Raw genomic sequence first — 72,089 nt, 5'->3', positions numbered from 1 at the left:
AAAGGGATCTATCCCCGCACATAGAAAATCCCAAGCATTAGATCGATCAGGTATGCTACCTAATCGATTAAGTAAGTGTTTTCATGCATAAATATTGGCTTTTCTATCAGTGACCCGATCAAACCTCGTGAGGGGATTGATCCCTTGATGCCCAAAAAGCCACAATGGTTATTTTCTTGTCTGATATTTTACAGGTTTAAAGCATTAAATGTAAAGCAATGGCTATTTCGTCCTTTCTACATATAAATGAAGGCTTCCACTGCAAATCAAGAGTATGAAAAGCTAAAAAGAACTTATTGCCTCCATCAACAATCTTGTTCAAGCATTTAAGCCAGCTCAAAGAGAGAAAAGTGCAGAAAATCATTCTTGTATCAGTTTTTCTCTAAATCTTCTTATCAATATTGCTTTATACTTCAAGTTAGCAACACCCAATCTTAGAGAGGTTCTTCAAGTTTGCAAAACATTTCAGAAACTTTGTATTGTGACATTATGAGCTTAAGGGAGAGGATAACCCTTAAAAGTTTATGGTGTTGATAGTGTAAAGCTTTGAGAAGCTAGGTTATAACTTTCAACACATAGTGGATTGAACTCCTTGGCAAGTGAGGCTAAGAGAGAGGACGTAAGTGCCTAAAAGAAGGACTGGACCTCTATAAATCTTAATGTCTAATTCTCTATCTCTATCTCTATCTTTTATTTTTAAGATTGTTAGTTTACTTTCATTTATTGTGTTCATTTGCTTAGAAAAATTATTTTGCAGAATTTGTGCTTATTAAATATTGATTTTTAAAATTTTTATTATCAACCAATTCACCCCCCTCTTAGTTTATTTCAAGTCCTTGAGCTAACATCTTTCAATATATTGGTAGAATTAAAAATTTATTTGTTTTTGAAAATAATTTATTTTCAAAAATATCTTTCAATACGTTGGCAAGATTTTCTATTAAGCATTATCCTCAAATATGTTGGTAGGATTTTAAAAAATATTTTTTCAAGAAAATTCATTTAGTCCTCTAATAGTTTGGTACGATGTAATTTAAGATTTAAATCCTTCAATAATTTGGTAAGATTGAAAAAAATTTTAAATAAAATAAACAAAAATTATCATGCAAAGTAGTATCATGCAATAATATAATATATCATGTATAATAATATAACATAAGCTATCATGTAATAATATAATATATAAATTCTCATGCAATTAATATAAAATATCTTGCAATTAATTAATAAATTCATGAAAATATATTAAACTCATGCCAAAATAAGAACTAAAAATAAATTACTAAAAACATCATGCAAAAATAAACTTTTTTCATCACATTAACTCAATCAATAATTTAAAACAATAATTATAAAAATATAAATATAAAAATAATATATAAAAAACATAAAAAAAAATTAAACATAAAAATTAAAAAAATCAAAGCAAAAAATAAACAAAAAAGGGAAAACCTATGTTATGTGTCGCGTCTGAAACCGGGTTACGGGCATGTCTTGACGGGTTCATTTGGATCCTAGGCCTTCTCCAAAACAATGTCATTTTACTCACATATAAAAGCCAAATTTTGATTTTTTCTTTAAAATGCCTTGATTGTTTCTCTCTCTAACCCTAAAACACTCTGACTTCTCTCATCATCAAGAAATTCAATCAGCTACCAAAAAATTCAACCTTTTCCTGAAAATGCAATAAACCTAAAATTTGATTGCCACATTTTTCTTCAGTTGCTGTGAATTTCTACAAAAAATTCAAACTTCGCTAGAAAAATCATTCAAAACCCAATAAAAAAAAAAACAAAAATTCAAACCCAAACCCAAAATTTAAATAAGAACCAAGCCAAAAACCCAAATTTCAAATTCGAATCTAAAATCCTAGAATCAAATCTAAAAACTCAGAAGCTCCATAAATCAAATCACAAACCAAGTAATTTTCCAAAAACCAAAAACCAAAAATCTCATAATCAAAAACAATAACTTAGAAAACCAGATTTCATCACAAATTTCCTAAAAACCTTCCCTTATGATTTTTGTCTGGTTTCTCGTGTGTGTTTTATGTTTTGTTTATAGGGATTGAATCCCTTCAATTTGAAAAGTAAACCAATCTCAACTGAATCTGAGATTTAATTTGATTTTATGAATTAACTATACGATTTTATTTCTTCCCTTTTTCATTGATTTTAGGAATCAATAATTAAATTCAAATATTGAATCCAAGCTTTTCCTGCAAAATTCTCATTTCCTTTTCATTCAATTTTTATGACTTTTTTTTTTGTTTTTACTTTTCAATTTTTTAGAAAAAAATAAAATAAAATAAAACCAAAAATAGAATCAAATTAAATCAAGTAAAAACTAAAATTTTTCTTATTAGGCCTGAAACTTCCCAATCGAGCCCAATTAACGGTCAAAGGTCCTGTTTTAATTCTGGAGAAACTCTCAAATAAAATGGGGTGTATACATGTATCAATTTTTTAACTTGTTTATCGAGTTGAAAAATTTTACTACTAACATATCAAATAATTTCTCTTAATTTGGATCCATTTATTAATGATGTTATTCACTTAGGTTGGATTGTCTATATGTAATATTCAAATTAACGTTTCATTTATCATAAACTGATTTTTAGGTGAAATATCTATTTTAAATGAACGATCTAATTTATTTGGTTTAAATTTAGCATGTGATGATATTAAGTCAAGCATTCACTTTTATTACTTTTTCTTATAAAATCACTTCACTTATTACATAATTACACAATTTTAGTCATTTAAGAGTGTGCATCAAAGTATCAAAATATTTGGCTCAATAACAAAAGCTTGTATCTCTATCAAGGTTTTTATTATTTGGTTCAATAACAAAAGCTCACATCTTTATGAAGGTTTTTAGTATTGTATTGATTAGCATTTTGACTTTTTTTTAAGTTACGTAAGCACTTAATTTTGTTTGGGTCTCAATTTTCATTAAATTGATTTTAAATTTATTTGTGCTTTGTTGGGTTTGATTACATGGGTCAAAATCTAATTTAAAGTTGTTAGGGTTGACTTCTAATCTTTGTTAAAAATTTGTGTCTATAGGCCTAAATTTTATGTCAATTGGAATTGAAGGCCCAAATTCAATATCTTTGGTCCAAAGCCCAACGTTGTGACCTACAATCAATGTGAGGGCCCAATTATTTTTAAGATTTATTTATTTATTTTTATTAAATTAAAAAATAAAAAGATTAAAAAAAAAAAGGTTAGTGATAGTGGATGTCGTGCAAGGCACTGGTAACTTACAAGCCACTACCCCTACCTGCAGTCCCCTCTTCCCAAAACATCATGGGACCTACCCTTCCCCATTTAACCATGGTAAATAATCCCACCTCTTCAAGAAACTTGACTTAAGCTAAAATAGAAAAAACCAAAATCACGGCCTAAGACTCTGCACAACCACCATTACAGCAAGAAATCCAACCATTGGGAAGGTTGTTGATGACACCTTGGACACCCCACAGACCCAAAAAATGTGGGATTTGATCTCCCACTTTGGCTCTATTGATAACTTTATAAAATAGAGTTATTTAAACTGATTTTCAATGCCTAAACGAGTTGTTTTTGCCTTGTTTTTGGTAAAACAAGCTTTTCTTTACTCATAATGTGCTTGATTTGCTGTTTTGTAAGAAATCTTAAAGAAAATATGGAATCTTCATGAATCTTAAAGAATCTTAGGTTTTCTTATTCAATCTTGAATGATTCTTGATACATTTGAATGAATCTTAGAGGGTTTTTTTTATGTATTCTTGTTGATTCTTAGAGTTTTTATAAAATATTGGAGTAAAAATGTAAGAATTTATTCAAGATTTTAATGCCACACCTCAAGACTTAAGATTACTCAATTTTGATGAAAATTTAAAAAATTCTTACAAGAATTGTCTAAAGGAAGTTTGGCCATTATGTAGGCAAAAGAAAAAATTCAAGTTAAATGTAAGTCCATGGTATTTTTTTTAGGCACACATGTATGGGATTACTAATAGATAACATAGTGGCAAGTCTTTTCTCATTGGCCAAGAGCGATGATTTAGAAGTTTATGTGGCATGACAACTTTTAATTCTATCTATAATTGGAAAAATCCAAATAACCTTTAGTTTTTCTATTTCAAAAAGGTTTTCCTACATTGACTTGGAAATCCCACCTTGACTTGAAATTCCTACCTGACTATAAGAGCACTTGACTATCCTACTTAGAATTCCTACTTTGACTAGAAAATCCTTTTAAATGGGTACCAAGGGTAGGTTTGCATGAATATAGAAAAGAATTACAAAAAAAGAGGGGGGCAGCATATAAGAAGAACACAATTCAAAATTTTACTTTTCTCTTCTTCAAGAACTTTTCAATTAGAAGCATAAGTCTAAGATCTAAAAATCTTATCTAAGACCAATTAATTTCAAGAATTAAGTCCAATTCAAGAAATGCCTAAGAAGTGTTAAAGCTTAGTGCAAGTTGGAATTCTTATTCAATAAGGCTACCAAGGGATTAAAAATAATTACAAAACATTTTTTTCTCTTTGTCATAACATATAGATCCGAAAATCTATAGCTAAACTTAACAAATGAATGGAGTAGCCACCAATCTTTTTTACCAAGTGTGATTAGCCACTAAAGGAATCTATCATTTTAAGGAGCTCCTAAGCTTGACGAAGGGTCTTTAAAAGAATAGGTTCGGGTCTACTAACCAGAACAAGGTTCGAGAGTTTGATTACATGTAGGGAAGGTTATAGTAACCCTACATGCCCATTCGAAAGATGGTACCATATTATTTTAAATTTATCCTATGGTCTTGAGTCTAATAGTTTCAAATTTTTATGTTAAATATTGGAAATAATTTATAAGATTCTCTATCAATCTGGTGGAACTCTTAAAAATATTTTCTCACCTCAAGAGTATTCAAGAATCTCATTTGATATCTTGAAGAGGCTCCGTCGTCGAAAAAAAGTTTATTTGTTATTCTTTTTTTTTAAATATATCTAATTATTTCACTATTTGGGCCAAATTAGAAATATTTTTTTGTTTTGAATTTCTAAATTTTCATCATTTGGGCCTATTTAGAAATTCTTTTTATTTCTTTTTTCTTTGGAAAGAAAATAATATGACAATTATTTTTATTGAAATTTTATTTAAATTCTTCCAACACTTGGGACAAATTTAAATAAATTTCTCATCTAGAAATTTCTTAGGAATTTATCATTTGAAATTTTTAAGAATCTCATTCTTGGATAATTATCAAATATTTTTAACCCAAATTCTTTTTTGGAAAATAATACAATTACTTTTATTGAAATTTCATCTAAATTATTCCACTATTTGGGACAAATTTAAATAAAATTTCTCACCTAGATATTTCTTAAGAATTTACCATTTCAAATTTCTAGGAATCTCATCATTAGATAATTTTTATTTAATTTCAAAATTTTATTTTTATTTTTTATTTTTGGTTTAAGAATAGACATTTATTATTGTTATTGAAACTTTATATAAATTATTCCACCATTGGGGACTAATTTAGATCAAATTTCTCACAAAAAAATTTTATAAAAATTTTTCATTTGAAATTTTTATAAATTCCATTGGATAATTAATATTTATTCTCAAAATTTATTTTATTTTATCTTTTTTATTATATATATATATTGAATTTAATCACGAAAAAATAAACACACAAAAAAATAATAAAAAGTAATACCAGAAAAACAGCTCGGCTGGCGGCTGAAGCGACTCAACTTGAGGCACAAAGATCGGCTCGAAGGCGAGGCTTGGGGACGCAGCTCAGCTTGACTAGGCTAAGGGGTTGGCTGGAATATGGGTCGGTCAAACAGGTTGACACTCGGGTCAAGTTGAGCCAAGTAAAAATGCGCGAATCTTGGGGTTCTCCTAACACCAAAACGATGTTGTTTTACACAAGTATAAAAGGTAAAAATTCTCATCTTTTTTTAGATTTTTCCCTTCTTTCTCTCTTTTTTCTCCCTTTTTCTCTCTTTCTTTCTCTAAAAAAACCCAAAATCCAACTAAATTTTCACTAAAAACTGAAAAAACATCGAAATCTGAAAAAATCCTTCAAAAAATTCAAGTTTCGCTGGAAAAGTTCACCAAAATATGAAAATTCTAGAAATTTTCCAGAAAAATTTTGCCCAAAAATTTTATAAAAAAATCCTAAAATTTTTAAAATTTGCCTCTACTCTTCTAAACACCTTTTTTTTTTTGCTTTTGTTTTTTCTTGTATTTCATGTGTACTCCCAAGTTTAGCTAGGGTCTGTATTTATAGGACTTTAAGGCTACAAAATCCAAATCTAAATAGAAATCCCAATTCCTTTCGATCTTTAACCCTGTTCAACCTCTCCTAGGCCATTTCAAACTTTTCAATCCAATTTTTCACAAATTCAACCCCCTTTTTTTGTTGTTTTCCATTTTTATTATTTTTTAATTAATTAACAAAACCAAAAAGTAGACCTCGGACATATTGGGTGTCTACAGTTGCTCTTATTTGCACATTTCATGTGAAACAGGAATTGTGCAAAGACGTAGATGACCCAATCAATTTGACATCTTTTTTTTTTCTTTGAAAAAGTAAACAAAACTCTTCTAAACAGAGGCTCAATGACTTTTGAAAAATAAAATACTCCTCTAAATAAAGGCACCACAACTTTGGAAAAATAAATTGCTCCTCTAAACAGAGGCACCACAACTTTGGGAAACTCTAAATAAAGGCACCATAACTTTGAAAAAATAAATTGCTCCTCTAAACAGAGGCACCACCACTTTGAAAAAATAAATTGCTCCTCTAAAAAGAGGCACCACGACTTTGAAAAATAAATTGCTCCTCTAAACAGAGGCACCACAACTTTAGAAAAATAAAATACTCCTCGACAATCATGTCCAGAGGAGTCATAAATCATGTATGATGGAAACTCAAAGATTCACAATTTGAGTTTGAAATTCAAAGGTTCAGATTCGTAAGAACCTTTCAGCTTTGCCAAAATTTATTGAAATTTGATTCTCAAATTTTCAATTTTGCTAGAATTCACTGAAATTTGATTCTCAAAATTTTAGTTTTACCAGATCTCAAGATTCGCATTTACAAGACTATCATTCGAATTTTGGAGATTCACATCCAAAAATTTAAAACTTCTCATTCAAGTTTAAAAATTCACCATTGACAAATTTAGGGTTCATATCCAAATAGTTTAAGCTTTTTTTTGTTCAAATTTTAGAGATTCACATCCAAAAGTTTGATCTTCTCATTCAAATTCAAAGATTCACATCCAATAAATTTCACGATTGCTCATCTCAAAGATTCCCATTTGAAACTTGAAGATTTTCATCTGAAAACTCCAAGATTCTCATTTGAAGATTTCTAAAAGATTCTCATTCAAGAACTCAAAGATTCTTTTTTGACAATTCTCAATTTTACCTTTAAAGCCTCCATCCAAAGATTCAGAATTTCTTTCTCAAATTACTTTTAAACTTAAAATTTAGCATGTAATGAATGTCATGATCAATAATGCAAATGCTTTCTTAATTATGCAAATGCAATAACCTGGATCCTCACAATGCCATATTCTTAACAATGCAGATGTAATGCATGTAATGCAGATGTAATGCATGTAATGCAGATGTCCATGTCTAATATGCTAATTAATTGTGGTACTCAAATTTTTCAAGCTCTTTCTTGAGCCCCGTACCCTTCAATCTTCAGGTACTAAGACCAAATCAGTGTAACTCTCAATCATCTTTCCAATTAATTGTGGTACTCAAATTAATCTTTTTTTCTTTTTTTTAAAAAATTTTTTTTCCAAATCCAATGTCCTTATCATGACTGAACATTTCAAATTTGCCTTTATCACTCTCAACCTCTCTGAAGTAATGCAAAGTAATAAAAAGAAAAGAGTAAGAATGGCTGGAAAATAATTAATAAAAGAGACATACGAAGAATGAAATGGAATGTCTTTTATTAGCAAAAATGATAGCAAACTTGGCCAATTGGAAAAGAAAAAAATGATAAAAAAGGGTATGAAAAGACAATGCCCAAAAATAAACAATCCGACAATCATGGTAACATATCTTGAAGTCCTTTTCAAAAACTTCAACTACCCGATGCACTTAATAACTAAGAGCTCTTCAGAACATGCTAGCCTTCTTACCAATGAATTTTTAAATTTGATGTTGTATCGTCATTATCTAAGCTGTCTTTTTAGGTTTTTCACTTAGATAAACCCTCATTTTGACTCAAACTACCCTTTTGGGATTTCGCCTTGGTCCTCCTTTTTTTTTCTCTTTTTTTTTTCTTTTTTTTTTAATTTTTTTTCTTTTTTAATTTTTTTAATTTTTTCTCTTTTCAAATATAGTATTTTTTCACAACATAAGAATTTATAGGATGAGGCAAATCATCCCCATCCATCTTAGCTAATATCAATGCTCCACTTGAGAAAGCTCGTTTCACGACATATGGCCCTTCCTAATTTTGAGTCCATTTTTCTTTATTATCATGCTGGCTTGGAAAAACTTTTTTCAAGACTAACTTCTCTTCTCAGAAACAACAAGGTCAAACTTTTTTATTATGAGCCCTCATCATTTTTCTTTGATATAGCTGACTATGGCATAATACTATTAATCTCTTTTCTTTTATGAGATTTAACTATTCATAGTGCTCTCGAATACATTCAGCCTCTTTCAGTTTAACTTTCTTTAGAACCTTTAAGAATAGGATCTCCACTTTCACTAGCAGTACAACTTCCATCTCATAAACCAAAGAAAATGAGATTGTCCTACTAGAGGTACGCACCGATATTTGATATGCATGTAGCGTAAATAACAACTTTTAATGCCAATCTTTATAGGTCTCAGTCATCTTCTTAAGAATTCTTTTTATATTTTTGTTTGTTGCCTCAACTACACCATTCATTTTTGGATGGTATGGTGTTAAATTATGGTGCTTGATCTTATACTAAGCACATACTTCTTGTATCATCTTGTTATTCAAATTCTTGGCATTATCTAAAATTATTCTCTCTGAAAGTTTGTATCTGTAAATGATTTCTCTATTTATAAACTTGCAAACTATAGATCGTGTCACACTTCTAAATGATGTTGCTTTCACCCATTTCGTGAAATAATCTATCATCACGAAAATGACCTATGCCGATTAAAAGCCTTTGTGGCAATAGGACCAATGACATCCATGTCCCACATAAAAAATGGTTAGGGTGGTGCCAAAACATGTAAAGCAGATGGCAAAGCATGAATCTTATCAGCATAAATTTGACATTTATGAGATTTTTGAGCATAGTCAATGCAATCGCTCTCTATTGTTAACCAATAATACCCTGCTCTCATGATTTACCTTACCATCATATGTCCATTAGCATGTGTCCCACATATTTCATCATACACCTCTTCAATAATTTTTTTAGCTTTAGCCTTATCTACATATCTTAACAATACTTAATCATGGCTCTTTTTATAAAGAACATTTTCATTTAGGAAGAAACTCATAGCTAGTCTTTAGATAACCCTTTTATCATTCTCAGTTGCTTGGATAGGGTATTGTTGATTCTTAATATACTGTAAGATATCATACTATCAGGGCTTCCCATCCTTCTCTTTTTCTACATTAGAGCAGCGAGTCGGCATATCCTTGACATCTAACTTGATGGGCTGAATGTCAGTGCTATCATTAATTCGAACCATTGCTACTAAATAGCCAAGGCATCAGCAATCAAAATTTTTTCCCCAAGTAAATTATCAAATTGAATATTTTTAAACTATTTGATCAACTCTAGGATATACTTGAGATATAGAATGAGTTTTGAGTCTCTCGTCTTTCATTCTCTTTTCAATTGATATATAACTAGAGTTAAATTTCTAAACACTTTTAACGCTTTAACATTTCTATTCATAGCGGCTTGCGAACCCATGACACATGCCTCATATTCAGCGATGTTATTTGTGTAACTGAAATTCAACCTCGTTCTTATAGGGTAATATTATTCTTTTAGAAAAATCAATGTCCCAAGGCATTGGTATCTCTATCAAAATACATTTTCCAATGGTTCTCTTCATACCCTTCCTTTTTCAGCTGGGAAATAGTCATCAAATCTTCATCAAAAAATTCTAACCTCATCGACTCATAATCTTCAGTAACACAATCTGCGAGAAACTCAGTTATGGCACTCTTTTTTATTGCCTTCTGGCTTACATATACAATATCATACTCCGAGAGCATTACTTATCACCTAGCAATTCTTTCAAACAAAGAGGGCTTCTTGAAGATGTAATTAATTAGATCTAATTTTACTATAAGATAAGTGGTATGATAGAGCATATATTGTCTGAGTCTTTTAGTAGTCCAAGCTAATGCACAACACATTTTCTCCAAAAAGGAATACTTGGACTCATATTCTATGAATTTTTTACTCATATAGTAAATAGCTCTCTCCTTTTGGCTAGATTCATCTTACTATCCTAGCACAAATGTTATAGAATTTTCATAGACCGTCAGATATAAAATTAAAGGTCTCATTGGAATAGGTGGTACCAATACTAAAAGATTTGATAAGTATTGCTTAATTTTATCAAAAGCCATTTGACACTCTTCATTCCATTCTCTAAGATTATTCTTACGAAGAAGCTTAAATATGGGATCACACTTATAGGAAACTGAGAGATGAATCGAGAAATGTAATTCAATCTACCTAGAAAACCTCAAACTTCTTCTGGTGTATTTGGAGGTGATAAATTTTGAATGGCTTGTATTTTATCATGATCGACTTCAATCCCTCTTTCACTGAGTACAAAGCCTAGCAACTTCTCTGACTTTGCCTCAAAGGTGCACTTCACTGGGTTTAGCTTAAGTTGGAATTTCTTTAACCTCTCTAATAGCTTTTTGAGGTTAGTGACATGATCTTCACCTTCTCGAGATTTTGTAATCATATCATCTACATACACCTCAATCTCTTTGTGCATCATGTCATAAAAGAGCGTCACCATGGCTCTTTGATATGTTACCCTAGCATTCTTTAGACCAAAAGGCATTACTTTATGGCAAAACGTTCCCCACATGGTCACGAAAGTGGTTTTTTTCATGTCTTCTTCGGCCATCTTTATTTGGTTATACCTTAAGAACATATCCATAACGGAGAACATCGAATGCTTAGCCATATTGTCTACCAATGTGTTAATATGAGGCAAAGAAAAGTTATCATTTGGGCTAGCCTTATTCAAATCATGATAATCTACGAACATTCATACCTTTCCATCTTTCTTAGAAACTGATACAATGTTGGCTACCCACTTTGGATACCTGGCCACTTGTAAAAAACCTGTATCAAACTACTTTTTCACCTCCTCTTTGATCTTTAAAAACATTTTAGGTTTCATTCGCCTCAACTTTTATTAGACTGATTTACATTCTGGCTTTAAAGGTAATCTATGCTCTATTATTTTTGTACTAAACCCAGACATATCTTGATAAGACCAAGCAAACACATCTACAAATTTTTGAAGTAGATTTTTCAATCGTTGCCTGTCTATCGATAAGAGTAACGTTCCAATTTTAACATCTTTCTTATTCTCCTCATCTCTTAAATTCATCAATTCAATTGTCTCCTGATGAGACTCAATTGATTTACTTTCTTGCTCAATCAGTCTCATTAGGTCTGAAGGAATAACATATTCTTCATAATCATCTTCATTATCAAGTGCATCAGTGTTAATTGATTTTTCAAAATTAACCATTTGATCATTATCATGAATATTTTTCTGTTCATTTAAGGATCTGAAATTGAATGAAATGGGATATGTTGGTGAAATGTATAGGAAAAATGGAAAAAAAATACTAAAAGAAATGAATGAAAGTGCACCATTCCTAATTTTTATTAAAATAATAACAGATAAATGACCTAAACAAGAAAGACCATTCCAAGCCCTTAGGCATAAGCTATTGGGATGTTCAATTACATTGAATCAATATTAAAGATAGCAGGCAATTCGATAATGCTCCAATTGTTCAGCTCATAATCTAGTGGACAAAGATGAACCTATGTTTCTTTCTCATACCCACTTTCATCTTCAATCGCATGGATGGACAACTCAAAAATGTCTTCTCCAAACTTAATTCAAAATCTTCTTCTATATCTGAGTACATGAATCCTTTAGGCCTGAAGGTCTCATACAAGTATGGGATGATCATTGTTGTCTTGTTAGCTTGTCTTTCCCTAATTTCCCAGTCTTTTGTTTCATAACCAAGACCCAATCTCTCCCTGTTATCCATCATTGTCAAAGGTTACCTTATCCCCTGTAAATTTTTACCCAGTCCTACTCTAAGATACCAGCCTTTATTGATGACTTGACACATCACTACTTTTGAAAAGTGTTGGTTTTTAGGTCTTTTACCCACAGAATTGACAACTCAAAGGATCGATAAGAATATTCCATCGCTTATTCAGTAGCTTTCACATAAGGACCATTCAATGATTAGGTTACCAGCATGTCTTCTTCCCCAAACACTACCACCAACTGACCCTTTACATTAAACTTGATCTTTTGGTGCAGGGTAGAAGTGAGAACACCTACTATGTGAATCCATGGCCTTCCTAGCAGGCAACTATAAGATGAAAAAATGTCAATCATTTAAAATTTTACATTAAAAGTGCATGACCCAATTTACAAAGGCATCTTTATTTCTTCTAAGACTTCTCATCGGGTCTCATCAAATGCTTGGACAACCATTTGGTTATCCTTTATATGTGAGTAATCAATAGGTAGCCTTGCCAAAGTTGACATAGGTATGACGTTAATAGCAGAGCCATTATCAATGAAGACCTTGGCTATAATGTGGCTCTTACACTTGATAATGATATGCAAGGTCTTAGTGCTTCATCTTTCATCTAGAGGAATCTCATCATCACTAAATGAAATGTAGTTCGGCATGACCAAGTTTTCAGCTAAGTGGTTCACATATTCAATAAACATATTATATGCCATATATACCTGGTTCAGCATTTTTAGCAGAGCATTCTAGTGTGGTTTTGAATTTAATAGCAGTGATAATAATAAGATTCATGCTGACATCTTATTTAATTATTCTACCACTGAAAATTCACTGTGTTTTATCAGTTTTAAGATTTCACAAGCCTCTATTTCTAACATTGACTTTGGACAATCCTCTTCAGGTACCACTTTTAGGTTATTCTGTTCTTCACCTACCTTGACTTTTTTTTTTTTAACCTTTTTAAACATTTTTTGAATGCAGCATCTTTCACTTCGGGTGATGCCCTCCATACCAGTTATATTAGTGGCATCGAACTTAGAATCATTCTTCTCTTACCCTTGGATTATTATGTCACAGCCATATATCCATGGCATAGCTTTATTGCTCTTATAAGGGAATGGAGTAGGGACTTTAAAAGTTACTAGCTTGAGAGCAAACTTGTCTATGGTCGACTATGACTTATCACTATAGTAAATTGTTAACGGCCTTGAAAATAGTTTTAATGGGTGGTCAGTCATAGACACTTCAGCGTTCTTTAAACTTTCCCATTCTTCATAGAGTTCAATTAAAAAAAATCTATGAGCTTTTGTACCTTTTGGTAAAACTACTCACAAGTTTGGATAAAGTGGCTAGATGCCCTACCATGATACTTACATATTTCACCTACTATATATGCTCTATGATAAGTGTATAGACTCACTGGCTATATCATATCAGCTTTTCATAAAGCATCATATAGCTGACTGAAATGGGTCTCAATTTTTACCACCTTTTTTTTTCAGATGACGATCCCTTTCTTCACTCAAAGTATTAACATTATGGTTAGGCAAATGATTGCCATTAATGTTTGGCACAATTACCCCCATATCAAAATTGATCATTCCATCCTTAATCAATCATTACACTTTATGCTTCAGGACAGTGCAATTCTCGATGAAATGACTAGTAATCACATAGTGATAGTCACAATAGGCTATAGAATCATACCACTTGGGATAAGGTGGCTTAAGTGGCTCTACTCGACTAGGAGCAATTAGATGATTGTTGTAGAGCTTTAGATATAATTTCGTATATGTCATGAGAATTGGATCGAATATGAGTTTTTCACGAGTAGTTCATTGCTCTTACGAACCACCCATAAGGTTAGCCAGACGGGTTTGAGGTCTCAAGAAAGGTTGAGCATTAAGACCATATATGGTAGTCTAAGGTCTAAAAAGGGATTGATAGGTCTAGGGGTAGGATGGCTGCGGGTTTAGCTGGTACTGATAAAGAGAAACGTAATTCATAATGGAATAATTTAGAAAGTAACTATATCATGTGTAGGGTTGATAACCCCTAAACTATTATCTATCAAAGCTCATAGCTTGAGCTTTAGTCTTTTTCTTCTTTAGAGCTCTTTTAGTGGATTCTTCCCCTCCTTCTAACTTGCCATTCTTGATGGCACTCTCAATGATTTTGCCAAAGATCACCATATCGATGAAATTCTTGATTGCATTCCCTATCATCTTTTTATAATAGAGAGATTTCAGAGTGCTGACAAATAACACTGTAGTTTTCTTTTCAGTTAAAAGAGGTTGTACTTGAGAGGTTACATCTCTCCACCTCTTGACGTATTCTTTAAAGGACACATTTACCTTTTTCTCTATGTTTTGCAAAAACAAACGATCAAGAGCCAAATCCATGATATGTTGATATTGACTGATGAAGTCATGGGCTATATCACTCCAAGAACGGATGTAGGTCCTATCCAGCTGGACATAACACCTAGCAATAGAGCCTGTAAGGCTATCTTGAAAAACATGCATTAGTAGCTTTTCATTGTGAGCATAGGCTGTCATCTTCCGACAGTATTTGGTAATATGAGTTCTTGGGTACTTCATACCATCATATTTCTTAAATTTTGGTACTTTAAACTTTAGAGGAATAACCATATTTAGAAGTAAGCAAAGCACAATAGCATCGACAGAACCATAAAACCCAATTCCTTTCATAGCCTGTAACCTTTGTTCTAGCATACTAATCTTCGAGTCTTCCTGAGATTCAATCATTTTTGCCTTTTTTTTTCTCTTTTCTTTTCAATTCATCTAGATCAAGAACTTGAATCAATTTTATTACTTTTTCAGTAAAAACAGGATTCACATAGCTATGATAATATCCTGGGTTTAAAGCTAAAAGCATTCCAAGATATATAGGATATGTGAATTGTTATAGTGGAACCTCTTGTGTAGACTGGGCTTGAGGTAGATCAAAACCAAGTAGATATAGGGTATCAACCACTTCCTGTGATGGATGGTCCTATTAGTTGGTATTCTCCTCTATTGCCTTCCCCTTGTTTAACTTGTTCAAGGCCTCTAAAATTCTGTTTCATTCCCCTTTAAGCTTCTCTTGGGCTTTTTCTATCCTCTTAAGATGATTAAAATTTTCTTGTTCCATTTGTCTAGCTCTGGCATTTGTGTTGTATCGATGAGTAAGGTTTCTACTGGATGGAGCTATCCTTGAACCTTGAATACCATAATTATGTGATTATTAGAAATTATGTGTTTTATGTTTGATATGCAAATGTATGCACGAAATGTACTAATGTTTGCCATATCACCATTACTGATAAAAAAAATCTCCATCTGAAACTTTATTTAATAAAATTTCAAAATTACATCCTAATAAAGTCAAAGCAATATTCTACAATCCTAAACATCATCCTTTACTTCTAATGTTTCCTTATAAAGTTCTTAGCTTACTAGTAATGATTTTGTGCCTCATCTAGGAAATCAAGCAATCGTCACCCATGAGCTTCCCTTGGTTGCACCACAGCCTTCAAATTTTCCACTTTTTCTTTCATTTTTGATGCTTTATCTATAGAATGCATAGCTGATCGAACAAATGCCTTAGATGCATTTGTTTTTCTGTGCATATGTCTTTCCATAGCTCACCCTGTTTAACTTGTCTCCTGCATTCATCAAACAAGGTTTTTACTTATGTTGTGTGTCGATCCACTATTTTTTGTAGTATCTGACTATGCCTATGTGCCATAGCAATAGCCTTTTGTTCTTTCTCCACCCTTGCTTTTAGCAATTCATTTTTTTTAAGAATCAGGCAAGCTCAAACGTAATCGACGAATGTGTCATGTCTAGATCGTTGAATAAAGCTTTCCACTGATCTTTTTACTCTGTGAGGCTCTGGATTTTCAGCTCTTAAAATCATAAACTCTTTTTCATTTCTAACTTTAAACGTTTATTTTCTTATTCCAACTTGTTTTTCTCAATTTGGAGCTTTCTCTTAGCCATTTCCACTTTAAGCTAAAGATCTTGAAGAATGGGCTTTGAGGAATGGCCAACTAATTGTTCTTGAGGAAATACCATGTCTTTACCCTTCTTTGCATGCCATACACTATATTTTAGGGTGACATCATAAGTAAGCCTCTCTTGGTTAACCCTGATGGTTTGCTTTCATGTTTTCTTGATTTTTTTAATCATTCCATATGTTTTTTCATCAGTGAATGAAAACTCTCACTAGTTAAATCCATAGGTTTCTGGAATGAATTGCTCACATCTGGATTGTCTTTTCACCAAAGTTGAGGCATAAGTAACAGCACCTCATAGGCCTAATAAGAATACCCATAGTTGATCTCCATATCTATATAACACTATATCATAACGCATTTAAGGTGCTCTCTAGACTATCCCTCCCACTAGTTAAGTCCATAGGTTTCTGGAATGAATTGCTCACATCTGGATTGTCTTTTCACCAAAGTTGGGGCATAAGTAACAGCACCCCATAGGCCTAATAAAAATACCCATGGTTGATCTTCACATCTGTATAACATTATATCGTGACACATCCAGTGTTCTCTCCAGATTATCCTTTGACTATCAAGGGCTTGAAAGTAGGAAACCCATTCTTCTTTTGACTTTACTTGAGGCCATGTGCTGTAATAAAACTCTTTGATTAGGATACTCGAAAGCAAGTATGGTTTGTAAAATTGATTTTCTTCATATTCAATGTGACTCTTCATCATATGTAAAGTAGTTGTAGGCGCCCATTGAATCTACCTTTGCCATTTCGATGACAAAAATTCAGAGAACGAATGGTTTCTACCAAAATAGTTGGTACTGCATTGACTTGGTATGCTAACTGATCAACAAAGTCTATCACTATGACATCAACATACTCGATGACTGTTGGAAACATCACCAGTTTATATAAAGCTATAGCCATAACCACTAACCCTTGATCATCATCCATATGCCCTTGGATGAAATGTCACAAAAAACTCTATAGGATAACCTTACTTTCACCTTTTGTCTTAACATATGCATCAACTTGAGGCAAGCTAAGTTCAAGAATTTGCACTAGCTTTTTTACGATAGCCCGTCTTATTTAACCAGTAATTTTGTTTGGGTTTGGCAAATCAAAACGAAGTAGGATCATATATTCTTCAATTATGGGCACCATATCTACTTCATTGAAGATAAAACATCTATAAAAAGATCCCAAAACTGAATGATAGCTCTAATTAGATTATTGTCTATATCCACTTTGAGCAGTGAAGCTATGTTTCCAAATTTGTTCTTAAATGCCTCTTGCCTTGTTTTACTCATGCATCTTGAGACACTACTTAGGTCGACTAGATCATTTTGTTGAAGGTCGAGATGAACTCTCTTAGGCAATGAAGAGATAAAACCTTCAGGCAAGCAATTTCTTTATTTTCTTTGACTTTCCTCTAACTTGATTTTTAAATGATGAGCAGACTCATAATGGACTGATGTAGACTTTGGTTGCATTTGGCTTTCATGGATATGAGATCTGATTTATTAATAACTGATATGTGGTAAATATCTCCCATATGAGAATGATGCAAGTGATAATGTTAAAATATGATCATGAAAATGATGCATAAAATGAAATGATATGATAATGTTAAAACACGAGGATGAAAATGATGCATAAAGTGATATGATAATGTTGTGATGCAGATGCACAAAATCAAACAAACAAAATGATTAGATAATCAATATACAAGTTGTTCCTTCTTGTGTCCCTATTTTGGGTTATCTATTAATGGGTAGGAATGGCTATATCTTAAGGTTGGCCTCTTAGAGGTGAACTATATGCAGGGTTAAGTGATTTTGACCACTAAAGATTTTCAAATTGTTTCTAACATCATCATCTATCACAAACTAGTAAGGCATTCCAATCCTCACTCATCACAGGCTACCAACAAAAATGATTCAATTTGAGTTAGAGTATTTCGCTAGCCATTGCGGAGATTATCATCTCACAAGAAAGTAGATACTTTACTCTCTCCTAAGAGTGATGGAGCTCGGGTATAGGGCTTATGTAATGCAAATGCATGTGATAGTGTGTGAAGGAACATGTAGGTTTCATGCCCCAAAAATAAAAGACAAGATAAAACAATAAAATGTTAGTAAACAGATAACACAAATCATTACAATTTAAAAACATTAGATCAAATAATAGGATAAATTTAAAAGCTTATGGCTTGACTCTATATAGCGTCCTCAGTGGTGTTGCCAAACTATCATAACATATAGATCCAAAAATCTATAGCTAGACTTAGTAAATGAATGAGTCGTCACCAATCTTTTTTACTAGGTGTGATTGGTCACCTAAGGAATCTATCCTTTTAAGGAGCTCTTAAGCTTGACTAATGATCCCTAAAAGAATAGGTTCAGGTTTACTAACTAAAATAAGGTTCAGAAGTTTGGTTACACGTAGAGAAGATTATAGCACCTTCACATGCCCATCCGAAGGATGGTATCATATTATTTTAAATTTATCATAGGGCTTTGAGTCTAATGGTTTCAAATTTTTATGTTAAATATTGAAAATAATTTATAAGATTCTCCATCAATCTGTTAGAACTCTTAAAAATATTTTCTCACCTCAAGAGTATTCAAGAATCCCATTTGATATCTTGAAAAGGCTCAATCAACGGAAAAAGATTTATTTGTTATTCTTTTTTTTTGTCGAAAATGTATCTAATTATTCTACTATTTGAGCCAAATTAGAAATATTTTCTTGTTTTGAATTTCTAAATTTTTCACCATTTGGGCTTATTTTGAAATGCTTTTTATTTCTTTTTTTTTTTTTGGAAAGAAAATAAAATGACAATTATTTTTATTGAAATTTCATTTAAATTCTTCTACCATTTGGGATAAATTTAAAGAAATTTCTCACCTAGATATTTTTTAAGAATTTATCATTTAAAATTTTTAAAAATCTCATCCTTGGATAATTATCAAATATTTTCAACTTAAATTCTTATTTGGAAAATAATACAATTACTTTTATTGAAATTTCATCTAAATTATTCCACAATTTGAGACAAATTTAAATAAAATTTCTCACCTAGAAATTTCTTAGGAATTTACCATTTGAAATTTCTAAAAATCTTATCCTTGGATAATTTGTATTTAATTCCAAAATTTAATTTTTAATTTTTAATTTTAGTTTGAGAATAGACATTAATTATTGTTATTGAAACTTTATCTAAATTATTTCACTATTTGGGACAAATTTAGACAAAATTTCTCACCTAAAAATTTCATAAAAATTTACCAATTGAAATTTCTATAAATTCCATCATAGGATAATTAATATTTATTCCCAAAATTTATTTAATTTTATCCTTTTTATTATATATATTTTTTTAATTTAATCATGCAAAAATAAACACATAAATAAAAATAAAAATAATAAAAAGAAATACCAAAAAAGTGGCTCAGCTGGTGGCTGAAGTAGATCAACTTAAAGCATACAAATCGGCTCAAAGGAGGGGCTCAAGGACTCAACTCGGCTAAGGGGCTAGCTGGAACATATGTCGGTCAAACGGGTTGGCGCTCGGGTCAGGTTGACCTAAGTAAAAACGCGCGGATCTTGGGGTTCTCCTAACACCAAAAAGATGTCATTTTACGCAAGTATAAAAGGCAAAAATTCTCATTTTTTTTTTAGATTTCTCCCTTCATTCTCTTTTTTTTCTCCTATTTTCTCTCTTTCTCTCTCTAAAAAAACCCAGAATCTGATTGAATTTTCATTGAAAACTGGAAAAACAAGCCAAAATCTAGAAAACCCTGATGGAAAATTCAAGTTTTGCTGGAAAAGTTCACCGAAATTTGAAATTTCCAGAAATTTTCCAAAAACAATTTGCCCAAAAATTTTGAAAAAAATCCTAAATTTTCTAAAAGTTGCCTCTGCTCTTCTAAACACCCCTTTTTTTTCTTCTGTTTTTTCCTGTATTTCGTGTGCACTCCTAAGTTTAGCTAAGGTCTGTATTTATAGGACTTTAGGGCTACAGAATCCAAATCTAAATAGAAATCCCAATTCCTTTCGGTCTTTAAACCTGTTCAACCTCTCCCAGTCTATCTCAAACTCTTCAATCCAATTTTTCACAAATTCAACCCCCCATTTTTCATTGTTTTCCATTTTATTATTATTTTTTAATTAATTAACAAAACCAAAAAGTAAACCTTGAACAGATTGGGTGTTTACACTTTAAAGAAAGCCTTAGCCATCAATTACTTATCTTTCTAACTTTAGAATTTTATGTATTCTTATTCTATAAATAGTTAGCTTAGGTATTAAAAAAATCATGATTGAGGTGAGAGCCTATTTGTATCATAGATGCTAAAATCTTAAATTCATTTTCCTAAGGTAAATAGCACTTTTATATAGTGTAGTAAATAGCACTCTAATGTCTACCATTGTAAATAGCACAAAAATCTCAAACCCTTTTTCTATGACAAACATAATGTTCCATACACTTAATGCCATGCCTATTACAGACATAATGCCTTATATATTTACTGCCATATCTACGATGGACATTCTATCTTATACATTTATTGTCACTGCTGCTAATATTATTTACCTAAATAATGCATTTTGTGTTGTCTACAGATGGTGGGTCCATAAAAACAACTCTTCCTCGGCTAGCAACTATAGTAGCCCTTAGCTCTCCTTAGTCTCATGAGATGGCAATTTTAACTAGTGTGGGCTCTACCACTTCTTACGTTAGCTCATTCATCTTACATATTCTCAACGTCAATCATATTGGTTTAATCCTTGCCAAGTTGTTCTTTGTCCTTGGCGACCATAGCATCTTAATGGCAATAAAGTTATTCGACGAAAATATTTTTCATTCAAATTTATCAAGGCAATAAGCATCCACAAAGATCAAAACTGCTAATTAAGTCAACAATGCAATCAAATAACTAGTTCTAGTTAAAGTCAAGCATGCATTCAAATGAAGCCCACTAGAATATTAGTTCCTAATCCATATCTAAGTTCTATGGTAGAAAAGGTGAGACAATAGCCATCCAAATGCAAGTTACCCATAGAAACAAAAAAACACCTAATTACTACAACATTTTCACAAATTATGAATATCACATAAAAGTGATACTTAACGACTGATAATTATATCAAGTTTCATCACTGTGGGAAGTTATCTCAAGATATCACTGCGATGTGAAGATGTTTCAAAGCACTATCCCTGACAAAAACAAAATGATATTTAATTTGTTAGTAGTTTACAATATGGTGTATCCCACATTGAGTAGAAAGATCATTTATATGTAGTTTAAAAGAGATTACTTATGTTATTTAAGTAATTGAGCTAAATGTTGGAGTAGGCAAAGCCATTTGGGCTTACTAGGAGTTTTTCTAGTGGGTTAGACAATTTTAAAAGTCAAATATATGCATTTAGGCACTTGGGCTTGTTTAGTAAATAAATTTAATTTTTAAATCTTTTAATTTTTTGTTTTGGAATATTACTAATTCTGAATAAACATGTTTGAACAAAGAAAAATATAAAGGTCCGAATAAACATATCTGAATAGAAAACATAATTATTTAAATAAAGTTTATTTAAACAATAAAACATGATTATACAGAATGTCATGACTTTTTGAATTGGCTTGATTGGTAACTATTCATTTATTATAAATAGATCTTTCTACCTAACCAATTTTACTACTTCTGATTTAGAGAGTTTTTTAAGGTTTTGTTGTATCCTATAGGCATAATTGCCTTTAAGATAGTGTTTTCATGCCTTAAAGCTATATTTTTTTTCTTATTATTTTTGTTTTCTTAAATTTTCTAACAATTTAAAGGTAATTATGGATATTACCTCTAATGTAGTCCCTACTGCTACTATGAATTTGGAATCAAGCATGAAGGTTTATTTTCAAAATCAAGATGTAATCAAACTTGATCGTTTTAACGAATCAAACTATACTAGGTGGAAGGACAAAATAGTTTTTCTGTTGACTACATCGAAGATGTTTTATGTACTTAATCCAAATTTGAAAACAATTCCAAAATCAACTCTTGAAGATTCTGATGCTATTAAGGCAACAAGAAGCAAACGTGGAGAAAATGAACTAGTCTGTCAAGGTTATATTTTGAATTCATTATCTGATTATCTATATGACCAATACAAAAATATAAAAACACTAAAAAAGATATGGACTGCTCTTGAACACAAATACATGAACAAAAGGAAAGGCACTGATAAGTTTATGGCCTTGAAATACTTTGAATTTTCAATAACTAATGACAAACCAATCATGGACCATGTGCATGAGTTGTAAATTTTAGTTTCTAAGTTAAGTGAGCTAGAAATTAAGGTTTTTGATTCACTTTAAGTTGCAACTATTTTGTCAAAACTTCCTTCTTCTTGAAATGGATATAGGAAAAAAGTTATGCATTCAATAGATACTTTTATTAATGAAAAATTTCAGACTCACATACAGATTGAAGCAAAAAATTATGCAAGAGATGCACTCTTTCTTGAAAGTTATAATGTAAATTATATGAGTGGACAAAATTTTGGAAAAACTCACAAGTCTTCTAGTAAATTTCAAAGCAATTTTAAAGTCAAGAAGAATAGATTTAAGAAATCCAAATTTAACAAGAATAAAATGTGTTTCCATTATGGAAAGAAAAGACGTTTGATTAACAATTACAGATTTAAAAATGCTGGAATTAAATTGGTTCTAATTCTGAAAACAAAACAAATCTGATTGAGCAAGAAATTAATGAACTTGTTGCAATGGTGACTGACATGCAAATTAGAATGATCATCAAAGTTCATATGGCTACTGCAAATAAGTCATCTGATTGGTGGCTACATTCTAATACAATAATTCATGTTTACAACAATAAATAGTAGCTTAAGACTTATGAAGAATGCAAAAGACCAGAAAACATCTTTATGAGAAATCATGTTCTTGCCAAAGTGATTGAAAAATGAACAGTTGAATTGAAATTCACCTTAGGACAAAAACTAACTTTATTTAATGTTTTTCATGTTTCTAAGATTAGAAAGAACCTTGTATCTGTAAATCTATTATGTAAAAAAAAAGCTTTAAGATTATACTAGAGTCTGATAAAGTTATAGTGTCTAAAAATGGAGTATTCATTGGAAAAAAGGATATTCTAATGATGGTATATTTAAACTAAGTATTGATGAAATAAATAATGTTTCTGCTTATATTGTTAAGCATTCTTCTTTTTTATGGCATGCTAAATTAAGACATTTAAATTATCAATATATGAATCATATGACTAAGCGTGATTATATAACATACCAAAAAAATTATGACATTAAATGTAAAATCTATGTCAAAGCAAAATTGACTAAGAAACCTTTTTCTAAAGCTAAAAGAAATACAAAATTCTTAGAACTCATATATTCTGAATTTGTGAGTTAAATGGTTTATTAACAAATGGAGGAAAAAGGTATTTTATAACATTTATAGATGATAGTTCTCATTATAATTTTTTGTATCTAATGAGAACAAAAGATGAAACTTTTGATAAATTCAAAGAATATAAATCAGTTATTGAAAATCAAAAGTATAAGAAAATCAAAATTCTTTAAACTGATAAGGGTGGCGAAAACCACCGTATGAACTTTGGAATCATGGTAAAAACTAAATTTGGATTATTTTAAAGTGCGGGGGTGCATTGCCTTTTATAAAATACCTAATCCTCATAAATCAAAATTACGACCTAGAGGTATTAAAAGTATTTTTATTGATTATGCATAAAATTCAAAAGCATATAGATATCTTGATTTAAATACTAATGTTATTGTTGAATCTAATCATGTAGAATTTTTTGAAAATAAGTTTATATGTGATACTAAAATTGATATGAAGAAACAAATTGAAATGATTCCTATGACTAGAAATAAAAGAAAAGAAAGTAATGATTCTATTGAACTTAGAAATAGCAAAAGAACTAGAAAAGAGAATCTTTTGTCTTATGATTTTGTTTCACCAAATTCTATAATATTCCTAGTAGAAGGAAATAGAACCAAAGTTTTTAATAAAATGTCAATTCTTCTAAATATAGATGAAGACTCTAAAACATTTAATAAAGCTATAACTTCAAGAGATGTTGCTTTTTGGAAAGAGGCTATTAATGATGAAATGGACTTAATCATGTCCAATAATACATAGCTCTTGGTAGATTTACCTTTGGCTTTTAAATATATAGGATGTAAAAGGGTGTTTAAAAAAATATATAACACAGATAGTTCTGTAAAAACCTTTAAAGCAAACTTGCAAAAGGTTTTAAATAAAATGAAGGCATAGATTATTTTGATACATATGTTCCAGTAGCTAGAATAACATCCATTAGAGTTATTATGGCTTTGGCTATCATTTATAAATTATGTGTGTGTCAAATGGATGTTAAGACGCCCTTTTTAAATGGTGACTTAAAGGAAAAAGTATACATGGAACAACCAGAAAGGTTTATTCTTCTAGGTAATGAGAATAATGTTTGTAAATTAATTAAGTCACTTTGCAAGCTAAAGCAAGCTCCTAAACAATGGCATGGAAAGTTTGATTCAACCATAGTAGCTAATGATTTTAAACATAATGGAGCAGATAAGTGCATTTACTCAAAATTTACTAAAGAATATGGAGTTGTAATATGTCTCTATGAGGATGATATGCTAATTTTTAGTATTAATATGATTGGCATAAATGAAACCAAAAGGTATCTTATTTTTAATTTCAAAATGAAAAGTTTAAATGAAGTTGATACCATTTTGAGAATTAAAGTTAAGAGATATAACAAGGGTTTCGTACTTAATCAAAGTCATTATATCGAGAAACTATTTAATAAGTTTAAGTAGAAGCTAATACTCTATATGATACGAGTATAAAATTAACAAAAAATCAAGGTTATGTAATTGCACAACTTGAATATGCTAGTGCTATTGAAAGTTTTATGTATGCTATGCATTGTACTAGGCTATATATAGCTTTTGCTTTTGCAAGTTATCAAGATATACAATTAAGTCTAGTATAAGTCATTGGTAAGCCATAAGAAGAGTTTTAGGTTATCTTAAAAGAATTAAAGATTTTGACTTATTTTATTTCAGATATCCAGCTATTTTGGAAGGACATTCAGATGCAAATTGGATCACTAGTATAAGTGACAATAAATCCATTTTATGATGGATGTTTACTGATGGTGTAATTAGTTAGGCATCCAAGAAACAAACTTGTGTTTCACATTCAACTATGGAATCTGAATTTATAGCTTTAGCTACAACAAGCAAGGAAGTTGAACGTCTAAAAAATTTATTAATGGATATAGAGTTGTGGCCATAACGAATGACAGTCATTTCCTTGTATTGGGATAGTGAAGTTGTTATGTCTAAAGCTTATAGTGAAATTTATAATGAAAAATCTAAACATATTAGTCTAAGACATGATTATATCAGAGAATTCATAAAAAAAAAAAATAGGGTAATTACCATAATATATGTTAAATCTGCTAACAACTTAGCAGATCCTCTTATCAAGGCACTACCTAGAAATTTGGTAAGAAGCACCATAAGTAGAATGGGTTTAAAATTCCTTTTAGACACCAATAATGGGAACCTAATTTTGAATTAGTAACCTTTAATCGCAAAGTTTAATAGGTAAGAATAAGTTATTGTTATGTGTCTATAAACATTAGTCAATCCATTCTAAATATTTGGAATACTAGTGTAAGCCATTGTATAAATAAATGATGAGATTGAACTTTTAATGGAGTTTATAATTAAATGTCTATAGCTATGGAGATATAAACAAGAAACTCCACTTATATAAACATAAAAGTGGTGCCGCTTCAACAAGAAAATTGGAAACTTTCTTGCAAATGTTTATGAATAAAGATAAGCACATGGCCATAATAATACTAAAGCGGTTATAAACCTCTGACAGAATATTAAATAAGTATTATGTATGTTATATTTTCAATTTTAACATTAGGAGTTAAGATTTTATTTGCGGACACCATCAACTTCGTTAGAATTCTAATATATATATGCTAATTAAAGGTTTAAATCGAAAGATACCTTTTTGTATTTATAATATTTATTTGTATGAAAGGTTAAAGATTAAGCACTAATATTTCAAACTAGTTGGGGATTGTTGGTAGTTTAAAATGTGGTGTATCCCACATTGAGTAGAATGATCATTTATATGTAATTTAAAAAAGATTACTTATGTTATTTAAATAATTGAGTTAAGTGTTGGAGTGGATCAAATTATTTGGGCTTATTAGAAGTTTTCCTAGTGGATCAGATAATTTTAAAAGTCAAAAATAGCTATTTAGGCAGTTGTGCTTGTTTAGTAGATAAATTTAATTTTTAAATCTTTTAAATTTTTGTTTTGAAATATTACTAATTTTGAATAAACATGTTTGAACAGAGAAAAACATGATGGTCTGAATAAACATATCTGAATAGAAAAACATGACTATTTAAATAAAGCTTATTTAAACAAGAAAATATGACTATACAGAATGTTATGACTTTTTAAATTGACTTGATTGGTGACTGTTCATTTATTATAAATAGATCTTTTTGCTTGACCAATTTTACTACTTTTGATTTAAAGAGTTTTTTAAAGCTTTATTGTATCCTAGATGTATAATTACTTTTAAGATAATGTTTTTCACAGCTCAAAATCATATTTTGTTTCTTTATTATAATTTATATTTTCTTAAATTTTCTAACATAATCACCTCCAATCGTTTGTGAAAAATCATATTAAGGGTTATCATTTATCAATAAGCATACCTTAAACTAATAAGTTTAGCAGAAATTGACATGTCTAAAGTCTAAAAGAGATGCACACCTCTATTGCTAAATGAAAGAAAATACAAATATTTCCATAGACAGAAGACTTTAGTGGCTACATCAATATACCATCCATTCAAAACCAATAAGTCACTTTCGTTAGACATTCACACGGAAGTCATTATCTTTGTCTATTTTTTAAAATTCTTTATTTATTATTTTTCTTTAATTATTATTTCGTTACTAACTTTATCATCTTCTCACCAAGTGACATGTGGTCCAAATCCATGTTAAAGGGTACTTATTAGGAGCATGGTTTGGTTGGTCATGAAAGGTTTAGCAACATTTTAGATGCTCTTGCAAGTCTTTCACCCTTACTTGAAAGGCTTAAAGTTACCATCGAATGTCTAACTAAAGAATGAGAGATTTATTAGGCCTAACTAGATTCCTAAATGATGTGACTAGGGAATCTTTACGAGCCACATGTAAGGCATTTGATGATATTTCATGCCTTCTTAGAGCACTAAATGTGGAAGTGGTTGAATTTCAACTATAATAGTTCTTTTTTCATAGGAGAAAAACTAGCACGCCTCTAGTTGAAGCTTTGTCCTAACAGCTAGGCTTAGTTCACTCTATTGCCCAAGTTCACGTCATCTCAAACCGGATTGATAGGAATATTCTTGTGGAGTCCCACACCTAACCTATGAGGTATTATCCATTTTGATCTGAAAGTCTCACGGTTTTATCTCACAAAATTGACCTCACAAGTTTGGATTTAAGGCTCTACATATACATCATTTCTTATCCACACATTTTTTCAATATAAGATTAGAGACATTACAATCTCCTCACCTTTAAAACTTGATATTCCTATCAAGTCGAGTCTAACCACAGGACCAAGATCACATCAAACATTGAGATTCTAGAGATGACTCTTCACCGTGTAATATTTAGTGACTCCTACAATATAGCACTTAGTTCTTGCCGACTGGTGACTGCTTTGATACCATTTGTAGAAATTTACACCCAACTTGAGAGGTATATCCACTTTGACCCGAAAATCTTACTGTTTTATCTCACAAAAAAAAATCTCATAAACTTGAATTTAAATCTTTTCATATATATTATTTTTTATCTATATATTTTTTCAATATGTAATTAGAGGCGTTACAATTCTTGCCATGGACGAATGTCTCAAGCTCTTGGATAAAAGCTTTTCTTCCGCCAACAACTAGACAAAGGCTCTTTGCCTGGACAATCTACTCCACCAAGGACACCTATAAATAGGCCATCTTCAAAGGCATAAAAAAGGGGTGAAGATCGATTCAACATTACTCACACCCTACCCAAATTCCCTCAGCATTCTTCAATATCGTTACTCTACCTCAATAGTTTTCCCTGTTAGTTAGGCTTTTAAATCCCCCTAAACGCAGCCATGTCTTTCTCCTCTCCTAAATCCTCTCAATGTTTTGAATTCCAGCATTCTTTGCGTATGGGTTTTTATTGTGAATTCTATTATCCGTCGTAATTTTATTTTCTCTTTCCCATAAATTACTCTGTTTCAAGTTCCAAAACAAAGGTAAATAGAGCATAGATTAGCTAAGTTTCATTTTCCGATGACAAGTCCAATTACATAGCGACAAGCACCTTTGGGTTATAATTTATTCATTATTTCTTCCTTTCATATCTCATTTCTTATCGCTGACATTTACTGACCCCTCTCAAACGAGCCTTCGTCGGGAAAGCCCAATATTTCTCGGTTATTTCCATTGTTTTGGGTCGAGATTTATTATAGATTTGACTACGACCTAGAGAGGAGGGTGTAGACCAGTCTCTTACAGCTGAAACTAACACACCTAAACTTTTGAGAACTTCACGTCAATGGCGACTCCATCTTGCCTACCATGTCACTTACCCCAAAATTCCCCCGACATTAGTCAATTTATAACCTATGTAAACCAAAAATTATTTTTTATTAATAACATAATTTTGACATAAAAAAAAAATTATGAACTTCAATATTGAAATTTAAAATTATCAAAGCTAAATTCAAACTAAACATGACAATTTTGTTTGCAACCTATTTAAAATAAATGTATTATTTTTAATTTTAAATGTATAATATTACTAATCAGAATAAATTGAAATGAAACATGTAAACTAAAATGAATTTAGATGATCTAAACTAAAACAAAGAAAACAAGTACATTATAAAAAAAAAAAAGAACTAAAAATTTTAGTTTAATCTTTATTACTAATAAAACATGTTTCATGAAATAGAAAAATACAACTATTCATCACTATATCTATTTGATTTAAAACTAAGGTATAAATGAATTTGGTTTCTAGTATGTATATATCATTCAATCAATCAGAGAGTGGAACACGCAAATTTTGAGATATTATTCTCAAAACCTACATTCTTTCTTAGCCAATCCATCTATGGTCGTGAGCTTACGTCCCCCTCTTTTTTCTAAAAATAATCATAAATTGATTAAAAATCAAAATAGTTAAAATGTAATAAAAATTACAACACATCTACTTAATTAACTTATATAAAAGTAAATTCTTATAAATTTTAGAGAAACTATTAAATATATTGATAGTAAAATTTTTTAATTTTATTAACGGAATTAATAAAATGACACATATTTTTTAATATATATTTAAAAAATAAAAAATTAATTTTAAAACAATGAAATATGTGTCACTTTATTAACTTTTGTTACAAAATTAAAAAATTACAATATTAAATAATTTCTCTAAATTTTATTAAGAACAAAAGTTTCATATTTTATCTACAATAATTTTGTAACAAAAGAAAAACAATAAAATCATGAATTGCTATATAAATCTATTTGTTTGCAACATCAACAAATCTAAATTAAAAAAAAAAAAAGCTATTAAATAATTAAATATAAACCTACAATCATACTAAGTTACTAACATTATTATTTATATCATAATTGTATTATTGATATAAAAAAATAATTACATATTTTATATATATTATAATTAAATATTTAAAATATATTTTACATACTTAAAATAATTACAGGCTAAAAAATTTGACTGTTCGCCCTTCAAAAAGAGTTAGAATCGTCGGTATGACTTACCAGCTAGCCAAAAATAATAACAACTAGCAATTAACTCTCTTTCCTTTTTGGCTTAACACACTCTAGTCAGCAATTTTTTAATATGAACAAATAATAAATATTTTTAAAATAATATCTAATGCCAATAAATTAACCAATTTATTTAATTGAGATTTCATTGAAGGATAAATTAAAAATTAAAAAATAATTTCTACTAATTAAAAACTAATAACTTTACTTTTACAATGTATTAAAACAAATAAAATTGAAATTAATTTTGGCATGATTCATAGGTACTTTTTTATTTAAGATATATGTTAAACTTAAATTACATTAAATAATAAGTACATTCTTCTATAGTTAATTAAGTTAATGATATAATAAATTCATGAATAGCTAAGTATTCGTAATTGGACTTAATTCATGATTATTTATTCTTCTTAATAGTAAATATGAAATTAGACTCAAAATTTAAATGATACGAAACATGAAGTATATTCATTCACAATCAATTAAATTAATAAATACTATAAAATCATGAGTAACTAAGTTTATGAATAATTATATTCACAAAATATAAAATAAAAAATAAAAATATTAATTAATAATAATTTAAACGTGTAAATCAATCTATCATGTGAGTGGATTTACATATAAAAAATTTAAACATGAAAAATAAGAATAAATATCATAATATTATCTTTTAAAGTCTTTTTAAAGAGATATCTATCAAAATATCAATCAAACAAAACTCTAAATAAAATACATGTTAGGCAGATAATATGACAACCATAAGAGAAAAGTCTTAACTTACAAAAAGTCATAAACATATTATCAATAACCATTGTATTATAATTAATTAATCTCAATTTAAAATTATATAAGATCTAGTATGTTCTTTCAAAAAAAAAAAGTCTAGTATGTAATTCACAATTCATAAAATGAAAGCATATCATTTATAATTATTGTAGTATAATTAATTAATCCTAATTTATAATTATCTAGAATCCACAAAATTTTATAGACAATGCACATCTACAAATGATGAATCTCTATATAATCATTATATATATATATATATAATTCAAATATTTTATAATAAATGTCAAGTATTTTTTACATAAATTATAAATCTATACATCTTAATTTTATTACATAAACACAATAAACTTTTGATAGTCTAATATTTATTTGGATTATTGACTTTTGATTTTCTTGTATGCATTTTTTAAAAACCATTATTTTTAAAATGTATTGATCATCCTTTTTATTTTGTAACATTTATATTTTTTTTATTTTTTATTTTTTTGTAACTTATGGTCTTTTATCTTTTTTAAGGGTGAGAGTTACATGAGTGTCTTTCATGTATCAATTACACTTTTTTTTCCAATTATTGTTTGTCATATTGCTTTGATTATTGACTTTTGATTTTTTTGTATTAATTTTATTTAAAATCATTATTTATTAAAATTTATTAATCAAACCTTGTGATTTATGGCTTTCTATCTCTTTTAAGGGTGAGAGTTATGTGAGTTTTTTTAGTCTGTTTTACACTTTTTTCTCTCAATTTTTATTTATCATGTTTCTTGGATTATGGACTTTTGATTTTTTTTTTTGTATTCATTATCTTTAAAACCATTATCTGTTAAAATTTATTGATCCATTTTTTTTGTTTTGTGACATTTATATTTTTTATGTTTGATTTTATTGTGATTTATGGTTTTCCATTTCTTTTGAGGGTGAAAGTTTATATGATTGTCTTTTATCCAAAAAATGCCTTGACCCGTTTTTTTTCGATAATTTGTTTTGTTTTAGTTCCTAAATGAATTTTGATAAGATAAAAGGCTAGAAAAATTTTTAATTTAAGATTAGCAGAGATTGATTCAAGTTAGGTAAATTTTTATTTTATCAACTCAAAACTTTTAATCAATTTAAGGCCAACAAAGTTAACATAAAATTTATTTCTTTTTCTATTTTTTCAATGTGTTTAAATTTTTTACAAGAATTTTAAATTTTTGATAATATATGAGTTCATTTTTTTATGTGATTATAGTTTGATTTTTTATGTTAAGGTAGCAGTATAAATTCTTCAAAAACTCGAGATCAATGTAGTTTTTTCTCAATAAAAAAGCATATTTGTCTTTTAAGTAAGTCATTTTCTCTTTTATTTTTAAACTTCTTAAATTAATTAAAATGGTAGATTTAAAGGTTTACAATGATAAAAACAATCAAACTAATTATAATATGACTAAAATAATCATATAATTCTTATAATTTTATAATATAACATGTACAAGAGACTTATAAAATTAATAAGTTTTATGAAATAAATGCATTTTAAAATGAAAGCATTTTTTTAATTTTTAGTATTTAAAAATGAAATGTTACACTTGTAATTACATTCATGGTATAAATTTGCCATTTATAGATAATTATTTTCAATATATTTAACATTTTAACTCTGTTCGCTTAAATTTAAAGTTATAATTTTTATTTTATTGATTTTTTTGTCTTCCAAAAAACTCTATCAACAATTAAATCATTTTGATAAATGAAATGGGGAAAAAGATTAAAAAGATTTTATTTATTTTATTTATGATGAGTAAATAAAATCTTTTTGTACTTATTTAATTATTTATCGTCCTATATTTTCAAGGGATCCAAAAAAAATGAATCTTTTTGTAATTTGAGATTATGAATATATAAAAATCAATGTTACTTTCAAAATTTTTATTTGTGTCTTGAGAATTTTTTTACATCAGATTATTACTAATAATAAAGTTAAAATTTTTTGCCATGAACATTAGATTTAATAATAAGAATAATAAATAAATAAATAAAATGAACCATTTTCAAGTAAAATAAAATACTTATTTGAAGTCTACTAGAATATTCTAAAAATTAATTTTTTTTCTTTTTTTGTCAATTAACAATTAGATCTTAAAATTTTTATTTTATAGGTATTGAGTTAAGCGAATCAAAGAGATAAACTTTATTAGATAAAATAAAATTATATCAAAATATTTAATTAAAATATTTATGATTTTTTTTTACTTTATTTCACTATACTACTTTGTTAAACTCGAACACTAAGTGATAATACTTTAGTTATAATAATACAACTTTTTTTTTTATAGTTTTTCCTTTTAAAAGGTAAAAACATTCACAAAAAGAAAGTGAAAATGTTAATATTAAATACATATAAGGTTTATAAATCTTATAACTGAATATATTTACTTTACTATTTTAAATTTAATATTTTTATCAAAATAATAACTTAACTTGATTAATTAAAATTGATATATTTATTTTCTTCTACAATAACTACTTAAAATATGACTGAAAAGATTTAATTATAGAATTTTTGTATAGTTTTTTCTTCTAAAAAGATCCAATACACATAAAAATTATTTGAAAAAAAGTTGTACGAATTTGAATGGAAGCTAAGAGTTTAATATAACATTGACAAATACTATAAAAACTGTAATAAATTGTATTTATTTTTACATATTCTTTGTAATTTACTATTCATAAAACAACATTTTAATTTTGTTAATAAGTAATTTTTTTCTCTTCTTATGTACCTATTATTTAATTAAAATACAAGTTAAAGTGATGATTTATATAATAAAAATCTTTATAGTAAAACAAAAGATGGATATTGTTTACATTAGATATATATATATATATATATAAACTCGATTTGATTTTAAGTGTTTAATTTTAATTTCAGAAATCTCATGGTTAATTAAATTTATTTATTTATTTTCATATTTTATTTATAAATAAATTCTTATCAAAATTACACTTTAAATACTATTTTTATTTTTTTCATTCGCACTTGTAGTTGAAAACACAAATTAAAGCGATAACTTATAATAATAGAATTTTCATTTGAATTCCTACTTTAACAAAATAAAGAAGAGACACATTAAAATATTATTGCTATAAATATATGTGAATTTGGTTAAATTTTGGCTCTAATGCTAATTCATAAAATCCATAATTGAAACCTAGACTAAATTTATAAACTTTTTTTATATATTTTTTTCAATTTAATTTTTTTCAAAAGAACATCTTGAATTTGTTAATGATAATAGTTCTTTTTATCCACGGCATTGATTAGTGGCTTTAAGATCAAGTCCAAAGTTTTACATTTTTAGGCAATTTATGTTTTTATTAATTAGCAAAAAGATAATTATTTTTTCACATTTTATTCCTCCACATTCATGACTTAAAGCTTAGGTTTGAACTACAAATTTTCATTTATAAAAGGTAAAAGTATAGGTAAAGAGAAAAGTTAAAGATTTTCCTATTAAATAAATTTAAGGTCAAATGAACACTAGAAAGTTAATGCCAAATTCATAAATCTCATCATTTAAATATGATAGTTTTATTTAGAGTAAAATAAAATAGTAAAATTCATAAATTCATAAATATTCATGAATTTCATCATTTAAATATGAAAAGTATTCTAAGTAGCTTTTTTATCTCTTAGGGGCTGCATTCCTCTTTCTCATGAGATTGATACATTCATTAAAGGGATTGTTTCTTCTTTTAAAAGATAAATCAATTTAATAATCAATATTGAATAATGAATTTCTTACCTTTTCATATTATTTAAGTATAGTTAATTTATTAAAATCTCTTTTTTTTTGAAATTTTTTTATACCTCATTCTTTTGAAATTAATCAATCTTCGAGTTAAATTGTAATATTTATAATTTTCAACATCCACTAAAATTTCCTAAACAAAAATTGGTTTATAACAAATAAAAATACATACTATTTAAAGGAATGCTTTTAATGATATTCTAACATTATAAATGTTTTTCATTACTCCAGTAGGGTATTTTAACTCATGTGTTACAAAATTATTTTTTAATATATTATTTAAAATTAAAAATTAAATATATTTTAACAAAATTTTAAATATCATATATTAAATAATTATTATAATACAATTTATTTTTGTAGGACTACTATTGTAATTATATCTCTTTATTCGTTAGTAATTTATACATTTTTTATTCCTGTTATGAAATTTTTTAAATACATATTAATGCAAATTATTTGAAAATCTTATTAAATAAATAAAGAGTTTAATATATATATATATATATATACACATACATGACGATATATTTTTAAGCTTGATGAAAGTCAAAAGGCAAAAAAAAAAAAAAAAACAATACACAATTAATATAATATTTATCTCTTTGAAATGATGAAAAACCAAAAGGTAAGAAAAACAAAAAATATAATAAATTATCACAATTAATAAATAGACATTATTTTTCCTAAAATCGAAAAAATCAAAAGGCAAATAAATTTTAAAAAACATATTCAATGATCATAGTTAATTTAATTTTAAATAAGTAAATAAAATTTTTAAAATTTTTAAAAACTAAAAGACAAAAAAGCCTAAAAGACACAATTAATTATCACATTAATAAATAAATATAATTTTAAAGTTGAAGAAAATGAAAAGGTGAAAAACAAAAAGTGAACAATAAATTGCCATAGCTAATAGATAAATATTATTGAAAAAAACGAACAGGTAAAGCCATAAGACAAAAAAAAAAAATACATAATCAATTTAATATATCTCTTTAAAATTGTGAAAATCAAAAGATAAAAACCAAAAAAAATCACACAATCAATTATCACAATTAATAAATATATAATATTTTTATTAAAATAAAAAAAATCAAAGATAAATAAAGTTTAAAAAATATGATAAATTATCACAATTAATCAAATTATAAATAAGTGAATATTATCTTTAATATCTTAAAAAACCAAAAGAATAATAAAACCCAAATGACACAATCAATGATCATAATTAATAGATAAATATTATTTTTAAAATTAAATAAATTGAAAAGATAAAGAAAGCTAAATATACACAATTAAATAATAAATATTATTTTTAAAATAAAAAAAAATGAAAAGGTAAAGAAAGCCAGGAAAACATAATTAATAAATACATATTACTTTAAATTGAAGAAAACAACAAGCTAGAGAAAGCCCAAAAAACTAATTATCATAATTAATTATTAAAATTTATTATATATAATATATAATTAATTTTATGATAATTAATGAACATATTTGTTGATAAATTCATTAATTAAAAGGCATTATTTTCAAAAGTATAAGTAATTTCTTTATCTTTTAAAATTTTAAAAATTTTATTTTATGGAACATTCACTTGAATTTTTATACAAAGTTAAAATATTAAAAAAGTTCTAATGTGTGGTAACAAAGTTTTAACTAAAATTTTTATATATTCTAAATTTATCATTTAATAATTCAAAAATTATAAGAAGAATTATATTGTTTTACATTTATTTTTTATTTTTTTAATTGGAGAATCAAATTCAATAATTTTATTTGATTTCTTTATTTACAAATAATGATAAATGGTCTTTGTACTATTTATTTTTTCACTGTAAAACTTTTTACTGGATTTAATAAAGTTGACTCTCATACTTTTTTAATTAAAAATAAAAAATAAAATTATTTTATCTAAGTTTTTTAACTAATTATTCAATAATATATCTTTTCTAGCATTAGAATTACAAATTCATTAATATGATTCACAGGATCAATTTTTTATGTAAGGGATAATGAATTTTTCTTTTAAATAAATTTTAAGATATAATTATATTAAAACTTAAGAATCTAATATTTTCTTTATGTCTATGTATTTTTATTTTTATGTATAAGACTTAATTTAATTAAAAGCTTCACAAATAATATATAGATTAAATCTTAATAGAGAAAAATCACTTAAATACAATTAATATAAACCAATTTTAAAGAATATAGTCCTAACAATATTTTTATAATGAATTTAAATGCAATATGATTGGTATGTGTAAATTTTTTTGGATTCAATTCTTCAAAAGTAAGTTTAATAAGAAATATAGATTTTACTGCAATTATAAATTGTAAGGTTTCATAATTTATCAAATTACTCAAATTAACAGTATAATGTGTGAGTATATAAGATTTTCACTGACATTTTTTACACTTAATTTTACATTTGTATTTATCAATATATAGTTTTGTACCATTTGTAATAATAATAAGATATTCTCTTCTTTTTAAATAAATAAAATACATTGTTTATTGAAAAATAAAATTTAAATAGAATAAATTTGTGATACAAATAATTTTTTTTATTATCAAATAACTAAAAAAATAATAAAACTAGCATTTATATTCAAATTATTAGGATAAAGGAAACAATATAATCTGTCTTTATTATTAGAATTTTCATATTTATATTTAAAATTTAAATATAATATTAAAAAATAAATATGATATTGATAATATAATATAAAATCATATATTTATTAAAATTTTATAAATTTTAATATTATCTAATTATGAAATTATCTGTGCTTACAGGTGTAAAAACTTAATTTTTTATTATGATAGATAATATAAATTATAATAAAAAAGTTTAAACAAAATGCCAAAAAAACTCAACCTGTCGGATCATGTGGCTGAACCACCCATTTGCACTTCTCACTTTCTAGTTTTTATTTTTGTTGTAGGAATATAAATGATACATTAGTATTCATAAATTATTCGGGTTCGATTTAAATAAAATTCAAATTCGATTCGATTATTATTGAGTCAAGCTTGATTTCGAGTAGCTCTACTCATCGATCGAGCTGAGTTTGAGTATTTTTATATCTGATTCGAGTAGCTCGCGAGCCTAATCAAATTTTTATATTTAAATATATTTTTATTATTTTAATTAATAAAATATATCAAATTCAAGTTCAAACACATATAATCAAGCTCTTATCGAGTATATGAATCGAATTTATTTTTATATATTAATTAAATTTAATTAAATAAATTCAAATAATTTAATTTTAATCACAAATCAAATTCGAACTAAAAAAATAAAATTCGATTGAATTCGAATTAAATATCAAATCGTGAATTAAAAGTTAAACTTAAATTTAAACTTTTTATTACATGAATTCGACTCAATTTATTTACACTCTTGCTTCGCTGACTGCTTACGCTATTCGTTTTATTTTTACTTCTCCATTGATGCGATCATACAAATATAAATCCTAGCTCCGCACCAGCGTCAGCGCATGTGCATTTCTGTGGCTCCTGTTCCACGATTTGCCGGGCCCTTGAGGGCAACTTTGTCATTTCATTTCCCCTTCCGAAACACACATTTCTGGCCTCAGAGCTCCCACTTCTCTGCTTAGTGCCGTGGCCATCAACGAAAACAGAAAACATCCCCTTTCCGGATCTCGCTCTCAGAACCCCATACCCATTCACAATCCACCACGTGTAAATCCTGTCTTTCCATTGGTCCACCTTTTTCCACACCTCCCACGTCACCAAAATGCTGAACTTTGATCCAGTAACACCGCGACACATGGACGCTGCCCCGTCCTCTTGTCAAATAAATACAAAACCCGGGCCGTTGGCCTAACGTGAGAAATTCATAGACGGAAATCTCAACCACCAAAGCCAACCGTATATTCCAAACTTCGTATCCACTGTTTGATATTGGTCTAGCGGCCAGCGTTGATCCTCATCCTCCCTTTCACCTACAACAAATATAAACCCCACCTTTCACTCGGTTCCCTCATTTCTCATTTCTCCCTCTCCTCCACCGTCGACGCCACCGTTTTAAATGGCGTCCATCGCACTCACTACCTCCTGCTCCTCCCTCGGCTTCTCACGTATCAAATCACGTGCTTTCCCTTCCAGATCGCGTTCGAACTCGGTCCTGGCCCATCCGGTTTTCTCAAAATCCACTTCAAGCAATTCCAGCTTCATTAAACCGTTAAGTGTCACTCCAATCATTTCAAATAAAAGAATCCAAAACAACCACCGGAAGTTAACTGTCGAAGCGGCTGCGTCAACTCCAGCTGCCGTAACTCCGCCATCGCAGCAACCATGGCAAGGTGCAGCATTAAAGCCATTAATGGCGTCGATAGCTACAGGCGTCATCCTCTGGTTCGTTCCCGTCCCATCCGGAGTCTCCCGTAACGCGTGGCAACTACTTTCCATATTCCTCGCCACGATTGTCGGCATCATCACTCAACCGTTACCACTCGGCGCCGTGGCTTTACTCGGACTCGGCGCTTCAGTACTCACCAAAACCCTAACCTTCTCAGCTGCCTTCTCCGCCTTTGGCGATCCCATTCCTTGGCTCATCGCACTTGCCTTCTTCTTCGCTCGCGGTTTCATCAAGACCGGACTTGGTAATCGAATCGCTTACCAATTCGTTTCCCTATTTGGATCTTCCTCTTTAGGTTTAGGCTACAGTTTAGTCTTCAGCGAAGCTCTATTAGCGCCGGCAATTCCGTCCGTGTCTGCACGCGCCGGAGGAATTTTCCTCCCTATAGTCAAATCTCTCTGCGTCGCTTGTGGAAGCAATGCGGGTGACGGAACGGAGAATAAATTAGGATCCTGGTTAATGCTCACGTGTTTCCAAACTTCTGTTATTTCTTCTTCGATGTTTTTGACTGCAATGGCGGCGAATCCATTAAGTGCTAATTTAGCTTTCAATACGATTAAACAGCAGATTGGATGGACGGATTGGGCTAAGGCAGCTATCGTGCCAGGTTTAGTTTCGTTGCTCGTTGTGCCATTGATGTTGTATGTAATTTATCCGCCAACGGTGAAGAGTAGTCCGGACGCGCCAAAGCTTGCTAAGGAGAAGCTGGAGAAGATGGGACCGATGTCCAAGAATGAGATTATTATGGCTGGGACTTTGCTTCTAACGGTATAACAAGATTAATACTCTATTAATCAATTTTTTAATCTTTGATTCTTTAGGATTATGAATGTTTTAATTATGCCTATATAACTAAGAAAATATGTTTTGTCCACCATAACACTCTATCAACTGGAAATGTCGCACTCGAAAATAATTGGTAGGGGACAATGGTGACGTGTGGTCACGAGAGTAGCCACATTTTCGTTGTAGAGCCCTCCATATTGTGCTACCATTTAAGATCGTTAATCCAGTTTAATTGTCTCGGACCTCTCGGTAGATGATTGATATGTAGCTCTGTTAATTGTGGTACTTATTTTGCTGGATTCCACAGAGTAGTAGTTGACTTTGACCTTGTGACAGTGGTACATTTCTCTGTTGCTGTATACTTTGTCTTTCCTTGAAGAACTGCCCTTAGCAAGTACTTTGCTAGATTACATTTAGTGATGAGGGAAAGAGATGCTATAAAAATTAGGACTTTTTAGGAAAATGTAAATTTGTCAGATGCATATAGGGAAGTTTGGATGAGTGTTATATTTTATGTGGTTATTTTTTGCTCTTTAGGAGTATTCATGCTACATCTTGGAGAGTTTTTCTTGATTGATGTAAAAGCTTATAAAAATGCGGAGACAGTTAGGTGTTTCATGTGAAAGCTTCTATTCGAATTTTGGTTTCCTTTAAAAATTCTACACTGGTCAGACGCAGTGTTGATTTCTTATTGGAGCTGCTCTTCTGGGCCCAAGATTCCTTTGAAATCAATTTTTGATGATTGACTTTGGTGGAAGGTCAACACGGATTTGTTGCTAGTCAATGAGGCTTTTGAAGTGAACTTCTGAATTAGTCTGTTTTTGGAGATAAAACGACAACAAACTAAGCCTTATAACTCTGGGGTTGGCCGTATGAAAGACTAAAAAAAGAATCATGTTAGGTTGTAGTTTTGAATCTTCTTGCACCACTCCTTTCTATCAAAAACAACCTTTTTCATCTTCTTTCTTAACCCTCATATCATATCATTTCTTTTACTTGGTTTTTGGAGGCAGAGGTTAGATATATACCTTAAGAGTCAAACAATCAGGTTCGGTTATGGATGGGCTTGGAGAGGAGAGACTTCCTCACAATCTTGCTTCTAATATACATCTTAACAAGTAACTTGGTCAAACATAGAATGTGTCATGCGATTCTTTCATTGTTAATGATTATCAAATGAAATAAGCCTGATAGCAATTGCTCAAGGTTGCCATCATAAACTTGTATAAGTCTAGACCATTTTTGTATAAGCTATACGTAGGATTTTGAGGAAAAATTGCAAGCTGTCAGGTTTTCCTTTTGCCATTGTAAATGTTCGCTCTTTTGGCCTCAAAGGTTTTCATATTTTATTTCAAGTGCTTCTTAGCTGGATTCAAACATCAATAATATCAAGGCTGTGCCTGAATTGCTGAAATCACTGCTGCAATTCCATTAGTTGGAAACGAATCATGCATGTGATAGAATCTCTCGGTACCTCGTTGTTATTGATTTGAATCCTTGATCTTGGTATATTGCAAGAGGAAATATCTGATCAAATATGACTAGGTTTCTGTAATTCAATCAATTTTTATATTCTTCTGCAATATTGATTGCTCTCAACTTATTAATAAGAAGTTTAATGCTATTTCTGGTTGTATTACTTTGTGTCCTCATTTGTGCAAATGTTTTACATTTACCGTGCATATGGTGGCATGAATCACATTAGGTACTACTCATGTATGTAAAACTACATGCAAGAGTGTATATTACTATATCATGAGTCTTCTCATACCTTCTTATGTTGCATTAGGTGGGGCTCTGGATTTTTGGAGGGATGTTAAACATGGATGCTGTTACTGCTGCCATTCTTGGATTATCTGTCCTACTTGTAACTGGGGTAGTCACATGGAAGGAGTGTCTAGCTGAATCAGTTGCATGGGATACGCTTACATGGTTTGCCGCACTCATTGCCATGGCTGGGTATTTGAACAAATATGGTCTCATCTCATGGTTTAGTGAAAATGTTGTTAAGGTTTGTTCTGTTTCCTTTCTCTTATTTTATTTTCTCTCTGCCATGTCTTGACTACTATAACTTTTAAAGGAATTGCCAAAGGGTCATCACCATATTCTATATGTGGTGGTTTACTTTCCAGAAAATGCTTGTATGAATAACATTAATTTTCCCTCAAAATCCTTCTTGGTCCCCTAAAATGAAAAAAAAAAAAAAAAAAAAGAAAAAAGAAAACAGTTGGCAATTTATATCCTTCTCTTAAATAATGACAACTATTGAAGTACTTATGTTTTATGTTGTGATATATCCATTCTAGTATGATTTTCTGTCTCGCTCTAGTTCTATATTCCTGTTCGATTAATGTTTCATCGTACCACTTTGAAATGTCTTTTGAGTCTGATTTAACAGTGCTCTAGGATGTTCCTTTTACTTTTAGGCTAACCATTGTCTTGATATTGCTATGTCCAATGTTTCTGCGTTGGCGATCATATTATATGTTTTGCATAAGGGCCGTTACCAAGAGGTCTGACCTCACTTAAAGTTTGCATGTCCTGTTACTTGGATGTATAATTGGATTTAGGCTAAAACTTAATCAATTAGCATTTCGAAATTGCCTTTAATGTGTATGATCTGCACTTTTTACAGGTCGTTGGCGGATTAGGTCTTTCATGGCAATTGTCATTTGGCATTCTGGTTCTTCTCTACTTCTACTCGCATTACTTCTTTGCCAGTGGAGCCGCTCATATTGGTGCCATGTTTACAGCCTTCTTGTCAGTGGCTAGTGCTTTGGGCACTCCACCATATTTGGGAGCCCTTGTTCTCTCATTCCTCTCCAACCTCATGGGTGGCATTACACATTATGGCATTGGATCTGCGCCCGTTTTTTATGGTGCTGGCTATGTACCCCTAGCCAAATGGTGGGGTTATGGTTTCCTTATGTCTGTTGTCAATATTATTATCTGGCTCGGTGTTGGAGGCATCTGGTGGAAGGCTATTGGCTTGTGGTAAAGCGGGTAGTCATAAAATTTGCAGACACCAAGCTTTAATTTCTCTGATTTTTGCTCACCCTAACGTGGGAGTTTACTATCTTTTATTCACTTCCAAAGCAGGTTAAAATTTTGTCTTTGATTCTTTTCCTTGCAAATAATATCTTGATGGGGTTTAGTTGAGCCTATGGTTGGAACAAAAATATACATTTTAGTTTGTGGGCTACTATTTGGAGCAGAAATTAGATATTGTACCACAAATTTTGACAACGGCATTGCATCTGCCGGCATTTATTATGAGATTAATGACATGATAATTATTTGAATGCTTGGTTGTCCTCAAAGTTTACCAGCCAAATTTTGGTTTATTAGTGGTATAAGTTGGTGCCTAGGAAGCATGTTTCTGTTTGGTTGAAGCTTATTGACGGGTCTCCTTTTTTTTTTTTTTTTTTGAAATGCCTCTGGGAATCTTGTGTGAGGAAGTGTTGTCCGTTTTGAATAAAACTACTATATATAAATATATATATATATATATATATATATATATTTTATCCTTTTTGATAAGGAAAAGGATTTGTTTACCTCCGTCGAATTTATATCTTCGTGCTTTCAAAAATGAAAAGACAAATTTGATTAATCAATTGTATTTTTGCCAAAGGATTCGGTTAGTGGGTGTTCATATATATTTGCTAAGGTTTATTAAGCTGTTAGTTTAGAAAATATGTTTTCTTTTAATGCATTATTTTCCCTCAAATTGAGGAAGAGATAATATGTTAGATATAAAAATCTTTTTAAAAATATACTTATAATTTGTATAGACCTTTTAACGTTTTCTTTTTTATAAAATACAAATGGGTTGGACTTGGTAGTTGAAAGTTTTTGCATGATTGGGCTTAAAAATTTATGCCCAATGAACCTTTTGGGCTATACAAAATAATTGGTATTATTGGGCCAAGCTTAGAATAAGATTTCAAGTCTGACGTCTAATATTTATTCATGCTATGTTTATCCGTTATGGACAGAGACGGATCTCGATTTTTTTTTTAATTGGGACAAATTTATTTAATATTGTTACTTAAAAATTTTTATTTAATGCAAAGATAATGTCTAAATATAAAACAGACTTTTAATAGAAAATTTTTAAATTTTTCTTACAATATCAAATGTATAAAAAATTTCTTTATAGTTTATAAGACATAAGATAAAATATAAAAATATAAAATAAGACCAACAACATGTTACTTCTATATATTTTTTAACTTTTTTAATAATTTTAAATTGATACTAGTTTTTTCTAAATTTTAGATTTTGTTAGATTTCCTCTCTACAATTTTGTTAGATTACATCTTTACAACATTATTTTACATCAAATTTATATTATTAAAAATTTTAAATAATATTAAATAAACATCTTATAACATTATCAATATATATATTTATATATATAAAGAAGAAAGTACTTCAATATGTTAAAAATAAATTTTTATATCATGAGTGGTTTTTTGTGATTCCATTTTACCCGTTATTTATATTTTATTATATAAAATTATTTTAGCTTTAATTTATGTTTTTTTTTTTCTTTTTACAAATATTTTATCATTTTATACTTGGTTTGGACCTTTTTATAATAATATAATGATATTTTATATAAGTTAGAAAAAGAAGTTTACAAATGGAAAGAGAGGAGAATAGATGGACGAGGTAAATGAAAGAAAAATAATATCAGATTGTGATTTATGCTAATTAGAGTGAGACTTACATAAAATAATTATTTATAAGTTAAAATTTATTAATAATTACATGTAATACTTTATTTTCTTTTAAAATAAGTCAATTTTTTTTTACTAAAGTAAATTTATACTTTATAATATTTTAAAATTCTTTTTCTTCTTTTAATTTAATCGAGGTAAAATATAAAAATACTAAAATTTTTGTCTAATATCATAATATACTTAAAAAAAAAATTTAGGATTTCAAGGGGCAATTGCCCCCCCCCCCCCCCCCCCCCCCAGCTATCCTCAGTGTAAATCTGTTTCTGAGTATGGAGTATTATTAAAAGTTTTTAAAATTATACAAATGAGTCGATCGGATTGTCACAACTAGGTTACCATTTAATTATTTTTTATTAACTCAATAATTAATTCTTCACTTCTTTATTTATAGTTAGTTAAATATTGAAAGTAAAAATTGAAAGATTGGATAGATCTTGTTTGAGTAGATCTTTAGCCTCAAAGAGGAGAGGACCAATGAGAGACGAACCGCTTAAAATGCAAGCGTTTTGGAATCCTACATGGACCAACCATGATTTACATCACTCTAACTTCCAAATCAAACAAATATAAGAGAGTGCGCAACTTGGCTAAATCCTAAGTGGAAATCCTCCTAAGCAATAAACATTTTCAAAGTGTTTAAAAAGAATTGATGGAGCATTATTAAGCTATAATATTTAATAAATTTAATATTTAATATTTTATTTTTTATACTTCTTTTATAACAAAAATTAATGGAGTATATCCTTTGGCTTCATTCACACTAAAACGTGGAAATATTATGTAAACATAAAAAGGATTGTTGAAGCTTACATACATAATAATTTTTTAAAATTCTTTTGTATTTAAGAATACGAAAGCTCCTTTTCTCTGAAAAAAGAACTACTTTTATCAAAGTATGTATGATCATGCGTGTAAACACTTTTTAAACGAAAAGCTGATGCGTGAACGAGGTAGGTAAATGAAGAAAAAATAAATCCTTTCTATTATTTGTTTGTTTGTTTGTTTTTTTTTTTTTTTTTGCGTCTGTATAAAGATTTTGAGTATAAAAAATGCAATGCAGTCTTACTCTTTTCCCATGTAGTCAATTTCCTTATATACGTTTTATAATTCCAACTTGAAATATTAAAAATAAAATTGTCAAATTAAGTTGATTTTTTTTTTTTTTCAAATTGGCAGAGGATAATTTGAAGTGGCATGTTCTTGAAAGTTTTTTGTTGAAGTGATTTATACGTGAATAAAAAGTTTTATATCATTAAAAATGATATTAAAATATTATATATATATATAAAAAAATCAAAAAATTCAATAATTTAAAATTTTGAATTCAAATAATATCTAATATATATATATATATACCAACAAATATAGTAATATGTGAAAGCAATGTTAATAAATTAAATCAACTTGTGATTGAGTGCAAATTTAGTGGCATTAAAACAACTTGGACCATCTTGCTTGCCCTATAGGATATAGGGATGTACATGCGAAGTTACTCGACTTAAAAGATGTATTGATATATTTACTCGCATGGGGTACTATATAAAGAGTTTGATCGGAACTCACTAGTTAACGAAATTAAAAATATGAGGTTACTTAAATAAAAAAATCACAAGTGAACAAGAATAAAAATACGAGATTGTTTGATTAAACAAGAAGTTGTTTAGAACTTATAAGTGAACAAAAAAAATGTTACCTAACTTAAATGATTATAAGTATAACTTAAAAACTCAATAATTTAAGATTTTAGGATGAAATAATATCAACCAAACATGTACTAACTCCTTTAATGCGGTCCACAAATTTTTAAGTGTGACTTCTGTCTCATCAATTAGTTGTATGTTCTTTCAAATTACCAAGCTGGCCCACCTCAGTTTCTAAATGATCCCCGAATCATGGACAAATTTGTCTTTCCACAAACCACTTTTTCTTTGGGGTGCGGGCCGAGGGACTATATATGAGTAGGAGAATTCTCCACGTTTTTTCCACTTCGTGTGTTTTATAAGTCAATCATTTTGGTCCATATAATAATAAAATAATAACAATAATAATAAAATTTAGAAGTAATTTGACCTTCACATCAAACTCTAAGTGGCATCATCATGTAACCTAGTACATGATGTCATCAAACACTAAAATTTCAATAAAGATTAACAAAATAAAAGCCCTAAACACAGAAAAGAAATCTTAAATTTACAATGATTAAATAAAAAAAAAAAATTCAATCAAACATCAAAATTTTTTTATTAAAATCAAGTAATAATAAAATATTTAAAATTACCTTTTCTTCTCTGTTTAAGTGTTTGTAAATTTATGTTTTATATGATTTAAAAAAACTTAAACTTTAGAGAAATTTTGTTTGAAATTTTAAAATTTCAAAAATCTATCGATAAGTATTCTGTGGGTGTGAGTTTAGGATTGTGCTGGTTGGATAGAAGAAGAAATCAGATGAATCATGACATTAATTAGGTGAAAAATTGGATTAGGATGAAAGCTTGGAAGAAAGTTGGCTGCCATAGCTGATGGAAGGTTTGCTGGAATTGTAGAAAGTAGGGGTTTAGAAAAAAATGAAAAAAAGGTTGGTTGCCATTGGCGGTGGATGTAGAGGAATTTTACACTTTTAATTGAAAAAAATATCTGAATGTAGTGAGGAATTTGGTGGGCATTAAATTCAGTGAATGCTTGACCAAAAAAATATTAACTTTTTAATAAATTTAGGGGTAAATTTTGGGAAAAAAATATTTGATTAAAATTGAAAAGTTTTGAGAATTAATTTGATTTAGATTAAAAAATTTGAGATGAAAGATTTTAATATAAATTTGAAAGGTATATTATATTATAATTTAGATGAAAAAATAAAATATTAAATGATTAATACATTAATTTGATTTTTGATTTCTATTTTTATTTGAATTTTATTAATGATTTTATTGTTTTAATATTTTTATGTTGTTGATGTTTTAAATGTGAATATTTTACTATAATATTAAAACTTGTAAATAAATTTTGTATATAAATAAAATCACATCATGTGTCATTCATTATTTTAAAAATCATGAAAAAAATTTTTAATGATTATAATTATAATTATAATTATAATTATTATGTTTTATAAAAAATTATGTAAATTTGAAAAAAATTTATAAACGTAATGATCATAATGATTATGATAATATTCATTATTTTTATAATCATGGTAAATATAACCTAATCGAAAATGTATTTATATCTGTAATTTAAATCCCTCTACCTGATTTCAATATAATTTAATTGAATATTAGCTGCTAAATTAAAATGATAAATATTGAGCACTTTATTTTTTTTATTTTATGCGTTTTGTTCATGAATAATGGTTTTGATTTGCTAAACGTTGAAGTAATTTTCTGCCTCAAACAGTGGGACACCTGGCAAATTTTCATATGTATGCAGTGACTGTTCAGGATTTTAATGCAAAAAGGTATTTCTTCTTGAATCTGATACTGACACTTGTAATCTAACTTTTTTGGCAACTCCATTGAGAATCAACCAGGGCCTACCTCATATTATTTTATTCTTCTAGCCAGAGGAATGCATCCTTCCAGACTGCTCCACACGCTACAACTTCTCTCTCTCTCTGGCAAAGCAGGAAAGTTGGTTGGTAAAGTGGTATGTCCTTATTCTTGTTTAAGGTCTATTTAAGTGTCACTGTGGAAAGTTAGATACTTCTTCAAGAGTTGAATTTAGGTAGGTCGTGTGTTGATAAACAGCTTTGTTTTGTTTTGATGGGGTGTTCGAGGTTTCCAAGATGGGATTGTAGTATTAACTTTTCCATGTTGAGATTTATGAGAAAGTGAAAGGGCTTTCATTTTTCTTCTGGACCTTGAATTACCTGTGCAGTGTGGTATTTGTGGCTCTTGAGACATTCAATGCTGAAGACTTTTTTTTATTATTATTTGGTGGAAACAGGGGAAACTTCTTGAAGCTTACAGTAAAAAGAAACAGGTACAGAATTTTTCTGTGTGTTGAGGTTTCAAAGAAGCCTGTGACTTGGAAGCAGGGGAAACTTCTTGGAGTTCACAGTGAAAAGAGACAGGTACATAATTTTTCTGTGTTGTTGAATTTACAGGAAGTTTTGTTTTGACTGGTGTTGCCTATTTGGTATAAGTTTGATACATGTGCCTGTAACCTGATTAAAAAAAAGCTTGAGTTAATATACTTCTCTTTTTTTTTTTTTTTTTCCCGTTATTATCCTTTTTATTATCAATTTAACCAACTTTTTATTCCCAGGTATTCAAGAATTTATCATTTATTAGTAGGTAGAATTAGAAGGGCTCAGTTTGTGAGATTCTGTTTATATACAGTTTGATGCCATTGGCTTGATTAATTCTGCATCCTGTAGACAACTCAGTGAATCACCCTACCAAAATGATGACTGAAGAAGATGATACAAATCCAGCTAGGCCCAAGATGAAACTTTCTTTTTTCATTTTCTTCAAGGATGCCAGGTATGTTTCCCAGATTTTGCTTTGCACACATTTAGTTTGCTGGTAAGACAGGCAGTTCAACAGTTTGATTAGCTTTTCATCTTCATTATTGCATTCGAACTTGTTAACTCAATTTTCATTGGTTCATGAAAAAATCATTTATGAGACACGGCTTCATTCATTAGGTTTCTATATTCCACTTTTTTTTTTATTGATGAAACATATATAAGCAAGCACAAGAGCAATTTTCTTTTAACAAATAGTTAAAACAACATTTACTTGAAAACATTTAAAAATGAAAGAAACATTGATTTGAATGTCATATCTTAAAATTATATAAAAGTTGGCCCTTACTCTCAGTGAACAACATGGCTTTTGAAGACTTGAATTTTATTATTTTTGATAAAAATTTTCCTTAAGAGATATATCTAGGATTTAGTCTGATTTTGCAATTGTATGAGCAGACATGTTTTTAAACTGGATGAACTTGGATCAGAGATAGCACAAATTGCATTGCCTGCTGCACTGGCTTTGACAGCTGACCCTATTGCTTCTCTTGTTGACACAGCATTCATTGGCCAAATAGGTATTTTCTTTGCTCTTTATGTCTGAACGTGTTGGAATTGGAGGAGAAGCATATTTTGAAGAAAAATATTTACACCAGTTTGAAAGATTATTTTTCTTGTTAATTTCTTGAGAATGTAGAAAGGAATTGACAGATATTATGTTCCTTAACCATTCTAAAGTCTTTGAAACGCCTGTCCTCTCTTTACAGTCAGCATCTTGTCTTGAGGAGAAAGTTTTTTGATGGGAAGACTTACCTAGTTTTCCTTGATCCATATAGGTCCTGTCGAACTCGCTGCTGTAGGAGTTTCTATTGCCTTGTTCAATCAAGTCTCCAGAATTGCAATCTTCCCTCTTGTCAGTGTCACAACATCTTTTGTGGCTGAGGAAGATACAATTGGAGGAATGAGCTCTGAATCACAAGAAAGTGAATACTTGGAAACAGGTTCATGCGTAAATACTGAAAATAAAGAGTTAATACCACAAAAAGGTATGGCCACCTCTATCTCTCTCTTTTTTGAAATGAAAGATCAAGTTGATTGCAATTTTTGGTCTGATCAGTTTCAATTAAAATACTTTTACCTTAAATTGGTTCATGCACAAAAGTATCTACAGTTTGAATCTGATCTTCAGAATCTAATGATGGTCCATACTGGCCAAAAACTCTAGGATGCAGTTTTGACACTGCTAAATTTGAGCCCAAAAGAAGGCATATCCCATCAGCTTCATCAGCACTGGTTATTGGTGGCATCCTCGGTCTCCTCCAAACCATATTCCTGATTTCTGGAGCAAAACCTCTATTGAACTTCATGGGAGTCAATTCAGTAAGTACTCAGGTTGAGAGAACAAGAAGAGGCTCTTGAACAACTATTTCTTTCTTTTCTTTTTGTTGGTTTCATTAGTTTGGTTTGGTGTTCAATGCCTTAATCTACACTGCAACAGTAGTGACAGCAGATTTGCCCATTTGTGTAGGATTCACCCATGCTAAACCCTGCACAGCAGTACTTAACATTAAGGTCACTAGGTGCTCCTGCAGTTCTTCTTTCGTTAGCCATGCAAGGCGTTTTTCGAGGATTTAAAGACACAAAAACTCCTTTATATGCCACTGGTATGTCCTATTAACAGAGTTTGGCATATGGTTTTGATCTTCTTTAACACATCAAGAAACACAAAAACTTTTTTCTGCCCATTTCTCATCTACTGACCATTTAAAATTGTTCTCATCTATCTGATCTAAACTCAGTGGCAGGAGATGTAACAAACATCATATTGGACCCAGTATTTATTTATGTTTTCCGTTTGGGTGTCAGTGGTGCAGCCATAGCTCATGTGATATCTCAGTAAGTTATATACAATCAATGTTCACCAATAGGTTTATCATGCTATAAACATTCAAATGCATTGACTTGCTAATTTTGTATTTTAATGTCTATGGTGATTGCAGGTACCTCATTTCAGTTATACTTTTGTGGAAATTAATGAGTCAAGTTGATCTCTTATCTCCTAACTTAAAACATCTACAGTTTGGTAGATTTCTTAAGAATGGTAAATTCAAATTTGACTTCTAAAAATTCTCAAATATCAACAATATTTGCAATTTGGAAATTTTAGGGCTTATTCATTTCATTTTCTCTCTCCCTCTCTCTGTCCCTGTCTGTGTCTGTGTGTGTTAATCGTCAAAGTGTCAGATAGAATCAATGTTTATTTTAGCTTGTCTTGTAAATGCCATTTTGCCATTAGGATAATCATCAGGGAGTTTGGTAAAAAGAGTAATTTATGTTCATTAGTTATATCAGATATTCATAGGTAGTTGGTGCATCAAGTTTTCATACTTGTCTATGAGCATTTAATCTGTATCAGCCTATTTTAATTGATTACTTACTATCCCACTTGATTCTTGTGTTTGAATTCAGGTTCTCTATTGTTAATAAGAGTTATGGCTGTTACGTTCTGTATCACCCTTTCTGCATCAATGGCTGCCAGACAAGGATCAACATCCATGGCTGCATTTCAAGTATGTTTGCAAGTTTGGTTGGCGACTTCTCTTCTTGCTGATGGGTTGGCTGTCGCTGGACAGGTTAGAACCGCTTCTGTTTAGTTATTGCACCCCTGTGGTGATGATTTTATGTTCCTATCTTTCAAAACCTTAACCAAAGTAGTATCTTAATGTGCTGAAATTACTACTCTGACGTGTAATTAAATTCACTTTGCTCCAATAGTAAAAGCTATAAAAGTGAAAAGCAAAGATGTACCTTCAGTATTTAGCATATTTCGTATAAAGAACAAAAGCAAAAAAGAAAAACATTTTGGTGGTAGGTTGCTACCATAAGAAAATTCTTGTCATTACTAACAGTAACAGGCACTCCCATTGTTTTCTTGCTGCTTTTCTGCTGTTTCAGATTATACCTTTTTTTGGGATAGACTTGTTCTTATTGTAATTTAAATGCTTTTCATTCTTTCAGGCAATACTTGCAAGTGCATTTGCAAAAAAGGACTATGATAAGGCAACAGTCACTGCATCTCGAGTATTGCAGGTGCCGTATCATATGCCATAAACATCAAGTGACCTTTCAATAACATGATTTCCTCTAAAAGTCAATGTATATGCGCTGCAGTTAGGATTGGTTCTAGGATTGATACTTTCAGTCATACTTGGAGGAGGACTGAGTTTTGGAGCAAAATTATTTACAAAAGATGTCAATGTTCTTCACCTCATTGGCACAGGCATTCCAGTAAGTACTCTTGCCTACAAACAAAAAAAAAAGACAGCTTTCAACCTATTCTAACCCCACAGATCACCAGAAGTCCGAAAGGACAGGAACTAATATCCATTTCCACTTTTTCAGTTTGTTGCAGCTACTCAGCCCATCAATTCTTTAGCATTTGTTTTTGATGGTGTCAACTTTGGAGCATCTGACTTTGCATATTCTGCCTTCTCCTTGGCAAGTCTATTATCTATTTTTGATGTCATGAAAACATGTTTTAATACTTTTGTTATCTTTGGAATTCGTTATCCACTCACTGTTTAGAATAGAAAGTAGGTATCTGTTTCTTTCGAGGCAAAAGATTTTCTGATTTTCATCACAAGGAAAATACTGTTGTGAAACTGTTATAGCATAGCACCCTATTCATTCACCAAGAGGTTGGAGTAGTAGCAGAAAATTTCCCATCATTTAAGAGTTGTTCTTACCTCCTGATTCTATCCCCTTAATTCTTTTTGTTTACTAGGTGAAGGACTAGGGTGCAGAATCATTCCAATTGTGCTTTTAGAAAAGAAATTAATATTGCATTCTTCATTCTCACAGGTTCTTGTTGCCATTGTCAGCATTATGTGTTTGTCTGTTCTCTCCTCCAGTTATGGATTCATTGGACTGTGGATAGCTCTCACCATATATATGAGTCTTCGAGCATGTGCTGGATTTTGGAGGTAATTTTTCATTTTTAGTATGATTTTACTATATTATACTGTTTTCCTTTTGTTTTTTTCTTTCTTTCTTTCTTTTCTTGTGGCTGAATATAGGTTAAGAGTCTGAGGGACACAAATTTGTCCAAAATTGTTTGGATATATGGAGAATCCAAAATAAATAATGAACTATATTTGCAGGATAGGGACAGGAACAGGGCCTTGGAAGTTTCTCAGGAGCTGAATGTAGCTTTGCCTTTCTGGTTTTGACAAGTATTATAAGCTTTTCAAGTCTTCCTCCTAAGCACCTGCATTCATGACTCTTGTTTGCGTAATTTTCTTCTCATTAAAACAATTTTAGCAGCCAATGCAAAAGCATATTTCACTGCTAATTTTTAATTATCATCATGCATGCATGCTCTTAGCTTTGGTTCCTTGAAACTTTCTTCTAATATTTATCTGCACGGAAAATTGAAAAGAAAATTTAATATAAAAAGTTCACTGTTCAATTCAGATGCTGAGAAGCATTGATGCATTGCTTGGAATTGTTATGCCTAATTTTCTTTTTCAGAAGAAAGCAGCATGGATGCATGTTATATTTAATATTTCTATCCTCTTCATAACTTCTACAAACATCAAACTCATGTTTTAATCATTGTTTTAAAGAAATCAAGATTACGTTTACTGCAATATTTACTACTTCTTTTGATGAATTAATAATTCTAATAATCATATTCATAAAAAAAAAAAAAAAAATTCTGATGATCAATGCTCAAAGGGAAGTATATATATTTGAGTTAATTCTTTTTGTGGAGATTTAAATCTTGCGTTTCATTTTCATTTGATGACTGTAAACATCAATTGTATGTCATCTCACAATTTAACAAGGATTTAATAACGAACTTGTGGAGAGGGAGCCTCAAGTAGGGAACATGTCCTCCACGTGATATGGGCGACCTGGCGCACGTATATGAGTGGCAACCCAACTCTTTCTCGTTGATTTCATGCATGGCACGACCACTTTTTCCTTCCCAATTTTTCTAGTATTTCTTGGTATTTTCTCTTTTCTGATTGTCAGTAACAAGTGGAAGGAAGTATTAAGGAAAAATGGGAAAAAAATGTCCTCAGTTTCCACTGGATAAGGTATAACATGAATTTCAAGTATCAATAACTAATTGACTTAATTTATTGAAGTTTATCTTTTTCGATTAAAAAAATTTTGGATTCGAGTTTTGTTAATAATCGTTTGTTGGAATTATTTTAAATACACGATTTATAATTATTTGTATTAAATATATGATTTGTAATTATTTTATTATGATATAGATGATTGAATAATTTATTTATTTTCAGATTTTTTTTTTATAAAAAAATAAATTTCAAACTTAATTTAATTGATTTGTACGGATGTAAAAGAAATAATTTTTAATAATTGAAATTTCATTTCTAAAATCTGCAATATATATATTTTTATTTTCAAAGAGCAATTTAAAAAAAAAAAGGTCTTAAACACATTAATTTCCCTAATATAAAAAGTCAGAACTAGCTAGAATTTGAGCAAGTGAATCTTTTCTAATAGTCTAAACGAAAAATTTCTATGCTCAACTGACATCTTCCAGAAGTCATTCATGTGCTCCAACATTTTCATTATTATCAATTTGTCTTTTAAAACAATATTTTTATTGTTCTTTTTAGTTTTTCATGTTTAATCGGTTTAATAACAACCAAGGCATACATTAGTAATATTAAAAAAAAAAAATTTCACCTATGAATTTTTTAGATATCTTTATTTGAATTTCCTTAAAATTTCATCTTTGAAGCTTGTGTTTACATTTTCATAATCAAATTGCACACCACACTTGATGCAAGCAAAAATATAACATAATATTCATGCAAAATATTTACATTTTTATTTATCTTTTATTATCATCATCATCATTTATCACTTTTTTTTTAAAGTTCATTTATTAATTTATTAATTTTTTTGCATTTTTAAAAAAAAAAAGTTTTATGAATTTTTTTTATAAATAGTATAATATGTTGATAGTATTTAAAAAAAATTTTCATTTAGAGATTTTATAGGAATTATTATGCGGATTTTCTTAAAATCTCATTATCAAAAATTTTTTTATTCATAATAAAATTTCACAAAAAAAAGTTATCCATGAATTAATTTATTCCTAAAAATTATCTCCATAAAATAAAAATTTTGAACATGCATGCATACAAAAAAGAGTAAATGAATATACATAATAAAATAGCCTTAAAAAATTAGTGATTATACCTTACTAAGTATTGATGTTGAGCCGAAAACCAAAGATTTAGAAAATGGCCTAAAGTCAAGTCTGCTACTAACGAGCTAGATTAGATCTACTGATCACAGGTCGGGTCAACAATGTTGGACGTTGGTCGATTTAGATTACGGGTCAGGTTAGTTTTATGGTTCGAGTCTAACCCAATTTTCTCACTTTTTTCTATTTTTTTTTACCTTATAATTATCAACATTTTTTTCACATCATTTCATTCTTTTCTGCTTAAAAAACCCCCAACTCTCTTTGAAGCAAAAAGGTTGGCCACTTTAAATCCAATTTTTTGCCGACGTCTTTTGGATCGTGAAATTTCACCTTAGCTTCATCTCGACTTTTTTTTTCCAATTTTTCAAATGGATTTTCACGAAAGTCTATCGAACTTCCTAAATCTAGTCTTAGAGTCAGCAGCTTCAAATCCTTTTTTGTCATTTTCTACCATTTGATTTGGTTGAGCTTATAGTATGTTGCTCTCCTTTCTATACTTTACTTCCCCACCATTCTTGATCGCCCAAAAAATCATAGTCGTGAGTCAAGTCGAATCACCATCGTCATTTTTGTTTATGTTGTTGCTGCTATCGTAGTTTTGGTCTTATTTTCCTTTCCTTTTCCTTTACTTCTTTTCTTTTTTTTTTCTTTCTAGTCAAATATCTACTCATTTGAGCCTTCCCACACCATCATTCACTCTGCTACCATTTGTGATTTTGTTGTTTTTTTTTTTTTTGGGCATTGGTGTTGTTGTTCCCTAATTAGGGATGCAATTTATTTTTTATGATTTTTTTGTTTTGCTTTTTGGGTTGCAATGGGTGAATGTTTTTTTTTTTCCTTTTTTTGGTGTGTTTTTTCATGGTGGTTGTTTTAGTGAGGCGATCAGTTTGGCCTAACACAATGGTTCTGATAGGATCTATTTAGGTGGATGTTGGGCTAATGGTGGGTGGACTTAGGGGTGATTTAGCTGGAAGCATAGATTTTTCTTGTGGCAAAGTGTTTTTGATTTTTAAAAAAAATTTTTGCTCCCCATTTTTGTGAAATTTTGGGTTCTTGTAGAACCCTTTCCTTATTGAAAAATATGAAGATTAATCTGGAGTCATGTTGCAGAGATAGTGATAACCATGCATTTTTGGGGCAATGAACTTGCTAGAAAACCTTTTTTTTCATGGTGGTTGTTTCAGTAAGGCGATCAGTTTGGCCTAACACAATGGTTATGATAGGATTGTTTAGGTGGAATGTTGGGCTAATGGTGGGTGGACTTAGGGGTGATTTAGCTGGAAGCATAGATTTTTCTTGTAGCGAAGTGTTCTTGATTTAAAAAAAATTTTTTTTGCTCACCCTTTTTGTGAAATTTCGGGTTCTTCTAGAACCCTTTACTTATTGAAAAATATGAAGATTAATTTGAAGTCATGTTGCAGAAGCAATGATGACCATGCATTTTTTGGGCAATGAACTTGCTAGAAAACCTGAATTATAGGGTCTTTAATCAGTTCATGTAAAGTTTCAATAAGTTAAAATGTGAAGGAAAAGAAAAATCAAAGTTGAAAGTGGTAACCATGGAGATAAGAGAAGAGAAAACACATAAGGAGAAGAGAAAGTGACGGGAAGGTTGTTACCATGGCAGTCGACTCACTCATATTTGTCTTTTTTTTTTTTACCTTGTATTTTTTATTTTTTATTTTTGTTTGAATTATTCTTTTTCATTTTTTTTATTTTTTAATCAATCAAACTTTAATTAATTAGGCTTAAAATTTTTATTTTGGGTTTGGAATTGGGCTTTAGACTTAAAGACATACCAAATAACTTAATATTGGATTAGATTTGATCATGCAAAATGACACGTACAAAATGTCATAACATTGAATTGGATTGGATGTGAAATGACTTTTAAGAAAAATTAATTTAAAACAAAATCAAATGAGCCCAACAAAATAATCTAATTAAAATGCTCAAATAAACCCAAATCAAAATGTTCAAGTTAGGTATGAAAATTTATCAAAATCAAAATATTTTGGATAAAATTAAGTGTCTACAGTTATCCTTTTTTACTACTATTGATAATCAGAAATAGGGTAAAGATACAGACAATAATTTTGTTTACAAATTCGAGAATTTTTGAAAAGCTTTTTTTAATTTTGTAAATTTTGATTTTTAAAAAATTTTTAAACTTTTGTTTTATTTTATTTTATTTATTTTATTTTTTTATTTTCTTGAATTTTTTGATTTTTTTGTTTTTTTTTTTTTTTTGAATTCTTGAAAAACTCCTCTCATTAAAGGCTTCACAACTTCGAAAATTCAAAAAAAAATTTACTAGAAGGTCTTATAAATTTTAATACTAAAATAAATTTAACTCGAAAGACTTACAAATCTTACTTGGAAGATTTAGAAATAATGTCCGAATATCTTACAAATCTCAACATCTACAAATGTCCATTTGAAAAGAGACCTTAAAACTTTGAAAATATAAAATATTTTGCTTGAAAGACTTACAGATATTGCTTGGATGACATAGAAACTATGTTTAAAGGATTTAAAGAATATGTTCGGAGGTCTTATAAATCTTAATATTAAAACAAATTCAGCTCGAAAGACTTATGAATCTTGCTTGAAAGACTTATGATAATGCTCAGAGGTTTTACAAATCTTAACATCTACGAATGCTCCTCTAAAAAAAGTTTTGAAACTTTGAAAATTTAAAATATTCTATTCGCAGGACTTATAAATCTTGCTTGAAAAACTTAAAGACTATGCCTTGAAGTTTTATAAATCTTAACACTAAAACAGATTCAGCTTGAAAAATTTATGAATCTTGCCTGAAAGACTTAAAGATAATGCCCGAAAGTATTACACATCTTGACATCTACGAATGCCCCTCTAAAAAAAGCCCTTGAAACTTTAAAAATTTAAAACATTCTACCTAGAAGACTTACAAATCGTTCTAATCTTTACTTGAAAGTCTTGGAGACTAGGCTTAAAGGACTTATAGATCATTTTCTAAAATTTACTTTTTAAAAAATGAAATATTTAATTTTTTAGATTTTTTGAAACTTGGATATCACCAATGAAAAATAAGATGTCTTTGGATATCACTACTAAAGAGAACTTGGATATCACCGCCAAGTGAATGCAGATGACTTTGGATATCACCACCGAAGAGAAAATGCAAACGTCTTTGAATATCACCATAAAAAAAGACTTGGATATCACCATTGAGTGAATAGAGATGACTTTAGATATCACTACCGAAAAAAATGCAAATGTCTTTCGATATCACTACCGAAAAAGATTCAGATATCACCATCTAGTGAATGTAGATTATTTTGGATATCACCACTAAAGAGAAAATGCAAATATTTTCGCATATCACCATCGAGTGAATGTATATGACTTTAAATATCCTTACCGAGTGAATTTTAATAAAATTCAACATGATTACTCAAATATTTCTACCAAGTGATTTTGAAAAAAACTTAAATATCATCACAAAATGGATTTTAATGAAATTCAAACATGACTACTCGAATATATCCATCGAGTAATTTTGATAAAGTTTGGATATTACTACCAAGGAGTTTTAATGAAAAGGCTCGAATATTACCACCGAGAAAGTTTAAGCTAAAGTTTCCAATATCTTCACTAAAACCCTCATTTTCTTCCTGCCCATCCTCATTTTTCTTAATTCCTTTCTTATTGTTTCCTTTTCACAACTTAGAAATACTTGAATTTTCTTTTCTTCTTTTCTTAAGGTTTTCAAGATTGACAAATGTAGTAATGCTTAAAGGTGCAAATGCTAATGTTCATATGTGAATGCAAATGCCACAAACATGGATCCATTATTTCTGATGCAAATGCACCCCACAAAGATGCAAATACAAATATCCTTACTAATGATGAAAATGTTTTGCTTGTTTTCTTAATAATGCAAATGCTTTTCGCAAATGTAAATGTAAAATTTGTTACCATAGATGCAGATGCTTAAAAAAACCCCTTTTTTATTTGCTTTATTCAATTCTAAATCATTTGATTATTCATCTTTCCTTATCAAATCTTTCTCTCCGTTCTCCTTTCACTTTCACTTTTATTCACATTTTCAAACCCAATCATGTAACATACATATGACCACCATGTTATGTCTACTTTTGAGTGTATCTCGATGGAACATATCTTCTTATTTAAAAAAAAATGTTTTCTTTTTCACACTTCTTCTTGCCCCAATATCATATGCACTTATTCAACATTTTCATTAGAAAACAAACTCATTTATTCTTACCAAAGTTGATTCTTTCCTCTCTTTTTTTAAGAAAAATTATATTTTTTCAAAAGATTGACTTTTCAACGAAAAAAATATTTTATTTAATAAATCAAAACTCATCTTGCATCGTCAAAATTCTCACCAAACGTAAATTTTCTTTTACACCAAAATTTATTTCTTCTCTTTAAAATAATGCCTAACAAATAACTCAAAATTGACCAATAAAATTTCATAACATAATTAAATTTCATGATTAAAGAAAAATAAAATATTTCAAAAACGTGACTTCTAAGTCTTTTAAGAATTGGTGTTCATTATTACAGATGAAAGAGGTGACAATTTTCCATTTTCAAATAGATTGAATGGTTTATTACATCCAAGTTTTGGTTCATCAAGGAATGCCTCACAACTTGATAGGAAGAATGAATAATCTTTCATCTTGGCTCACAAATGAAACACAAATTTTCTAAATCCATAAATTCATCAAAAATTAAAATTTTTGAAATCATTTTAAATTACAATCAAACCTTAACATTCGTTTAGTTTCCAAGTTTGGCATTTTGATAAATGTCAAGACTAGCCTGATTGCAGTAAAATTTTACTATTTTCTTACTCATTTTTATTGTAATTTCTTTTAAAATTTGGCTTGATCTATAAGAATTTTGGCAAAAATACTCCTAAATGCATAAATGTTAATGTGTAGTTAAAAATATAAAAAATGAGGAATTTTGGAGATTTTGGATTCATTTTGGAGGATTTCTAGTGCTAAAAAAAAAAAAGGTCAAAACTAGTGTGCTTGTGCTATTTTGTCATCTATAGGAATTCTTTTCAACCTTTTCTTCTATGATTTTCTTAGCATAATTTAGCTTAATGGAACCTTATTTCATGTCTTAACTCTCATACCTCTCATTTGAAAATGTTATTTTTAGCTTATTAGTGTATTACTATCTTTGTAGTATAGAAAGGTGATATGTGCATTACTATAGTTGAAAGCTAATTTTGAATTTATATTTTTTCAAAATTTTTTAAAGGTTTATAATGCATAATTTTTACACTTAATGGCCTTAATTTTGGCAGCAAAATGAAAGAACCAAATGTTATAATTGGCTAAAAAAAAAAAGAATGCAAAATTTCAATCTTGGTCGTTAGAAGCATTGCCATATGATCAAGGCATTGTGGCACCAATTATAGAGATTCAAAGAGGATCAGAAGGAGCTGCTAGGTTGGCCATTTGAAAGGATCTAATTGATCACAATGTTAACTTTTTGGAACTGATTGGTGAAGAAAATTATGTATCATTATGCAGAGTTAAAGCAGCAGAATTTTAAAAAATTTTAATTTTCTAAAGCCAAGATCAATCAATAAGATTATACAAACAACATATATATATATATATACAAGCATGCATAGTTTCGACTAAAGGTGTTACCTTAAATGATGAAAATTTCTTAGTTTAATTTGGTGACCTTCCAAATAGATTCTAAGCCAAAAAGTTGTCCAAGTGTTCAGCCTCTAATGATAATCCACATGAACTCTTGTGAAAAAACTTTCTCTAAGGTTTGGTAAAACTGAAAATCACACTCTAGCTACTAAGTGTTTGAAAAACCTCTTATATTTTCTTGAGTGAAACTTTTTTCTCTTAGTTTTTTCTTATTTCTTCCCTAGATACTTAGTTGGTTACAATAGGGGGTGGCTTGATGTTCCTTTTATAGGGGAAACATTCTGCCATATTAGGCTTAATGCTTTGAAGGTAAATTTTCACAATTAACCATATGCTAGCCAAATGTACCAAAAAAGGAAAACTTTTTCTCTTGTTTTATTTTCTCTATTTTTGGTCATACCAAAATTAAATTAAGTTCAACTTGATTTGCCTCAATATTAATATTTCACAATTATCCTTTTGTGTGTGATCTATTAGGTTATTTATCATGTTGGCAATAAACACAAGAATTATAAGCATTAGTATTTGATTATGGATGAAACAATTTTTTTTGACTTCATCACTAATTTTCCAATTAGCCAATCATATGTTTGTAGATAATGACTAATGTTAGCTTTATTGCCATGACCACTAATTGTTAAGGAAAAGTCAATATGGCTTAACAACCTATCTATGAATGGTTTTAGTGTATAATTAATATCCTTTCATCACATAGTATCTATGTTTGAACATTAAGTATAATTTAGTGTCTACTCAATCTTATTTAACCATGTTTAGTCTTGTCCTTAATGTTAACTCACAAATAAGATTTAAAACATTTCTAAACTCTTATTTTACTTTGACAAAAGATTTCTCAAGTTAATTCAATCAAGACTAGTTGAGATACTCTTTTAATCACATTAGGTGATGAATCCCATCTTGATTACTTCATGCAACTTCATATGCTTCATGTTATACCCAACAATACTCAATTGGAGCATTTTTGGTTATAATCATAAGTAAAATAAAGTCAAAATATAATATTCATCATATAAGATCATAAGTAATCTTAAGTCAAATGATCACTTATATAACCATCACATGAGAATGTAACTATAGATATTATGTGAACTACCATATAGTATTATTATATCGGATCATGTTCAGTGAACTTGCTCTTGTAATAAGCAGCTATATATTAGCTCAAGTTTATCCAAAACTTTACTAAACTTTAACTTATGAGATCAGTTGCTTATTTTATAAGCAAGAGTATAACTATATGCAAGTCTCAACAGCTTTTGTCAATATCCTCTTATTAATAAACCATCGACTAAGAATAATTTTAAAACATATAGCTTCTATGCAATAAGGATCTCATAATTACAATCTCATTTAATTCATTTACAAAACTTTATTTATATTTCAAGAACTTTTATCATATTAGCATCAACATTAAAATATATGTACACAAGCCCAATGATAAAGAAATAAGACCTTTATAAGATATAAATATAAAAGTACTACAAATATGATAATATTTTAGCAAAAATATGATTTGGCTTGAAAGGCAAATACTGACAATTAGATCGTAAGAATAAGGCTTGAAGTAAAAAGGAACCTAAATGAAGAAATCAAGCAAGCAAATAAGTAAAATAAAAGAAAAAGAAAGATCTAGAAGGATGGTAAGTTTTTGGAGCTTTTCTCTACATTTTTAGTGGCTAAAGTATCTCTCATTTGCCTATAAATAGGGAAGAGTGGCCAGACATAAGGAGCTTTTAGATAGATTTTTAATTTTTAGTTTTGGCAATTTATTTTTTATGCAATTTTATTTTCTTGCTTTCCAAAGAAGGTTGTTTGGTAGCCAATTTGCTTTACTTTCCCTGAAAATTTTTCTTGCTTTAATTTTCAATATGCTTTCAAATTTTCTCAATGAAATTTTGAGAATCTTATGTTTTTGCCTTCTATTTTCATTGATTTCACGTGATCATTAATGTTGTTTAATAGTTTTAGTTTTTGACTTTCTTGTAATGTTTTGATTAGATTAATGACTTTTAGCTTATTTTGAGCCAATATTTTTTTTTTAGATTCTTAACTCATAGATATTTAAATTTGAAAAAAATATTGTTCAAATTCTATCCAAAAAATTCCAAAAAAAATTTCAAAGTTTCACTGAAACCAGTTGGCAGAGTTGAGCTTTGGAAAAGTGATAGCATATTAAGGATCTTCTCTCTATCTTGGGGTTTGGTTGTAATTTTTGCACTTCACACTTTTAGATCTATGTGTTTACTAGTTAATTCTCATTTGATTACGTTTAATTTCATGATTTTGCTTGTTGGTTGGATAAATTTATTTAAGAATACTATATTTTTCCATATTTACACATGATTTGGAATTAAAGTTCATTGAGCTAGAATTTTAGTTGTTTGATGCAATTTTTTTGTTGAATCATATAGAAACATGTTGATATATGTTGCTTTAGTTCAATTTGAGTTCATTCCATCTAGTAAATTATAGATCTAAGTTTTCATTCATGAATTGTTAGTTTACAAATTTAAGTTCTTACTTTTGGTTTGTGTTTCTAATTGATTTTCACTTTTTTTGTTGTTGTTTTAATTGTTCTTCAATTTTGTTTTAATCTTCAATTATCTTTTTTTTTACAATTTATAATTTAGGTTTATTCAATGTTCTGTAGCTTATATCTAAATTTTTTGTTTCACATTTAGTTGTTCTAGAATTGTACTCGAGTTTTGATTTTGATTGTTTCACTTAGATTTACAATTTTGCTTCTTAATTCCATTTTAAATTTGTTTTGATCTTCATTTACATTCTATTTTGTAAAATTCTAGTTTGTTTATGTCAAATCCTAAGAATTTTCTTGACGTTTCTTTTATTGGAAGTTGGAAGTTAGTTATAGTTAGTTACATTTGGTTAAAGTTGGTTGTTGTGGTTCACTCTTTTAGCTATTGTTTTTTATTAGTCATTGCACTTATTCTTTTCAATTCTTAGATTAGATATGCATTTTAATTCATTTTAATGTGATTGAACCAATTTTAGATAAGGCGTGGGATAAAACGTACTTTGGCTATGAATCTTTTTAGCTAATCTTCGTGGGATCGACATTTAAACTTTTACAATCTTTATTATTACTTGTACGACTTGTGCACTTGCAAACTATCTGAATTAAGTTTTTGATGCCATTACCAGTGATTAGGTGTAAAGAATTTTAGACTAATATCATGATTCACCGTGCTCATCTATAGATTGGTTCATCTTTTAGTTACATGGCTTTAGTGTAAATAGTTTAGACATAGTTATTATATTTTTGTTTAAGTTTTATTTTATTTGTTATATGGGATTCTAAGCTTTATGAGGTAATTTAGCATCATGTAATCTATGCTAGATCTTGTTATTTTGATGACTACTTAGGATCATGCCCTAGTGAGGAAGACATAAATAAAAGTGAGTCGACCTTTAAAGATTTATCCAAAAAATTAGATTATTTAAAAAATCAACTAGAAGCTATGTATGATCTTCAGCCTACTCTTATCCATAACTTTTCAAAGCACTATGACAATGGTAAAGTGCATGGTAAAATCTATTATAGTGATAGGTGTACATTTGATCATGAATTCTAATTTTACGCAAACATCTACAGTAATCAAATTTGGGAGGGTCATCTTAAAAATATGTGAGACATTGTTCAGGCTATTCATTTAGTTCACCACCTCAGTACAACCTGACTTATCCTATCAAGTATTTAGTTTCACAAGACCCTTCATCACTTTCATATTCTCCATCACCTTCATATTCTCCATCATCACTATAGTTTTCTCAAATGCCACACTATGTTCCATCACAACAAATTTTTTCTTCATCACAATATCATTCATCTTTACATCACTTTCTATCCACACCTTAATCACCATTACCTTCTCCATAAGAAAATGAACCATTCTTTGAAGAGATGATCAATGAATTACTTTAAACTCAAGCAAAACTCCATCAAGAACAACAAGAGATATTTAATAGGAATTTTAGGCTATTAGATCAAAATGAACATACTTTAAATATTTGCCTTCAAGATCCTATGCTTAGTAGTTTAAAGCCAAAACCTTGTTGGAAGGATAAGAATAAGTGTATATTAAGGGATCATTTGAGGAAAAGAGGTCCAATATAGATTGATGATGATAAAGACCCTATTATGGTGAATTTTCAAAATTTGTAAAAGTTATGGAAGAAAAAATAGTAGAGGTTGAGGACAAGTTATGGTTAGGGAAGTTGACGATGATGGACCATTTAGAGAAGTTCAAAAAAATGATAATATTCAAGAAAAAATTAAGCCTAATATTCCACTCATGCCATTTCCCAAGTTTCTTGAAAATCACTTACCTGATTATATGAAAATGGTTGAGGTGGATAAATTTATTGATAAGGCAAGTTTATTAGATAGATCACTTAATCTTATAAATATATTCCTTCCTAAATATAGTATCAAGCTTAATGATAAGGATGAAATCATTAGCAAAGAACTTATCTAGTAGCTTATACATTTCATGATTTGTCCAAACTTTAGACACCTCATTCTTTGAACTTCCTTTAGAAATATCATCCGTAGAGAAAAAGATGAATGAAATGATTTTGGAAAGGATGACTTAATTCCCTACATTAAATTGCAAGAAGATCTTATCAATGATCTTAATAAAAAAGAATTTGAATCTTATAGTTCACACATGCCATTTTTATGGTTCTTTGAAAATTTTTTGTATGATGAGTTGGAATTGCATGTGTTTGAAAACCCATTATTTAATAATTGTGATAAGGGTTGTTTGACTTTGCAATTAGACATAACCTTTGTTGAGCTTACACCTATACTATATATAGAGGATTTTTTCATTGTAGACCTTAAATTCATATTCTCTATGATGGTACCCATATCATTGTTACTGAAGTCAATGACCATCTCTGTTACATCATATTGCAATATTCTTGATTAGTCATAGAGGTGAAACATAAATCTACCTTTAAGCACCACATTCATTTAAAACTTATCGTTACATAGTTGGTGTTAAGGAAAAGAATAAAGTGGGTAAATGGTATAACTAAATGTAGAGTTATTCTCTAACACTAATGAAAGTTAACCTGTTGACTTTAAACAAACGTTTCTTGGGAGACAACTCAAAATTTACATTTCATGCTATTTTCATTTGTTCATTGTGTACCTTTTATGTCATTGTAAATATTAATGTTTCTTCTTATTGTAGGTTTTTTTTTTTTTTTGTTTTGCAGGTGGAATAAAAGCTTGAAGAAATGATGCACTAATTTTGACTAGAGCATTCATAAAAGATTTGACCACCATGCTTTCATGTTGATAGGGGAGTTTCCTTGTTCCTCTCTTTTATACATTATTTCTTGATGCTTATACTTTATTTCTTGATGCTTATACATTAAGGACAATATGTTGTTTAAGTTTAAGGATATGGGGAAATTGTTCAAAATTTTCATAAAATTTTTTGAATTTTCTTTAAATTTTGCCTTGAAATTGAGCTTGACTTGTTGTAGCTTTATTGATTAGTATATTTTCTTTGAATAGTTCTTCATAAAGCTAATGATAAATAAAGATTGAGAATGAATAAAGCTTTAAGAAGAGATTGAATATGTGTAAAATATGAGATGAGGCTTAGGTTTAGTGACTTTTTGAGTATGAATTTTCATTTGTGAGTTAATATTTTGATAATTGAATTGTATTTTTTATTTAGTGATTGATTATGTGAGCATAAAAATTTTTTCATTGGTCTTTGAAGTTGCGTTTCATGTTCTAGAATTTGTTTTGACCATCTCTGGAGGTAAAATCTTAGAGAACACATGATTAAAGAAATGATAGAGGTTATTTTTGGATCATTTAAGCCTTTTCAAGCCAACCATGTATAGTTCTTCTATAATCACCCTATTTGAGCCTAATGATACATTTCTTTGTTTTGAAACTACATTATAAGCTTAAGCCTTTAATTTAATATTTTCTATCTTTTTGGCCCTTTACTTTTATGTGTATTAGGACATTTATTCATCATTTTTTAGCTATGTATTATTAAGAAGGAATGGTGGAGCTTAGAAAAAGAAAAAAAAATCAAAAAGAAAAAGAAAACATCAATCTACCTTGCAAAAGAAAAAAAAATGAAAAAAAAAAGAAAAACAAAAACAATAAAGTGGTGAAAAACAAAAAAAGGAAAAAAAAAAAAGACAAAGTGGGCAAAAACAAAGTTTGGAGGTAATTATTTAGATAAGTTTTACCTTCATTTACCTTGTGAGCTCAATTATAGATGATTCTAAATCAAGTGATGCATTGTTATGGTACTTAAGCCTAAAATGAACTTTATCATGCTTTGACCCTAGTTTTATATTACAAGCTTATAAAAGTCCTAAATGATCCTTGGTCATGTATTTATCTACGTTAGTGAAGAGAGATGTGATAAGAAATATATGAAACTTAAGCACACCTTATTGATCTTTATTTTTGAATTTTTATATTTTACATAACATTGTTCAATTACATGTAAGAATTTGATAGAGGTATTACTTGCTTTTGAGAACCATAGGTAAGAATCAGCTTAACCTAGGTTGATTCTTTTATATTAGCATATATTCATGATTTTACTTTACTTATATTCATTAATCAATCCATGAGGCATTCATGTTGAATGAAGCACTAAAAGTATATAACGATTCTTGCTCAATCTTGTTTTGCTTAAAGATAAACAAAAGCTTAAGTTTGAGGCTTTGATTGCACTAAAATTTTAGGTTTTTTTTACTCATTTTTAGTGTAATTTCTCTTGAATTTTATCTTTATCCTTAAGAATTTTAGCAAAAATACTCCTAAATGCATAAATATTTAATGTGTAGGTAAAAATATGAAAAATAAGAAATTTTGGAGATTTTAGATTCATTTTAAAGGATTTTTTGTGCTAAAAAAAAGAAAAAGCCAAAACTAGTGTGCTTGCACTACATTGTCATCTATGAGAGTTCTTCTTAACCCTTTCTTTTATGATTTTCTTAGCATAATTTAGCTTATTAAAACATTATTTCAAGTTTTAATTCTCATATCTCTCATTTGAAAGAATTATTTTTAACTCATTAGCGCATTATTACCTTTGTAGTATTTTCACAAGTGCTAGAAATGTGATATATGCATTAGTGTAGTTGGAAGCTAATTTCAAATTTGTAATTGTTTAAAATTTCTTGAAGGTTTATAATGCATAAATTGCACACTTAATGGCCTAAATTTTGATAGCAAAATGAAAGAACTAATTGTTATAATTGGTGCAAAAAGGAGAATGCAAAATTTCAATCTTAGCTATTGGAAGCATTACCATATGATTAAGGCATTATGACATCAATTGTGGAGATTCAAAAAGGATCAATTGGAGCTGCTAAGCTAGAAATTTAAAGGGATCTAATTGGTCATAATGTTGACTTCTTGGCATTGATTAGATCATAGGAGTAAGGCTTGAAGCTTGAAGTAAAAGGGAAGAAAGAAATCAAGCAAACAAATGAGTCAAAGGGAGAAAAATGATTTAGATGGATGGTCGTTTCTTGGACTTTTCCTTTCCCTATAAATGGGGGAGAGTGGTCAGCCATAAGGATCTTTTTTATATATTTATATATTTTTAGTTTTAAGTTTCTGTACTTTATTGTTTCTATATTTTTATTTTTTTTGCCTTTTAAATAAGATTGTTTGGCAGCCAATTTGCTTTTCTTTCAATGAAAATTTGAGTTTCTTACTTTAATTTTCAATTTTCTTTCAAATTTTCTCAATGAAGTTTTAAGAATCTTATGTTTTTGCCTTCAATTTTCATTGATTTTATGTGATCATCAATGCTGTTTGGCAATTTCAATTTTTGACTTTCTTGCAATGTTTTGATTAGATCTTAATGAATTATAGCTTGTTTTAAGCCAAAATTATTTTCTTAGATTCCTAACTTATAGATATTTAAATTTGGCAAAAAATCTCATTCAAATTCCATCCAAAAAATTCCAAAAAAATCTTCAAAATTTTGGCTGAAACCAGTTGGCAAAGTTGAGCTTTGGATGAGTGGCAACATATCAAAGATCTTCTTTTCATCTTGACATTTGGTTTGTAATTTTTGCACTTAACACTCTTAGATCTATGTGTCACTAGTTAATTCTCATTTGATTGCAGTTAATTTCATGATTTTACCTGCTGTTTGGATAAATTTCTTCGAGAATGCTTTGTTTTTTTTTCATATTTGCACTTAGTTTGGAATCAAAGTTCATTGAGCTAGAATTTTAGTTGTTTGATGCAATTTCTTTGTTGAATCATGTAGTAAACTTGTTGATATATTTTGTTTTAGTTCAATTTGAGTTCATTCCATCTAGAAAGTTCTAGATCTAAGTTTTCATCCATGAATTGTTAGTTTCCAAATTTAAGTTCTTACTTTAGGTTTTATGTTTCTAGTTGATTTTCACATTTTTATTGCTTTAATTGTTCTTCAACTTTGTTTAAATCTTCAATTACCTTCTATTTTTGCAATTTATAATCTAGGTTCATTCAATTTTCAAGAGTTTAGATCTAAATTTTTTGTTACACATTCGGTTGTTCTAGAATTGCATTTGAGTTTTGGTTTTGATTATTTCACTTAGATTTGCAATTTTGCTTCTTTAATTCCATTTTAAATCTATTTTGATCTGAATTTACATTATGTTTTTGTAAAATTCTAGTTTATTTAGATCAAATCCTAAGAATTTTCTAGATATTTCTTTTATTAGAAGTTGAAAGTTAGTTATAGTTAGTTACATTCGGTTAAAGTTAGTTGTTGTGGTTCACTCTTTTTAGCTACTATTTTTTGTTAATCATTGCATTTGTTATTTTCAATTCTTAGATTAGATATGCATTTTAATTAATGTTAATGCGATTGGACTAACTTTAGATAAAGTGTGGAGATAAAAGGTATTTATGTTAGGAATCTCTTTAGCTAATTCATGTGGAATCGACATATAGAATTTTATAGTCTCTATTATTACTTGTACGGTCTGTGCACTTGAGAATATCTGAATCACAACCATGGTAGGTTCAAAATTTTATAAGGTCATTTACGAATGTAAAAAAAAGGCTTAAATTTCCAAATTGAATTTTAAACTTATAAGACAAACATTTTTGGATCTTTTAAAAGCATGAGTTACTTTATATTGCTTCTTCATTAGGCATCAAAATTGGCCTCAAAATTTACTAATTTGCTATAGATTGTCCCTTTTGGAGTTTTCACCATAAAGCCACATTTTTCCTTTATTTTTCTTGTATTTTTTTACTCTTTTCGATTGTTTCATCATGCATTTAAGTATTCAATGTAATTTAAAATGGACTTTTAGCTCAAAAAAGATAATTTTCACAAAGAAGAAAGGGAAAAAATTTTATCGATTATGATAACTTTTCAAGGAAAATGCTTTTCAATTTCAGTATCTATGCCTAATCAAAATAGACTTTTCACATCTTGTAACATAGGCCAAGGTTAAGGATTCTGAAAATAGAAAAAAAAAAAGATAGATAGGCCTAACGTATATGTTTAAGGGTGATCAAACCAAAAATTATTTCCTATGAAAGGTTTCTTTTAAAGGCATTTGTCATTTCTCTTTTCAAATATTGCCATTCCATTACATTATTATCTCTTTTTTCTTTTTTTCTCATTTTATTTTTCCTTTTATTTTTTCATTTTTTGCTTTTTTCTTTTCTAGTTGTGATGAAATGAGTTCAAAACCTTTGAAACTCAATTTTCTTAACATTTAGTCCTCAACATAAGATATTCTTTTTTTGTTTATGATTAGGCTTCACCTCATAGTATTTTTAAATAAATCCTTCATTCTTTTTGCCCATAATGTGAGAGTGATCTTTGGTGACGGTTAATTTAAAAAGAATTCATTTGGCTTAAAGGGGTAACAAATAGAGAATTTTTATATTTGAGAAGGGATGATGAAAGATAATTATTTGTCATCTCGAACACGATCATTTAAATTGAAGAACAATTGCCTTTTTAAGAAAATGAATTTAAGGAATGGGTTTTTTTTTTTCAAAATTTTTTTTTCTTTTTGTATGATTTTTCTAGTTTTCTTATTTTCTTTCAAAAACTTCATTTTGTTTGTAGATTTTTCAAGTTTTTGTTTGGATTTGTTTAAATTTCTTAAGTGTATGATGTCACAATCTTTTTTTTTTCTTAATTTTTGCCCTATAACTCATATATTGATCCACTTCATCAAAATATGATTCCTGAAAGATGTCTCTGTTTTAACATGCTACCCTTAATGAACTCATTTAGGTGTTAAATGGTTCTTATCATTCCACAGGTTATGGTACAAATCAAGTTGTCATAAGAACAATGAATGATTTTGCTCTTCTAATTGATTTGCCTTAAAAAATGAAATAAGGAAGGGTGAAAATTAGACATTTGTATGTTTAAGGTCATTTGATGAAATTTGGGTGCTTTGGTTTGGACATTTAAGATTATGGCATAGTCTTGACACATCAAATTACCCACATTTAGAGTCTTTAAAAAATGTCACGCTTGCTTGGTTTTCTAGAAATCCAAAAATAAGTCTTTTTATTTTTTTTCAAATTGATTGTCTCATTTTTCATTACCTAGAAAAGAGATTATCACTCTATTATACCATAGTATAATCAAGTAAAAACAAGGTTCACAAATTGAAATTCATGCCCTTTAAAGGATTATAGTTGGTGGGTGAAATTATTTAAATAGTTTGGGACAAAAAAATATTTGAAAAAGGTTAAGGTATTGAATGAGTTCATTTTTAATAATAATCACTAATTCTTTCGAGGCTCTTGTCTCTTTTTATATAAAAACATATATTTCTCCTTTCTTTTCAAAAAGGTTGATTTTTTCCCAATGTTTTGCTTTATTTTTTATTCA

The 72,089-nt window shown here is 29.0% G+C and overlaps 2 protein-coding genes across 8 annotated transcripts; both read left to right on the top strand.

Moving 5' to 3' along the window:
• Positions 1-38,462: 38,462 nt before the first annotated feature.
• Positions 38,463-43,316, top strand: LOC111302738 (dicarboxylate transporter 1, chloroplastic-like). The gene is made up of 3 exons (XM_022898520.2): positions 38,463-39,996; positions 41,804-42,025; positions 42,650-43,316. Exons 1-3 carry the CDS (start codon positions 38,899-38,901, stop codon positions 43,010-43,012), a joined length of 1,683 nt encoding a protein of 560 aa, XP_022754255.2. The 5' UTR covers positions 38,463-38,898; the 3' UTR covers positions 43,013-43,316.
• Positions 43,317-48,234: 4,918 nt separating this feature from the next.
• Positions 48,235-53,702, top strand: LOC111302737 (protein DETOXIFICATION 42-like). Of its 7 annotated transcripts, none has more exons than XM_089742813.1 (15): positions 48,235-48,404; positions 48,705-48,831; positions 49,100-49,243; positions 49,687-49,808; positions 50,067-50,276; positions 50,456-50,610; positions 50,759-50,894; positions 51,030-51,126; positions 51,231-51,331; positions 51,700-51,863; positions 52,249-52,320; positions 52,402-52,518; positions 52,633-52,728; positions 53,092-53,213; positions 53,391-53,702. In XM_089742813.1, the coding sequence occupies exons 3-15, from the start codon at positions 49,164-49,166 to the stop codon at positions 53,431-53,433; spliced, it is 1,515 nt and encodes a 504-aa protein (XP_089598939.1). In that variant the 5' UTR covers positions 48,235-48,404; positions 48,705-48,831; positions 49,100-49,163; the 3' UTR covers positions 53,434-53,702. The 7 variants fall into 7 exon arrangements, with proteins under 7 accessions (XP_089598939.1, XP_022754251.2, XP_089598936.1 ...); XM_022898516.2 differs by having other exon boundaries at positions 48,275-48,404; positions 49,138-49,243; XM_089742810.1 differs by having other exon boundaries at positions 48,275-48,404; positions 49,138-49,243; positions 50,420-50,610.
• Positions 53,703-72,089: the final 18,387 nt, after the last annotated feature.

Source organism: Durio zibethinus, chromosome 13 (assembly GCF_047325235.1).
Source record: "Durio zibethinus cultivar Kanyao isolate XHJ-2024 chromosome 13, ASM4732523v1, whole genome shotgun sequence".
In the NCBI taxonomy this organism is placed as follows: domain Eukaryota; kingdom Viridiplantae; phylum Streptophyta; class Magnoliopsida; order Malvales; family Malvaceae; genus Durio; species Durio zibethinus.
This window is presented reverse-complemented; position numbering and strand designations above follow the sequence as displayed.

Coding starts and splice junctions, on each gene's coding strand:
- LOC111302737 (XM_089742810.1), top strand. CDS start 49,164: ATGATGACTGAAGAAGATGATACAAATCCAGCTAGGCCCAAGATGAAA. Junction 52,321..52,401: donor CTGCATCTCGAGTATTGCAG/GTGCCGTATCAT, acceptor TATGCGCTGCAG/TTAGGATTGGTTCTAGGATT. Junction 52,729..53,091: donor CATATTCTGCCTTCTCCTTG/GCAAGTCTATTA, acceptor TCATTCTCACAG/GTTCTTGTTGCCATTGTCAG.
- LOC111302738 (XM_022898520.2), top strand. CDS start 38,899: ATGGCGTCCATCGCACTCACTACCTCCTGCTCCTCCCTCGGCTTCTCA. Junction 39,997..41,803: donor CTGGGACTTTGCTTCTAACG/GTATAACAAGAT, acceptor ATGTTGCATTAG/GTGGGGCTCTGGATTTTTGG. Junction 42,026..42,649: donor TTAGTGAAAATGTTGTTAAG/GTTTGTTCTGTT, acceptor CACTTTTTACAG/GTCGTTGGCGGATTAGGTCT.